The sequence below is a fragment of the Nicotiana tabacum genome, chromosome 10 (assembly GCF_000715075.1).
Source record: "Nicotiana tabacum cultivar K326 chromosome 10, ASM71507v2, whole genome shotgun sequence".
Classification (NCBI taxonomy): domain Eukaryota; kingdom Viridiplantae; phylum Streptophyta; class Magnoliopsida; order Solanales; family Solanaceae; genus Nicotiana; species Nicotiana tabacum.
In genome coordinates, this window is record NC_134089.1 from 59,351,169 (window position 1) to 59,423,257 (window position 72,089).

Here is a 72,089-nt window from a genome sequence, read left to right on the forward strand (position 1 = left end):
TGTGGAGGCAGGGATTAGCCTTATGCAAATATGGAGGCAGGGATTAGCCTCATGTAAATATAGATGCAGGGATTAGCCTCATACAAATATGGAGGTAGGTATTAGCCTCATGCAAATCATGGCGACAGGATTACCGTCATACAAATATGGAGGCACGTATTAGCCCCATGCAAATATGGAGGCAAAGATTAGCCTTATGCAAAAAGGGAGGCAAGGATTAGCCTCATGCAAATATGGAGGCAAGGATTAGCCTCATGCAGGTATGGAGGCAAGGATTATCCTCAGGTAGGTATGGAGGCAAGGAATAGCCTCATGAAATATGGAGGCAAGGATTAGCCTCATGCAGATATGGAAAAGGGGATTAGCCTCATGTTTCTTAGCTGGAGATATATTCGGTGTTCGATGGCCTAATTGATAGTAAATTTGCTTTGTGTATACATGTTTGTGAATACTATCACTACGTCAAATATGCTTGTGTTCAAAGAAAAATTCTAGGTTGGTTCGTGCTTCTGTCTGCTAGCCTTGCTTTCTTCTATTCTGGAGGCCTTATTTGAGTTTCCTTGGGTAACGCCAGACTGTTACAAAAAATAGTGTTTTCAAAAATATGCAATTATTGATAAAGTAAAGTCATATTAGAAACATATTGATATATCAAGTAATTTTAGATGAGCGAGTGACTGTAGCACATTTTAGAGACACTGCAGCTTTCTCATGTTAGAATTTTGAGGGTTCTCCTCAAAATTCTGCCCCAGTCTGGTAGATGATCCTTCGGTCGTTTGCGGGTAATGAGCCTTGTCGAACCTTCTTCGGAATTTTAAGAATCCTTCTCAAAATTCTGCCCCAGTTTCTTGAACGATTTCTGACCGTCTTGCATATGTTGGCATTGGCTGGACTTGCTTCGAAATTTTGAGGGTCCTCCTCAAAATTCTGCCCCAGTTTCTGATTTTGGGGGAAATGAAAATTTTATTATGATATGACCGAACCCATAAGGCTGCCTCCATATCCCCTCTTAAATGGGAATCATGTCAAGTGTAGTTCAATTACATCAGATGAAGAAATGTAAATAGTCTAAGCATAGTATCTTTTGACTGCATCTGAATTGATTGATTTTGGCCAAATTTCTCCGTCCATTTCTGCAAGTATGAGTGCTCCTTCTGTCAGCACCCTGTGAACTATGTACAGACCTTTCCAGTTGGGAGACAATTTCCCTTTGGCTTCATCTTCATATGGGAAGATCTTCTTCAATACCAGCTGTCCTGGTGCAAATTGCCTTGGTTTGACCCTTTTATTGAAAGCTCTGGACATTCTATTCTGATAAAGCTGACCATGACATACTGCGTTCATCCTTTTCCCATCGATAAGGGCCAATTTTTCATGTCGGCTCCTTATCCATTCCGTATCGCTAAGTTCGGCAATCCTTAAAGAAGGAATCTATATCTCTGCTGGGATGACAGCTTCGGTACCATAAACCAGCATATAGGGAGTCACCCTGGTTGATGTATGAATTGTAGTGCGGTATCCCAATAGACCAAAGGGTAGCTTCTCGTACCATTGTTTGTGGTTTTCTACCATCTTCCTTAGTATCTTCTTGATGTTTTTTGTTGGCGGCTTCTACGGCTCCATTCATCTTAGGTCTATAGGTTGTGGAATTTTTGTGCTTAATTTTGAAAGTTTCACACATGACTTTCATCAGATCACTATTGAGATTGGCGGCATTATCAGTAACAATCGATTCGGGAAATCCAAATCAGCAAACAATACGATCTGAGTGTGGTTTGCATGCTCTAGATATTCTCCTTTTGCCAGATACTCCTTGATGTCATGGAAACAAGGCTTTTCGTCTGTCTTTTCCTCGATGTGAGCACAATACAACGACTGATTATGAATTCTCACTGGGATGGGATCAATGAAATTCTTGTCTGGATGTTGTATCATAGATGACAAGGTAGCCAATGCATCAGTAAACTCATTCTGAATTATGGGTACATGCTGAAACTCTATCTTTGTGAACCTCTTTCTCAATTCCTGCACATGGTGCAGATATGGAAATATCTTGGAATTCTTGGCGGCCCACTCTCCTTGTACCTGGTGCATAAGAAAATCTGAATCACCAATTACTAGCAGCTCTAGAATATTCATATCGATTGCTCTGTTGAGTCATGTATGCAGGCTTCTTATTCTGCCATGTTGTTGGTACAGGGAAATCTGAGTTTAGCAGATACCAGATAATGTTGACCTGTTTCTAATACCAAAACTTCTACAATGCCTACTCCTTTGAAATTTGTAGCTCCGTCAAAGAACATCCTCCAACCGTCGTATGCTTCGGTAATGTCCTCTCATACGAATGACACTTCTTCATAAGGAAAATACGTTTTCTAGGGCTCGTATTCTCCTCCCACCGGGTTTTCAGCAAGATGATCTGCCAATGCTTGTCCTTTGACCGCCTTTTGAGTTACGTAGATTATATCAAACTCACTTAACAGTATCTACCATTTGGCTAACTTCCCGGTTTGCATGGGTTTCTAGAATATATACTTCAAAGGGTCCATCCTGGATATGAGGTATGTGGTATAGGCACAGAAGTAATGCATCCACTTTTGGGTTGTCCAGGTCAAAGCACAACAAGTGCATTCTAATAGAGAGTACCGTGCTTCGTAAGGTGTGAACTTCTTACTCAAGTAGTATATGGCTTTCTCCTTTCTCCTTGTCTCGTCATGTTGTCCCAGAACACATCCGAAGGCTTCATCAAATACAGATAGATAGAGTAGCAAAGGCCGTCCCGGCTTTGGCAGGACCAGAACTAGTGGTGTGGACAGGTACTCCTTGATCTTGTCAAAAGTCTTCTGGAAATCCTCGGTCCAGCTTGTCTCGGCATCATTCCTCAGCATCTTGAAGATGGGTTCACATATGACTGTGGACTGTGTTATGAAGCGACTGATATAGTTGAGACATCCTAGGAAGCTCATCACATCCTTTTTGCTCCTAGGTGGCGATAACTCTTGAATAGCCTTGACTTTAGATGGATCTAGCATGAGCCCTCAACGACTGACAATGAATCCTAGTAGCTTTCCTGCGGGAACCCCGAATGCACACTTCGCAGGGTTCAGTTTCAACTTATACCTCCTTAGACTGTCAAAGAACTTTCTCAAGTCTGTCGTGTGATCCGTGGCCTCTTGGATTTGATAATGACATCGTCCACAGACACCTCTATCTCCTTGTGTATCATATCATGGAAGATGGTTGTCATGGCTCTCATGTAAGTAGCCATAGCATTCATTATACCAAATGGCATCATCTTGTAGCAGTATACCCCCTATGGTGTAATAAAAGCTTGTTTCTCCGTGTCTTCTTCATCCATCCAGATCTGGTGATAACCCGCGAAGCAATCTACAAAAGATTGGAGTTCATGCTTGGCGCAATTATCGATCAGGATGTGTATGTTTGGCAGTGGGAAGTCGTTATTGAGACTTGGTCTGTTTAAATACTGATAGTCAACACATACTCTGACTTCCGCATTTTTCTTTGGAACTGGTACACTGTTGGCTAACCAAGTTGGGTACTCAACAACCTTAAGAACTTTGGTTTTGATCTGCTTAGTAACTTCCTCCTTGATTTTCAGGCTCATATCTAGTTTGAATTTTCTGAGTTTCTGCTTCACTGGCGGACACATAGGATTAGTAGGCAACTTGTGAGCCACTATGAACGTGCTTAAACTGGTCATGTCATCATATGACCATGAGAAAATGTTCTCATACTCTTTTAAGAAGCGGATGTACTCTTCTTTATCTGTGGGTGATAAGTGAATATTGATGCGAGTCTCCTTGACGATCTCGGCGTCCCCCAATTTTACTGCTTCGGTTTTGTCCAGATTTGACTTAGGCTTATTCTCAAAGTTTTCAACCTCCCTGACAACTTTCTTGGGTATCTCGTCTTATACATCCGAATCACTATCCTCATATTGCGTTGCCTCATTACATGTCATAGGCACTGGTTTATCAGGAAAAGTAATAATAACGTTGTAGAAAGAAAGAGTGTAGAAAATAATAATGAATAATAAAGAGCAATTCATTTGATTAAAACTGAAAAACATCTGAACAAGTACAGCTCGATGAATCGAGCATTTGTTTTGAAACAAGTAAATTTTTAAAACAAAGTTACTGAAAATCTTGAATGCCTAGAATGGCTATAGAAGTAAAATCTGCCAAGCTACCCAGGGACTCAGCGGGCCCGGGATGGTGTGGCATCCCAGTTTCTGAGAACAGCTCCCTTCTCCATTGTCTAAATAGTGAGGTCTTCTTCCTTCTCCTCCTCAATTATTGCACTGCAGTCTATGACTTCATCCTCCAAGAACATATTCTTCAGCCCAACTAATGCTTCCTCTTCTGCAGTTCCCCATATTGTATCAGCTTGGTGAAAAGCTTTGTATGCGGTAAAATCAGAGGACTTGATTTCTCGCTATGATGACATTTTGGAGGCTTACCTCGAGACCCTGAGTGCGGGAGGCCGTGATCGATTTCTCAACCTCGGGGCTAATCGAAGCCTGACTCGGAGGGAACGGAAACCGAAGCCAGGACAGAGGGGGAACTTAAAAGGGAAGGTACCCCTGCGAAGGGGTGGGGACGAACACTCTACCACATAGTCCCCCTAGGCATATGGTTATGTCTGACAGGTCAGACCCATCTAGAGCCTACAATGAGGCGCCACATAAAGCCATCCCATCTCCGTATTTTGTAATTAATATAGATGTACTTATAATCGAGTTCCCCTCCTATATAAAGGGGACTCACCCTACCTTGTAAGGGACTGATGTTGCTCCATTTCTCCACAAGTGCAATAATATATATCTCTCTCTCTCTCTCTTTCTTCTAAATTGTTCATTCTCATTGGCTCGAGGCCGCTTTAGCATTTTTATCATTTTCTTATTTGTTCTTCGCTACTTTGCTCAATATTAGTAACATAGAACTTTGCTTAGCCATATTTCTGCCTGTTATCCAATTCCCGATTGCCCTCGATAGCTCGAGCTCAGCTCGAACCTTGGCCCCGAGGTACTTGTACGTCAACTTTGCACCTGGGCAATAGCCCCCTATTGGTTCGATTACTGCCTCATTTAACTCGCTTTTGATCATTATACTTCATGTTCTTAGCACTAACTGCCTTAACAAACTAGCTCGGGAATAGATCACGTATTTTTAGAATCCCATTTATAAATTTAATTGTTGTTACCATTTTCATGGTAAACAGTTTGGCGCCCAACGTGGGGCTAAAAATAATAGTGATTATTTTCTTGCTAGCTTCGCCACACGAACGCACGTTATCTTTCACACTTTTTCTTGCCCAAGATCTTTTGATTTTAGGTTAATGACCGGCTCGGTAAGCAAAATTGAGAACGATCACCCCACAAATCACAGAGAAAATAGTATGGCTATTCCAACGGCTGGCGCGACACCGCAGGACCCCGATAATGCATCTAGATCAGTGCAAGCAGACGCGGGCTTGCACGCCGCGCAACGGGTCAATGAAGCCTCGCGCACCAATGGTGGCATACAACATGTTGACCAACAGGAAGCCCAAAAAATCCCGGCCTGGGTAGAACAGGAAGTTAATCTTCATATTATTTTTGAAATGTTGTAGGAACGACAGTTGGCTATCGCTCGGCTGCAAAGTCGCCCAGAGACTCCCAATGCGGCAACACCGATAATATCTCCTTACGTCGAGCTAGTACCCAAGAGATCGAGCAACGACGGATCGGCAACCTACCCCGCCGCAGTAAGGATGTTAGGGAACCTCTTCGAAAGGATCGAATCATGCTTGTGGAAGCCCTTACATCAACCGTCTCCCGAAGATACGGTCCTGAAACTGGTTTCACAAAAATTAGGAACGACGAATCTCTCTAGGTGTGACAGGACCTCAGATCCTTACAGGCGCATCACCACTTATGCATGCTCATCCAGGGACAGCAACCTCCAAAATATTCAGTTCAAGCCCGTCCCGTTAAGGATATTCGAAGAGACTCTCTCGAAAGAAACCATGATGCAGCGCCATTGCCTGGCACCTAACCTTACAGACCCGCTCACCATACCAGCATGGTCCTCTACGGGAGCATGCGTCGGTGCCATCAAAGCAATACCGAGAGGGCCCAATATACCCGAGGCCAAACGAAGAAGAAATTAAATGCCACGGGAAACCGCACACCACTCCATGCTAGAACGAATGAGATCGCCCCTAGTTTCGGATAATCGGGCAGCACAGGACTTCACCCAAAGCCCAAGCGAAGCATACCCAACGGCTCCAGGGTATTTCAAGCAAAGCCTGATCAGATACCCTGTCGAGGCCTGGTTGGATGCCTGCACCCAACACCAGCCCAAAATCTGGGCCATAGACAATCGTTTGGGAACCTCCTTGGGTTCTGTATATCCAGACAGACTCCCGACAAAGAAGCTGATGCCGAGAAAATGGAGGCATCGTCCGTGCGCTGCAAACGAAAGGAACGACTTGAGGTGTACCCTTCCTCGCAACAATAAGGCAATAGACCGAGGATAGCACCCTCGAGGAACCTCCGATGGTACCAGATTCAACAAGACACAGCTGGCAGGGAAACCTCGCCCGACAGAGTACGATTTCAGCATTGCTGTACCAAGCATCGTGATCACCGTAAGCGAAACCAAGAACGCCAGGCGGCTCGGACCTATTTGACCGAAACCCCTTCAAGAAAACTGTGACCCGGCGCGGGAACCACGAGGCGCGTGAGGTCACCGGCCCAAAAGAGCAACAACTATGCTATTCAATAGAGGTCGCCACCAAGTATCGTCGAGCGGATAGACTCAGATCTAGTTCCAAGGAAGGAAGGAGATTGGGGAAAACGAAGCTGGCAGGCCACAGTGTATTGCCACGGCCGTAAAGGGACAGTGGCACCCCTCAAAGATCCGTAAAGTGTAGGGCGAAATTGCTCATCACCGGAAAAAAATGGTCCCGGAGAACGCTCCCAAAGGACACCCTTGCACCCGAGGGAGGGGACGCCGAGATTCCGCCTCGGCCTCGCATTAACACGTTGGTAACCCCTTCCCTCATTTGACTTATTTCAAATAAAGCATGTGTTCATGAGTACAGGTGTCTCGGCCAACTATACCGATGATGTCGGGCCAAAGCCAATAAGGCAGTTCGGATTAACGAACCAAATTGCTCCCGCGCTTCGAATATTTGATGGGTTCCGGATGCCAATCGCCACAACAATCAGGGAGGCCACTCCCTCTATAGAGCCCGCCCGAGATCGGGCTAGTACGTCGAGCCCACAACGCGCGGACGTTTTATACAAAGAGCTACATGCGACAAGAGAAAATCTCTCACCATGTAGCCCATCGACGGCATCGATGCCTCCGCCCTCGTAGGGATCAAAGGGTAAGCAGAACCACATCTTCGATAAAGCCTGGTCGAACGTAGCAGAAGGCTGCATCAGGGCTCGCGCCCCGAAATGTTGCCTAAGCATCCCGCAGAAAGGAAGAACTACTCCGCTCCTTTGTCGTTTCCTTTCTTTTCTTTTCACTAACTTGTATGCAGGCAGTCAGCCGAGGCATTCGGTAGTTCTGAACCCCTCTCGGGGATCTGAGGCCTCTACGGGACCCGCTGAGCTCTCTTCCTTCAACCGGGTTTCTAGCCTTAAGAAGGTCCCACCAACAAGATTATTAGCGGAACAACATACCCCCAAGAAAGGGATCCGACGAGATCGCAGTCCTTTTCTTCCGCAGTCAGACGACGTCAGGTGATCTCCTCTTAATGACACCATCTCTCGGAAGGGCAAATAAATGACAGACTAAGTTCCAAAATAGAACCATATAAGCAAATCAGATAATCGGAGAAGTCGCACCCGCGCGGGCCGAACTTACAACAACGGGACAACATATATTTACACCAAGCAATAAAGAACAAAGAATATTTTCTTTTTTGGCATTTCATAAGGCTATTTTGGCATATTCACGGCAAAGGCCTCTCCACCAAATACGTCTCGCGATACTCAGAGACTTAAACAATTCGGCGCCCACGCGACCCTAGGGTCGGAACACCGGGCTCATCAAGCCCCTATAAGGCAACTCCAAGCTCACGAGAAGCGGTCTTCAGGCTTAAACAAAATCGATGACTCGGAGACTTCCACCAATCGCCATGCACTGGAAAATTCGAAACTATAAGACCCTAACAAGCAGCCTCGGCATAACCAGACCTATTATACAAAAACTGTAAGACCTCAATAGGAATGACAAACTGTAAGACCTCAATAGGCATGACAAATTGTAAGACCTAAACATGCATGAAAATCCCGCAATTAGGCTATACATCACATTTGTAAGAATCCTTAAAGGGCATACCCTCGGTGTAGACGCCTAAACTATTGCTTTGGATCAAAAATGGCTACGGCCAATCACATATGACTATGGTCAAAATGGTTGATACAGCCAAAATAACGCGACTCGGGGACGCCCGAATATCGCTAAAAAATCCTCCGAATATACTTCGGAAAGAACCGGTTAAAATAGGCTTCCCTCAACAGGCAAAAACGAGTTCCGACCACGTCAGCTCCAAAATTGCAAGAGCGTTGATCTACTCAACCTACGAGCTATGAACCTTACGAGTTGCTCAAAACATCACCGACAACGACTTGAAATCGAGGTTCTTTTAGAACCGACAATGGGTCAGGCAAAAAAATTCTAAAAAGACCTTAACGAGCAGAAACAAAGCCTACAAAAAAGCCCACGGGCAAAAACAGCATAATAGCCATTGTCGCCGGCTAAGCAAGCCTACTGAAAGGTCTCTACGACCATACAACGTAAGAGCCATTGTCGCCAGCTTAAAAATTGACAACTTGAGGATTAAAATGAGCTCGAATTGTGACCCAATTAGAAGACCAGATCCAAAATAGTTAACTAAGCAAGCCTACGGGCCACATACTAATAGGTCTCAACGGCCAAACAGCATAAACACCACTATTACCGGCGAGAATCTCAAGATATTCAAGGGTCGATTACAGCTCGAATCGCAACGCGACTCAGAGACTAGACCCAAAATTGTAATATGCCTAAGAGCATGGCATAAACGCCACTATTACCGGCGACAATCTCAAGAAATTCAAGGGTCGATTACAGCTCGAATCGCAACGCGACTCAGAGACTGGACCCAAAATTGTAATATGCCTAAGAGCACGACATAAATGCCACTATTACCGGCTGGAATCTCAAGGAAATTTAAGGGTCGATTACATCTCGAATCGCAATGCGACTCAGAGACTGAACCCAAAAATTGTAATATGCCTAAGGACACGACATAAACGCCACTATCACCGGCCGAAAACTCAATGAGATTTGAGGGTCGATTACAGCTCGAGTCTCAACGCGACTCGGAAACTGGACCCAAAAAATCATAATACGCCTAAGGGCACGGCATAAATGCCACTATTACCTACCGGAATCTCAAGGAAATTGAAGGGTCGATTACAACTCAAGTCGCGTACCCAAAAACTGTAATATGCCTAAGGGCACGGCATAAATGCCACTATCTCCGGCCGGAGAATCATGGAAGATTAAGGGTCGATTACAGCTTGAATCGCAACGCGACACGGAGACTGGACCCAAAAATTATAATATGACTAAGGGCACGACATAAACACCAGTATCCCTCGCCGGAAACCTATGGAAATGTAAGGTTCGATTACGGCTCGAATCACAACTTAACTCGAAGACTGGACCCAAAGCACAAGGAGCCATCATCATCCACTTACGCAGGTAGGAGAAAACGTGAGGGCTAATTACATCTCGAGTCGCAACGCGACTCAGAGACTGGACCCAAAAACAGCCGGGGTGACAAATGCCCAAAGGCAAAAGATAAAAATGACTACTACCTTCCCATATGGGCACACGAAATTCAATGATAAGAAGGCTCGAGTCGGAGCCCAACTTGGAGACTAAGCTTAAAATAGCCAGGCCAAACACGGAGGCCCCGGCACCTGCTCATGTCGAAGATCACACTTAAGAGCCCCCAACCAATATGATCAATTCCGGACCTACGAGGATCCCGCCGAACACCCAAAACCAGTCTGCACGATCGAAAGCAATGACAGAAAAAAGGTACAAAAGAAATAAAGCTTCAAATTTCTTCTTATATATTACATGCGCGAAAAAGCGCATTCTCCACCTACAGGCACGCCCTACGCATATTAGTGACAAAACGACAAGAACGGCAGAACCTACATTCTACACTAAAGGGATATATCTTATCAAATTCACACTCAGCAACGTCAACAAGAAGTGACCGAGTGTTGTGCTCGTCCACCCTTGCTCGAGCCAATTCCTCCAAGAGAATGAAGCCCCTAGCACTGACCTCCTCGAGTACCTCTCTCCGGGATCGGCAGCGAACGTATTCCTCGATCCTCTTCTCCCAGTCAAGGTCTCGCTTCAGCTCAAATTGGGCATCAACAACATCCTTTATACAAATTGTCATCTCACGATCAGCCCTGGTTTGGCTTAATGCTGCTTCCGCCTGGGCGTCAATTATCTTGGCTCTGACCTTCGAGAGATCAGATTCAAGTTTCTCAATCATATCCGCTTGAACTTTGGCATTGTCAGGAGTCAAGTTGAGTTGGACCTCGAAGGCAGGGACCTTGGCGGAGGCGCTCGTCTCATCTAAAGCTCGAGCCTACACTTGGGCCCTTAGCTCCTAACAAGCAGCCCTGACGTGGTTTACATCACCTTTGAGGTGCTCCGAGGCCTCCACCTTTTTCTGCAACTGATACAGGAGGAAATTAGCCTTAAGGTTAGAAAGAAGCGAAGCACGTACTACGGGAAATTACCTGCTCCATTAAATAGCTCTCATAGTTTGAGCTACGGTACGCTTCGTATCGCTAATACTGCAGCTCAACTTCCTTCTCCTTGCAAAGGAGCCTAAGGGATTCGCCCTCATCCAGAATATTCTGGAGCTTGGCCCCTTGGCGGAGCAGCTCGGACTTAAGCCTACCGCAGGCCTGCACAAGAAAAATTCAATAAAGGGAGGAGGACACGGGATACAAGGAAACCGTGCACAAACTCACCACAAAGTGAAGACGACGAATTTCCTCCAAATCAGAACACGCTCATGTTGATCCTGCCCCTGCGACCCTAGAAGAACCGGCATTTTCACAGCATGTTCACTCAAAGGAACCATTGGCTGGGAATCAGGCACTCCAAGAGCAGCAGACTCGGGCGATGCCCCATCTTCAGAAATACGAGCCTGACCAGTACCACTAAAGGCTCCGTCACACTTCGGGCACCGATACCTCTTATTACCATCATCCTTCAGCCCGGAGGCCAACGACTCCTTCTCCTCTTCGGAAAAACATTGCCTCGCCCCAAGGAACCACCCGATATCTGCAAACGATGAATCCAGTATAGACGAAAGGGGAAAGTGTTATCTCGGTTATACGAAGGAAGGGAAAAAGCAACATATGCAAATACCTTGGTATTCCGCTCCCCACCTGACGCGAAGCACAGCTCGCCACCTACGCTCGTCGCAAGATGAATGGGTCACCAGCCTCCGGACCCAGCCGGGCAGATCATGGACTTCACCCGACATCCACGAAGTTGCTACAACAAGGGACATAACCTTGTTACTTAGCTGGGTTTCGCTATGGGAAAAATCTGAAAAAGCGACAAAGCGTCTCACTCACGTGCATGATTCCACCCTTTGGGAAATGGCAAAAACTCCACAGGGAAAATATCAGTTGTCCGGACTCGGACAAACCAATTGGCCCCCTCTCATTCTCCGCCTTCCTTATCGTCAACAACGAAGGGCGTGGACGATCGACTCCTCAAGGTTAGCAGGCCTCGATGATGAAAGGGCTGATATAGCCGGATGAGATAATCAAGCGTAAATTCAAGCCAGTCCTTCTCTGCGAAGAACCTCATCATCAACATTGTTTGCCAAAACGACGGATGAATCTGTGCTAGGGTAACCCGATACTTTAAGCAAAAATCATGCGCAACCCTATCAGGGGGGGCAAATGCGAAAGGGTATAGGTGCACACTCAAGAACCCATTGGTAGAGTCCGCGATGCCTTTATCTGGGGAAAGCACCTGCAGTGTTACCCCCTCGCTCCACCCGTAGTACTACCTCGCCATCTCAAGGTATTCCTTTTTTATCAAGACGCCGTCTCCAAAGCAAAATCCTTCGACTCCCGAGCGCCGGGAATAGCACTCTCCGCTCTTTGCCATGCCGGCCCCGAAGTGGTTGCCATGACTATGGTAAAACTGACAAAATAAAAGCAAGGGCGTGCACCAACACTTTTTGCACCTGAAGAGATGAGGAAACCTATGTCAAAACGGAAGTACAGCTACCTAAAAATAGTGAAGTCCCACAAAGAAATTGAAGCCGCCCCACTTATATACGAGAAGCAATGACGATTTGCCTGCTCGAGACAAGCTCTGGGAAGCCAACGGCCTCGATAAAAATCGACGAGTCGATACCCGATCCAGAAAACATCCTCAAACAAGAAGTCAAGACTCGAGGGGCCATTCGTATCACCTCCATGCTCGAGACAACACTCTACGTCAAGAGCCTCCGGCCCCAAGAAATAGGGCCTCGGCGAGCTTTAAACAACGATACTTGATGAAAGGCAAGCACTTGGTCTCATGATCCCTTCTCCCTGAGAAGAGGAATATACACCGGAAGCTCTGATTGCCAAAGCTTCACGAGGGCCAAGGAAGCACTCAAACACAGGAAAATTCTTCAGCAAAAGTCGATCCTATACATTTTAAGAAGTGTTATCTACACCAATATCAGTAGGGACCCGCGGGTACCCAAAGATGGCCTTCATCCGGGATAACGTTCCCAAAGGCTCCAGTTTTTTACGCATGATCTCCAAACAACTCGGAGGGCCTCAATAGCTCGGACCCATCAGATCAGTTCACCATTGATCTAAAGTACGACGATGGGTTGGAGGAGAGCCATGTCGGTTAGCTGGAGACCAAAATGAATGCTCACGACAGATATCAACGGCCAACAAACAAAAGAAGGCATTCAAAGATCCTCGAAGGTCATGAGAGCATACAAAAATAGGACAAAGTAAGGAAAGCAAGAGTCAGCAAAATATGTTTTTATTCATAAAACATTCTCATGTACAATAGCCCCCGAAGGGTCGATACATAAAATTACAAAAGCCTTCAGGAATCTACACCTAAAGCAGAGGAACGGAAGGATGTACACGTGATAAAACCCGGACACCCGGTCCTAGTCATTCCTTGTGCAGCATCGGATTCCTCTACCTTCGCCTTCCCTTTTCGCCGAGCTTCGGCAACTTAATCCCAAGGTATTTCTTTTGAATTGAAAGGAGGTATGGTTGATACCATCACTATAAAAGGTGTGACCATTTCTACTTCAAACGGAGCAGGGTTGGCCGCAGGTGAAGCCACCTTTACCTCAAATGGAACTGATACAGCTACCTCAACCTCGATTGGTGACTGAGTCTGTACTACAATGGGAGTGAGTGTGATTGAGGGTTTAAAGTCATAGCCCTCCCGAATAAGCCCAATCGACCCCTCAACGTCCCATTCTTTGTTTGTCTCTATCCCAGGTACACCACCATATCTATGATCAGGGAGATGGTTGTTGCGGATATTGGGTGCGACTTCTTTCGCCTATATGACCTTGTTGTCAATCAGTGTCTGGATTTTGTCTTCCAATGTTCGGCACTTGTCAATGGTGTGCCCTTTCATACCGGAATGGTATACACAGGTTTTGTTTGGATTGACCCATTGGGATGGATTCTCTAATGCCACAACGGGAACATGGGTGATGTAACCAGTGGCTTTCAACCTTTCATACAGCTGGTCGATGGGTTTAGTAATAGCAATGTATTGTCTGGGTGTCTTACAGTCAAAATTGGGTCATGGTATTGGATAAATTTTGGCGAGTTGGAGGTGACTGGAAATGAGATGGTTGGGAATTATAGGTATGATAAACATTGGCTGGTTGGGAATATCTGGGGGATGAGGGTTGATATGTAGGTGGTGTTGTTTGGTATGTGGGTAGAGGTGTTTGATATGTAAGTGGAGGTATTTGATATGTAAGTGGAGATTTCGGGCCCTGAGACACCATTACTGCCCCAATATCTTTCTTTTTTGATATGCTACCTGATTGTAATGCCTTGTTTGTGGCCTACAAAGCCTCAAAGTTTGTTACCATCCCGCTTTTGATGCCTTCCTCGATTCTTTCCCCAAGCTTGATGATATTAGAGAATTTATGGTTTTCAATAACCATCAACCTTTTATAATATTGCAGATCTTATGCTCTGACGAAGAACTTGTTCATCTGTTCCTCGTCCAAAGATGGCATGACCTTGGCCGCTTCCAACCTCCATCGAGTAGCATACTCGTGGAAAGTTTCGGTGGGTTTCTTCTTGAGGTTTTGGATGTAGAAACATCTGGTGCATTTTCTGCGTTGAACCTGAATCGGTCCACAAAATCTGATGCCATGCTCACCCAATTGGATCGTTTCTTGGGATCCTGGCTAATATACCAGGACAAAGCATCTCTGGTAAGACTCCTCATAAAGAGTTTCATCCGGATCTTTTCATCCTTTTCGACCCCGACAAACTTGTCACAATAAGTCCTCAGATGAACCCTGGGATCACCTGTACTGTCAAACATCTCGAACTTGGGAGGTTTGTACCCCTCTGGCAGTTCTACATCTGGTTGTATACATAGATCTTCATAGTTGAAACCTTTTATCCCTTTGCCGCCTTCGACACTCTGGACCTAACTTGTCAATTTCTTGAGTTCTTCAGTCATGTTTTTGATGAGCAGGTCCTTCTCAGCTGATTCTGGTGTATAGGAAGTTGGTTGGGTAGAGTGAGGTACAGTTTCCACATATATAGGTTTGCTTTGATGGGTGCTAGGGACTTGGGTGTAGTGATGGTCATTGGTTGAGTTTTGAGGATCGGGAATGGGTTGTGGTGTGTTTTAGGGGGTGTGGTAAGTGGTGGTTGGTGGGTACTCAATTAATTGATGGTGATGTTGTGGCGGGGTTGGTATTGGTAGGCGATTGAGATTTTGGGGTAGGGTTGTGTACTGATGCGGTGCATGAGGGTTTTGTGGATGTTGGTTTGGTATGTTTTGTGGAGGTGTTAGGTTTTTTGGGTTTTGTTGGTTGATGTCGGGGACATTTAGGGTGTGTGACAAGTCTGCCAAGTTGCGAACCTGCTCAAGCTCTCCTTGCAGTTCCAATATCTTTTGTTCCAATCTCAAGACTAGATCATTTGGTGTTGGAGTACTCCGGCCGTCTGAAGTTTCTGCGTTCTCAACATTCTCCTTTCGGATACCACTTAAGTCGTCCATTTTTGCTTTTGCTTTGCTTTTTGTAGTGCTTGGAGGAGGAGGTGGTGGAGGGCCTCTAGATCTAGTGTGATACGCTGATGATGCCAGTATGAGCGAACCAACCTTTAGGGATGGGAATAAAGAATGAAAGGAAAACAAAAAGGTAAACAAGTCAGTAAGGATTCTGAAATGTTTGTAGTATTTAAACATATATTGCGAGAATGTAAATCCATGTCCTAATTTGGGAGCCTCGTTGTGCCCGAGGTAGGCCTAGTGATAAATAGATTTGGAGAACTTTAGATGCCAGTAAATGCCTCATTTCATAATATGAAAATAGACGAATCCCAAAATAACATTAAGACAATAGAAAAGTAAGTCACTATTGGCACTTGGCCTTATTACATTTAGGAAAGCAAATAAATCTAGTCTACTTGGTCCCAGAAGAACCTTCCCCGGATTCGATCTTCTTGACTCCATCAACCAGGCTCCCCAGCTCGCGCAGATCCAACAGCATGTAGGCTCTAGCTAGATGTCCTCCTTCACTTCCTTCAATATTCTGGCAATCCTCAACCCCCTTTATGATTTTACCCTCCAGCTCTACTAATCCTCACTCTAGATATTCCAACCTTTTGTTGGTAGTGATAGCTATTTCTTTCCATTCATCGATCAACCTCATATTTCTCTCGTGTATTTCCCGGTGCTCATTCTTAGAGTCGTGGACCTTTTTGCTTAGCCTGTTGTATTTAACTTAAGCTTCAGCTTCTTCGTCTATGATCCTATTCCCTCAACCGGCTCTTGGCCTCACAATTCCCTTCAGATTATCCTCTAACCATGCGGGGTAGAGAGGTTCACACCCCGCATGATACCTTTCTGGCTTAATGGTATTTTTTTCCACAATGATCTTGCAGTGCCACATGTGCTGAGCTTGGCATTTAAAAGGAACATCATCACCCTGAAAGTCTGCTCTAAAATGCCCCATCTTGGCGATCCTGGGTACAACCTGTTTCCTGCCTGCTTGCCTCATAACTCGGATAGGGACATAAGGGTATATCCCTCTCAACCCAATCAGCACCAAGTGTGGACCGTACCTGGATCTAATGATGAATTCGTCTATTGGGAACCATTCAAACATCCATTGCACTTGTTCTTCGATTAGATTGTCGACGAACTCTACCCACTCTTTGGTGAGCAAACCTGTCTGGAATGTAAGTCATCCGCTTGGGGTGATGGAAGGCAATATGGTCATTATAATCCCTTCGTAGAAATTCTTGGCGATAGTGACCCCTTTGAAGATGTTCTAATAACCACAACTGCAACAATATGTTACAACCCTTAAAATGTTTGATCCCCCTTTGACAGCGCTCCAGAGCCCTATAGATGTTGGTTATGATCATGGGGACTATAGTGTATGTTTGTCCATTGATCCCTTCCATCAAAGTCTTGGCGACCATGGCCAACCTAGTGTGGATTCTTTCCCTTTTCATTGGGAATACTATCAAGCCCAAGAATCACATAATGAACATGAACACTCTACGGTGGATGTGTCCCAGAGAAGTTATAGAAAGCACGTCATGGAAGGTGCGGTAGGACTTGCTATGGCCATATCTCTCATACAGGTATTCGAAGGGTATATAGGACTTCTCCAAGCATTCCAAGTCAGCATTTTTCTTTAGCCCCATTATCTTTAAGAACCCTTTACCAGTATGGTTCTCCGGTAGCAACAACCCATGGCTATCCCAAGTTAGTCCCGCAATTTCTTCTAGGAGGGGAGTCATTTTTATGTCGCCGATACGAAACACAACCCTTTCACTATCCCAGAATAAAGTGGTAGCCTCGATCAACCTGTTGTTTGGCTGAATGTCTAGTAGAGAAGGTAAATTGCCCAAGTGTTTTCTTACGTATTTCTTGTCACTTGAGGAAAGGTCTTCCTACCAATCTAGTAGCAATGGTGGAATGTTACTGACCATACCAAATATGGGGACCTCATGCCTCATTTTCTGCAAAACAAAAAGGTTAAGCCCTTCTCCCCTACCAGACTCGACTATTTGTATATTCATGATTAGCATATTGGCATTTAGTTCTCCAAATTAATATACAAAACTTGATTGTGTCTGTTGGGATTATGGAAACCCCGGTGGACTTTTTGATAAGGCTTGTCTTAAAGGATCATTATGTGGACAACATACTAATCTGACTAGGTTTTACCTTCATGCATGCACAATTAAGATCAAAATAAGGTTACTATGAGGTCTAGAATGGTACCCTCAAGTGGACAACTAAAGGGGGAAAGGCACGGAACCGTCGACTGCACCACTAATCGACTAGTTTTACCGCAAATAAGCCTTTCCAAATTTAAGGGTAATAAATTGGAAGAGAGCAATCACTCATCAAGCATTGATATATGATTTGATACGCACGAGTGGAATATGATGTGGATCATGATTTATGCAATAATAAATAGTATGTTGTCAGGTATTTTCACGTAGGAAAAATAATAAATACAGTATTTAAATAATTGAAAGGCAGTTACGGAAAAAGAAAAAAAAAGACAAGTCAGTTTCAGGAAAATAAATCATAAATGCTTGAAAATAGATAGTTAAATTCAAATAAGGGAAAGGGTACGAGATAAGGTATGCTTGGACTAATTCAAAAAAAATAAATTCATTATGGTAAGAGCCTAAATATTCCCCAGCAGAGTCACCATGCTGTCGCGCCCCGTTTTTCCTCGCGGAAGTTAGGGTTTTGACATTCATTGGGAATAACTCGTTTTCTTTTGGGATTTGGGTATTTGAAGAGCCGCCACCTAATGGATTATGGTGCGTTAGGGAACCTAGAGCGGTTAACTCATGAACCAGTTTGCATTACCAGAGATTAGGGTAAGGTCTCGAAATAACCTTGAGGGGAAGATGTTAGGCACCCCTCGCGGTCTACAACGGTGGGTCCCAGCCGAACCTAAACTATGTGAATTACTCTTTTTACAAGTAAATATTTTCAACAAATATTCACAAATAAAAGCAAGTTTTTAAATTCTAAACACATGTATGATTTAGGTAATGGGAGCAAGAGAGAGACTTGAACAACTTGCACATATGTAAAGAAAAGTAAATTCATTTAAACAACGGGAGTTGGGAAAGAGGGGTCCAAGGTTGGTTAGCCTACAGGATCATACCGACACAATGTCCGGTAATCACTCCTCAATTAGGGGCTACATGTAACATTAGCACGCAGTCATTATATCCTTACTACCCAATTTCCTCCCCTTGGTCAAAGCCTAAAGCGTTCTAGCAACCTTGAAAGATATCCTATGCATGTACTACCCATCCCTTCCTTGTGGCCTTGGAGGTATTTAGGACCTCTAATTTAGGTAGTTCTAGACCATCCTAAGGTACTTAAAGGAGAAAAATCTAGGCGTCAACAAAAACAATTAGGACTGCATTAAAGAGAGAACAATTAAAGGCTCACAATTTACCTCCACAAACAGAACAAGTAAGTGCACGTCTCAAACAACAGTGTTCAAATATTTAAGAGTAACTCTAGAACAGGATATCTAGGTTAGCAGAAAATATGCAGTAATGAGTAAGGGCCAAAGTGTCAAAGACCTATTCAGTTTGCCTACTGATTTTTTAACCTGTTGAATATGAGCAGTCTCACATAACAAGGCGTAGTTTTATAGTTTGTAGAATTTTAATCGCCCTACAGGCTTGCCTAGGTGTATAATAGTGATGTCCTATGAGCATGATATCTAATCATTGATCAGGAATGCAGTAAAACAGTAAACAATTTTAAACGGGCAATTCATATCCTATAGGCATGCTTTCTAGTAACATTGATTAACACGTTGTTGAAGAAACGAGTAGGCTAGTTAATTAAACTAATTCAGAACCTACAGGTGTGAGTTAAACTTATTTTAAATATAACTAAACTGGTTTTAGATCCTATAGGCATAATTTCTAAGGAGATGAATTTGAATACATGCTATAATGGAAACTAAACCTCAGTTACTTTACACCCTATGGGCATAACATCTAAGTGAACATCGCAGCAAATTTACAGACATGTTATTAGAATGCAGGATTGATTTTTAAATCCTATTGGCATGATGTCTAAGCAAACAAACATTGAACAAATATTACAACAACTTATAGGCATGATATATGAACAACATATTGTAACGTCCTATAGGCATGGTTTCTAAGAATGTAAGCATTGTTTTAAAATCCTATAGGCAGGATATCTACCCATTCCCCAATAAAATGTGTATAATAATCCCTCCCAGTTTACTAATCACCCCAATATTTGTTTATAATTAATTATTACAGACCAAGAATTGAATGAATTACACAATTATAAATATACATTAAACTATAAGGAGCCTGAAGTAGGCCCAAAGTAATTTCCAAGCCTGAAGTAGTCTCAAGTGCTCAAAGTTCCATAGCCAAGTTCATGTCTAGGTGTGTCAGAGTTCTCTAAGGACCTCAAGGATCCCTGGCAGTGCTCACACCCAGACCTGTCTCAAATAAGGACTAAATTATGTGCAGTGCTGAAGTGCCAGCCCTGCTATGTGATTGCAACCTACTCCACACTACTAAAAAGTAGGAAGAGAGGGTCACAATAACTTTTACCCGATTTGTGGGTCGGGATCGATTTCCACAGAGAGCTAGGAATGGAGTCGAGTATCTATTTAGGTTGGAATTGCGTATTTGTTCCAAATATCACTTCTAATCATTTTTGGGTTTTCTTTATATTATATTATTATCAAACTACAAATTACAATTGCTACTAAATTAACTACGAGTAAATTGCTAAAAGTTGTATCTAATAGTTTAAAAGGCATTAGGGTAGTGGCATCCTCCTAGGTGGCCAATTGACGGGTAATTGAACCTAAAGCATGATTGACATGATTTGGTAATATTCTATAACCGTTGCACAATTTTAACCACTCTCACACCTCTCGGTAGAGAGAGTGATTTTGCCCAATTGACTTTCTCAAGACCAATAGGGTAGGCAAATTTGCTCAAGCAACTGGGGTTCAAGTCGGGTATTACTCTCTCGAGGTTTAACACTTTAATTGGGACTATCAATTCTCTTGAGTCCATCCCAATTTCTTGTTGGGTCAATTTCGGAGACTTAGGCTCTCTTTCTCAAGAAGAACCCAAGTCAACTTAGAACAAACTAGTGTTTGCAACCACTAATTCATAGATTAAACCATGAAATTAACCCAAATAACAAACACCCATAGTCAATCTAACCTTAAATCACAACACACATCAATTACCCACACTAGGGTTGAGCCACAACCCTAGCTAATGGGTCTAGCTACTCATGCTTGAAGAGAAAAACAGAGAAATAGATGAAGATAAAGACATATTAATTAATTGCTAAGGCAAATATAAAGATTCAATGATAAAAACTAAGTAAAAATGCCTAAAATGGCTAAGAAAAGTCTTCTCATGAGCGCAGCTAACGTCTGATAATATTTGATACCCTAAAAATGGAAAAAAGTTCTATTTATACTAAGCTAGAAAAATTGGACAAAAATGCCCCTACGGGGTCAGTGCGGACCACACAAAATGGTGTGCGGCCGCACTAGGCTCTTGACTCCGCAAATTCAACTCTCTAAAACCAGGCTTCGCGGACCACACAGAATGGACTACAGCCACGGAGGCATCTAGTGTTGTTCGCACAAACATGACTGCGGACCGCACATGCTTGATCTTCAGAACTTTGCATCTCTCTGAACTTTGAGTAGTGACTAAATTAACTACGAGAATTTAGTAGTGGCATCCTCCTAGGTGGCATCCTCCACGTTAGAGCAAAGTAGACCTAAGGAGGGTACTAAATTCTCTGTACTCACCAGCAAGTCCCGGTCCATAGGAACCACGATGGTCCTCCAGGACCCATCTAACCTGACTTCAACGCAAGTAAACCACTTTCTCATCATTCAAACCTCATTAGGATCAAGATTGGATCCTGCCTCATAACTATCCTCGGCAACCCCCTTACCTCTTTCATTGGTAGGCGAGGTGGGAACATTAACTGGCCACAAGGACGATGGCTCATCTCGCCACACAGTACCTAGAACCTCCTAGGATGGCCCGCTGACTCTAACGTCGACATTAGAAAGGCTCACGCTCTATGCATCTTACGATAATGGTGGGACTTCAGACTGAAGATGTGCACCATCTGTAGACACGTCGTGATGTTCTAAACATCAATACCACACAAGATGGGGGGTGATTTGTGTGGTACCCAATTTTTGCTCTAGAAGAACCTGATTCTTCTGGGTGTTTTAACTACTACTGTTTGCGGAATAAAGAGTACATAAAATAAAGAACACAGAGATTTTTACGTGGAAAACACCCGGCTCAAAAGGTGAAAAAACCATGAACTACTACTTAGTAGGATTTTCCCAAACTTCCACTAAAATCACTGAGCCAAAATAGCATTTACAAAAATACTTTGTAAACCTAAGGATTAACTCTAATCCCGTTGTGGCACACAACCTCAATTGTTGCGACAACTTCAAGTTAGCTTATAACTTGAACACTCAAAGTACCTAATACAATTGCTTCTATGAAAGCTGAAAGGTACATTTTTAAACCACCTACTACAATTGAACTAGAATAAGAAAAAACACAATGGAACTGGTTCTTCTATCTCGTTCAAGTTGCTTTAGGAGTGCACACTCAAATCTAACACAAATTGCTTGCAAAATCTCCTTGCTCTTTTGCTTTCAATTTAATTTAACTTCTGTGTTTGTGCAATACCTGTAAAAGAGACCAATCACTGTCATTTAATAGGTTACAAGTCAGAGTTTGATTGGGACTCAATTTCTGATCTTCTATCGTAGTTGAGTCCTTGAAGATATCAAACTCTAACACTTTCTTTATTCGGAATGTGTTCTTTTCCTATAAGGAGACTTGCTCTCCTTATCCAATATGCAACCTTTTCGATCAGATCAGGAGATATTGCTGCTTGATTAGTAGGACTTATCTCCTTCACCTGCATCTCACATGTGTAGGTTGATCACTACATTGCTTCACAAGATGGACCTGGTCCATGACTGAGTTCATTTGTCATTCTTCAAAACTTCACCTGTTCTTGGGCCAACAAATTCCCCCTTTTTGATGATGACAAACTCTGTACTTTTTACTGATCAAAAAACCTGTAAGAACTCAGCTTAACCATCATTACTAAACTTAGAAAAATTTATTTTCATCAAGGACCAGGTTAATTAGGTTATAAATATCACTTATTTCAGAATCATATGTAAAGCACAATATCTCTTCCCCCTTTTGGCATCATCGAAAAGTTGCATTCATAGTGTGAATTCCAAATTTTAATAAGTACCCATGGCCACTGGGGCAACTGCAAGTGCAATCATGGTGCAATCATCAGTAATCAAACAAACATATTTAAACTATCAAGGTCAGAATAATCATTGAACAAGAGAAAACAGTAGTTGTCATTGAGAGAGATATGTTTCCATTAACAATCCACAAAAAGAAAGAAAAACATCCAAACCATGAGCAAAAAAACAGAAAATTCCCTAATCTGGGTCACTGGGGTACTAGAACTAGTTCAGGAGACGAAAACTAGGAGTCCTAAGGCTTGGAGGAACTGGACGGTTGAGTTTGGAGAAGATTAAGCATGTTCTGAAGAATTCCATCATTCTTCTCATTTTCTTTTGCAAGCTCAATTCTGAGACCATCCCTCTCAGCTTCTACTTCAACCACACGAGCCTTGAGCCTAGCAATTTTAGCATCCTTAGCTGCACATTCCTGAACCAAAGTCCTAACCTTGTTGTTGATAGGTGTCCTCAAGGATGAACCAGGTTCAATTGGGATGGCATTGATTGGATAGTCACAAGCAAGAAGAGTTTTGATTCCAAAGTGTTCTTTGCTCGAGGCTATTTCCCATTTCTTCATAGGCACATTGAGTCTGTCCAGAACTATGGTTAGTATGAAGCCATATGGGGTAGCATGAGCCTTGAAACCATTTATGACCCTGTCTAGCAGTTTGACTGCAAGGGCAGGCCAGTTGATTTGCTTTACTCTCTCCAGGCATTTCATAAGAACCAGATCCATGTAGTTGGCAGTGTGCCTTCTCTCCTGTCTTGGCAATAAACACTTGTTGACAAACACAAACACCACCTTGTGCTGAGGCCTCATCTCACTCTTCTGCACAGCTCTGGCTTCATTCACATTCTCTGAATCACAGAACCTTTTGGTGATTTCAAGGGCAGTGGGGAGGGAGTCCAGGCATGGCCACCTTTGCCTAGTGTAGTCATCAAACCCTTCAGAGGGTATGTCTAGAATCTCTCCCAGTTTCACTGCATCAAACTACACTTGAACTCCCTTCACCTGGCTACGGACAACTTCATCCTTAACAACAGCATTTGCCATAAATTCAATCAACTCATTTCTATCTAGTCTACCTTCCATCTGAAGGACCATGTCCTTCCATCCCTGAGCAGCCAAAGAGTCTACCAATCTCATCATCCCTGGTTCCACCAGGTCCTTCAACAATCTACCTTTTAAGATTTTTCTCCTACCAAAAATGGAAAGCTTATCCTGTTCCTTCTCAGATTCATCTTCTTCTTCTTCTTCTCCACTCCAATCATCATCGTCAGAAACTTTGGTTTGTTTAGCTTTCACTGCAGATATTGTCCTCTTGGATAGTGTGGGTTCAGCAGCTACAGGCACAGAGGAGGACTTCTTAGAGGAAGTCTTGGGTTTCTTAGGCTTGGGTGTAGGGACCTCCACTGTTGTACCCCTCTCTTGATGGACCAGTTCCATCTCTTCTTCCTCAACAGCCTCTGAGGTTTCTGCAACCTTGCCCTTTCCCTTATCCTTTTTCTTTTTCTTGCTTTCCTCTAAAGCCTTTTGTAGATCAGCTTCACTCTGTTTTACCCTGCTTCTTGTGGCTCTACCCCTAGGCACTGAAGAGGCAGTAGTTGTTAGGGATGAGGCTTTTCTTTTCTTGGATGGCTTGGGAACATTTGGGGCTTTTGGTGTAATAGCTTTACGTTTCTTTGTGTCATAACTTGCCCCAATCTTTTTCAGTAGGCCAGCCAAGGTTTCTTCAGTAGATGAAACAGGTTCTTCTCTTTGTTTGCTTAGATGAATCAACCCCTCGGATGCTTCCCCAGAACCACTTCCCCCTGACTTCATGCCACTCTCATATAACCTATCTTGTGCAACCCCACATATAGCAAGAAATGCTCCCTTCCCTTTTCCCATCTCTTCACCACATGCACCCATTTCTCTTTTTCTTTTTCAGACTTTTTTTTACCTCCACGCCTACTCATCTCAGGAAACTCAACATCCCTAATGGGTCCAACCAGAACAAACCTAGTTTCTAAGTTTTCAACCACATAAGAACTTACCTCAGAAGGAGATTCTTGAGTCTTTTTAGAGCCAGAAGACCCATGTCCATCTCCCTCAGTCGCAGATTGAAAGGATTCAGACTCATAGCTAGAGTCAGACTTTGGAGCTGGGCTTTCTTTCACTTGGCTAGCTTTCAACCTTTCATTTAAAACCTTCCTCAGAGCCCCAGATTCTACAGTTTTTGAGCAAGCATTTTCTGTCTTTGAAACCTAGGTTTTGGAGATGTACTGGGTGGAGTAGATGAGGATGAATTTGAGGTAGATAGTGGTGGAGGAATGCCAGGATGATCTTGTGGGTTAGACATGATTCTTCGTTTCTTGAGAGAATTTGGGAATTTTGGAGAAGAGGGCAATTAGAATTGAAGAGTAATTTTTGACGGTTTTAGAATTATGAAGAAGACTGGAGATGTGGTGTGTATTTAAAGTGGATTAGACATTAAGTAAGTAACGACAGCTTTTTCAGGGGTCAAAGAGAAGTCTAATCAAACTGAAATTCCAGAATTTTAATGATAGATTTGGCTTCCCTAGATATTAGGCAAAAATCACAGTTTAGAGTTCTAGATGGACGGAACTGGTTCAATGCTCAACAGATAGAATTTTCTAGGAATTTGACAAGTATAGGACATCTGCTCATAATTGAATTATTAATTTTTCTAATTGTGCAGAGTATAGAAAACATACCTGAGCTTTCATATGAACCCGTACTGATGAACCAGGTTCTTCATATAGAACTCTCTTGAACATCATTCAAATGCCATAATAGAGAAAATGTTGTAAGAGATCAGTGAGTCATATATACATATATCACAGGAGTATACTAATTAAAGTATGAAGCTGAGTAAGAATCAATCTAGATATTTACACAGGTTCAGAATTCCTAGCCAAAAAAATAATTTTTTTTCATTTTTTTTTTCATTGTGCATTCTGAGCTGGACCTATTAGGTGATCTTAATCATCCCTAAGTCCAACATGTTCCTTTCAAAGTTTTCTCTACTCAGTGTTTTAGTGATGATGTCAGCAATTTGCTTATCAGTAGCACATAATTCTATGGAGATCAATCCTTTCTCATAGTTATCTCTTAAGAAGTGGTGTCTAACATCTATGTGCTTAGCCCTCTTATGATGAACAGGGTTCTTTGTCATACTTATAGCACTAGTGTTATCACAGAATATAGGAATGCAACCAAATTCAATGCCAAAATCTACCAGCTGCTATTTGATCCATAACAATTGAGCACAACAAGATGCAACAACAACATATTCATCCTCAGCTGTGGATAAGGCCATTGAATTTTGCTTTTTAGTGGCCCAAGATACAAGATATGAACCAAGAAAGTGAGCCATACCTAAGGTGTTCTTCCTATCTACTAGGAAACCTGCATAATCAGCATCAGCATATCCTACTAGATTGAAATTACTACCTTTGGGGTACCAAAGACACAAATTAGTGGTGCCTTTCAGATATCTTAGTATCCTCTTGACAGCAGTCAAGTGAGACTCTTTTGGATTTGCTTGAAAACGAGCATAAAGCCCTACACTGAAAATAATGTCAGGTCTGTTGGCAGTAAGATACAAGAGTGAACCAATCATACCCCTATACAACTTTTGATCAACTGATGAACCAGGTTCATCAATGTCTAATTTAATGGCAGTTGCAATGGGTGTGTCTATTTCCTTTGATTCTTCCATTTTAAACTTTTTGATAAGCTCTTTTGTATACTTCTGCTGATGGATCATGGTTCCATTAGGACTTTGTTTGATCTGCAAGCCAAAGAAGAAGTTAAGCTCACCCATCATACTCATTTCAAACTTACTCCCCATTAATTTTGTAAAGTCCTTACTTAGCTTATCAGCGGTGGCCCCAAAGATTATGTCATCAACATATATTTGTACCATAAGGAGATCCTTACCTTTTTCCTTTAAGAATAAGGTACTGTCAATTTTACCTCTTTTGTAACCATGCTCCAGTAGGAATTTGGACAGTCGTTCATACCATGCTCTTGGGGCCTGCTTGAGTCCATAGAGAGCCTTGTCTAACTTGTACACATGCTCAGGACATTCTTTGCTCTCAAACCCTGGAGGTTGTTTTACAAACACTTCTTCTTTTAGGTAGCCATTCAGGAAGGCACTTTTGACATCCATCTGATGAAGAGTGAATTCCTTGTGTGCTGCAAAGGCTATGAAGAGTCTGCTTACCTCTAGTCTTGCAACTGGAGCAAAAGTCTCATCATAATCTATGCCCTCCTCTTGGCTGTAACCTTGGACCACCAGTCTTGCCTTGTTTCTTGTAATTGTTCCATCTTCATCAAGTTTGTTTCTGAAGACCCATTTTGTACCAATATCTAATCTGTCCTTGGGTCTTGGAACAATATGCCAAACTTGACTTCTCTCGAACTGATTGAGTTCATCTTACATTGCATTCACACAATCTGGATCCTGCAAAGCCTCAACAACATTTTTAGGTTCAATAAGAGATAAAAAGGCATCAAAAGCACACAGATTCTTTAATTGTGATCTAGTTTTTACTCCAGATGTTGAATCAGTGATAATGTTCTCAATAGGATGAAAACTTTGATACTTGTGAGGTTTCACAATCAACTGGTTTCTGCTAGATGTTTCTCCCATGTTCTGTTGCTGAGGAACAGGTCATGAACAAGTTCTTTTACGGAATTTATTTCAATTCCTCTTTGATCAGTTCCCCCTGTCAGGTTGCCCTGGATGGAAGAACCTATTCCATCACCTGTTCCTTCTTTTGGTTCCACTTTGACGTGTGCTGAGGCTTCAGTCAAATCCTTTACCAATCCAATGGCTTCATCTTCATGTTCCTATCTCTCAAAAAGAATGTTAGTTTCATCAAATACTACATGTACACTTTCTTCTACACACAAAGTTCTTTTATTTAACACTTTATATGTTTTGCTATGTGAAGAATATCCCAAGAATACTCCCTCATAACTTCTGGGATCAAATTTACCTAGGGAGTCTTTTCCATTATTGTGCACAAAGCACTTGCATCCAAATGCCGTAAGATGGGGCATATTTGGTTTTCTCCCTTTAAGTAACTCATAGGGAGTCTTCTCTACAAGAGGTCTAGTCATGCATCTATTGATAATGTAACATGCAGTGTTTACGGCCTCTGCCCAGAAGCTATGAGGCAGTTTACTAAAAAGAAGCATAGTCCTAGCCATGTCTTCAAGAGTCATGTTCTTTCTTTCAACTACTCCATTTTGTTGAGGGGTCCTAGGGGCAGAGAAGTTGTGAACTATACCATTTTTATCACAAAATTCAGCAAACTTAGCATTTTCAAATTCAGTTCCATGATCAGACCTGATTGATGCAAGTTGATTTCCTAGTTGTTTCTGAGTTTTTCTAACAAAGGCAGTGAACATGTCAAATGCTTCACTTAAGATGTTAGAAATAGTACCCAAGTAAATCTAGAATAATCATCAACAAGTACCATTACATATTTCTTTCCTCCTCTGCTCATGGTTCTCATTGGACCACAGAGATCCATATGGACCAGTTCCAACGACTTGGTTGTGCTTACCATTTTCTTACTTTTGAATGATGATCTTACCTGCTTTCCCCTTGCACAGGCCTTACAAACTTTTTCTTCTTTGAACTTGATGTTGGGTAACCCTATCACCAAGTCCTTAGAAACCAATTTGTTTAGCTGATTCAGACTGGCATAACCAAGTCTTTTGTGCCACATGAGGGGATTATTATCTAGCACACTTAGGAATGTTAGTTCATTTTCTGAGAGAGTAGACAAATCTACAATGTAAATATTGTTAACTCTTTTTCCCTACAAAACAATCTTGTCAGTTGTAAGGTTAATCACGAAGCATTTAGTAGAGGTGAATGCTACAAGGTTACCTCTGTCACATAGTTGTGACACACTAATCAGGCTGTATTTCAAGCCATCTATCAAGTAGACATTCTCAATAGAGTGAGAGTCTGTCTTACCTACCTTTCCAACCCCAATGATCTCACATTTCTTCCCATTTCCAAAGGAGACATTGCCTCCCCTTAAGTCCTCAAGTGAAAAGAACTAGTTCTTGCTTCCAGTCATATGTTTTGAGGAGCCACTATCCATGTACCATATTTGGCTGATTCCCTTCACTTGGACCTGGAAAAAGAAATAAGGGGTTAGTCTTAGGAACTCAAACTAGTTTGGGTCCCTTTCTATGGGCAAAGGGATAAATCAGATTCCTTCTAGCCCACCCAGGCAACCTATTTTTTTCTTGAACGAAAGTTTTGTTCTTTTGACTGGCCTTTTCTTTTGCATTATATTCATTTTTGTAATGGCCAGTCTTGCCACAGTGTGTGCAAATTTTGTTTTCAAGAAGAGTGAGGTACTTGCTTTTAGGATCCCACTTAGGTGCTTGAGTCCCATAACCAAGTCCTCTTTTGTTGCTACTATGATGTTCTTGTAGCCAGGAGAGTGCATCAGAAGCCTTGTTCCATTTGTAAGTTCTGTCTAGTTCATGTTTTACCTTCCCTAGATCTTCTTTTAATACTCTTATCTGCTCATCTTTCATGTACAACTCATCCTTCATTTTTCCTAAGTTTTCTTCTAGGGTGAGATGTGTGTGATCAGCTTTCTTCTTTACTGTTCCTAGTTTCAGTTTTAAGTTCTCAGACCTTAGTTCTAGGACACTAGTGTCAAGTTCAAGAACCTGGTTCTTCAACTTAGTATTTTCACTTTCAATCTCATTAGCCCTAGACTCTAGATTTTTGCACTTTGCTTTTAGGATCATACTTTCCCGAGACAACTCTTCCTTCTCCTTGTTAATTATCTTAGACTCCTCAATGAAGTCCAACAGTAGCTCAGACAACCTTTCTTTAGACATGAATTTAATCTTGTCTTTGAGATGAAGAATACTTACCTCTTGTTAATCATCTGATTCTCCGATGGCCATAAGTGCTTGTTCATCTCCAGTTTCATCTTCTGAGTCCTCATCTGATGTTTCTCCCTAGGCAGCAACCATAGCCTTTGTTGATCCTTTGTTCCTTTTTGGTTGAACTTGTTCCTTCTTCATGTTCCTTCGTTCAGCCTTTCCTTTTTCCACTCAATTTCCTATTGAGGGCAATTCTTGATCATGTGATCAGTCTTATCACACTTGTAGCAACCCTCATTGGTCTGTTTCTCAGGAGCCCTTGGTTTGTTGAAGGTTGTACCTCATGAAAAACCTTTTCCTCTCATCAGGTACTTTTTGAAATCTCTTGTGATCATAGCCATTTCATCATCCTCCAGATCTGATCCTTCAGCAATTTTGAGAGCCAGACTTCTTTCCTTCTTTGGTGCATCCATTTTCATGGTTTGCCTTCTCAGTTCATAGGCAGTAAGGTTTCCAATTAGTTCATCCAGCTTGAGGGTAGCAATGTTCTTTGATTCCTGAATAGCAGTGATTTTGCTTTCCCAAGAGACTGGCAGAACCCTTGTCAAAATCTTCTCAACTTTGTCTTCTTTAAGAATAATTCTTCCAAGAGACTTAAGTTCATTTGTCAGTGTGGTGAACCTTCTATACATCTCTTGGATGGTTTCTCCTTCCATCATGGTGAAATTCTCATACTTAGAATACAACAGTGTTCCTCTGGACCTCTTCACTTGAGGTGTTCCTTCATGAGCCACTTGCAAAGTGTCCCAGATTTCCTTAGCAGTGGTACAACTTTGAATTCTACTATACTCATCTGGACCTAGTCCACACACAAGCCATTTCTTGACCTTGCCATTCTTCTCCCACTTCTTCAGGTCTTCAACAGTGCAGTCAGCTCTTGTCTTTGGCACATCCACTCCTTCAGCATTCTTCTTAGTAGTTGCTAGAGGACCATCAATGACTATGTCCCAGAGTTCATAGTTTTCTTCTATGATATGATCCCTCATCCTATTCTTCCACCAAGAATAGTACTGACCAATGAAAAGTGGAGGCCTAGCAGTGGATTGCCCTTCCCAATTCCCAGGTGGTGCACTCATGTTGATCTTTTCCTAAGGTCTTAGCCTCTTCAAGGATAACCCGCTCTGATACCAATTGATGTTCTAAACATCAATACCACACAAGAAGGGGGGGTAATTTGTGTGGTACCCAATTTTCGCTCTAGAAGAACCTGGTTCTTTTAGGTATTCTAACTACTACTGTTTGCGGAATAAAGAGTACATAAAATAAAGAACACAGAGATTTTTACGTGGAAAACACCCGGCTCAAAAGGTAAAAAAACCACGACCTACTACTCAGTAGGATTTTCCCAAACCTCCACTAAAATCACTGAGCCAAAACATCATTTACAAAAATACTTTGTAAACCTAAGGATTAACTCTAACTCCGTTGTGGCACACAGCCTCAACCGTTGCGACAACTTCAAGTTAGCTTATAACTTGAGCACTCAAAGTACCTAATACAATTGCTTCTATAAAAGCTGAAAGGTACATCTTTAAACCAGCTACTACAATTGAAATAGAATAAGAAAAAACACAATAGAACTGGTTCTTCTATCTCGTTCAAGTAGCTTCAGGAGTGCACACTCAAATCTCACACAAATTGCTTGCAAAATCGCCTTGCTCTTTTGCTTTCAATTTAATTTAACTTCTGTGTTTGTGCAATACCTGTAAAAGAGAACAATCACTGTCATTTAATAGGTTACAAGTCAGAGTTTGATTGGGACTCAATTTCTGATCTTCTATCGTAGTTGAGTCCTTGAAGATATCAAACTCTAACACTCTCTTTATCTGGATTGTGTTCTCTTCCTATAAGGAGACTTTCTCTCCTTATCCAATATGCAACCTTTTCGATCAGATCAGGAGATATTGCTGCTTGATCAGTAGGACTTATCTCCTTCACATGCATCTCACATGTGTAGGTTGATCACTACAGTGCTTCACAAGATGGACCTGGTCCATGACTGAGTTCATTTGTCATTTTTCAAAACTTCACCTGTTCTTGGGCCAACACGGCGGCGACCGGCTCAAAATTATTCCGGGTAGAGTCTACGGCTCGGATTGTCCCATCGCTGATGTCTTCTGACCTACTTTTACGAGGAACCAAATCCTCCTCGCTCGGTGATGACTCATCTATTAAATGAAGCAAGGGAGAATCCAAAGTCTCTAGTACTAAAGTCGTTGATGGTCGAGCCGATCTAGACGAAATCGAAGGCCAAACTAAAGTGGACGGCTGGGCATGCCTGGCCACAGTACAGCATGGGTGAACCCCGTTGAAGTGTTTTTCTGGATGAACGCCGGAGTAGGAGCCCTTGGCCTCCTCGAGGATACTCGGGCTGAAAGAAAAAAGAGGAAAGAAAGACTAAGAGGTCGGTCCTCACAAAGCAATAAAAATTAAAAGCGGATAAACTCACCAGTCATAGAAGGCGCAGGGCCAAACTTTTTAAGGAAGGCCGGTTATTTACGGATCCCTGCTTTGTAGGGGTGAACCCGGCTCACCTAATTATGTATGTCCTTGACCAAGGGAGGAGGTGCGATCTCGACTATAAAAAGAGAGCAAAATGTCAATTATAGTTGAAACTAGCGGAACCAAGGCATAGTACAAAAAGAAGAGAGAAAAAGGGATAGATGCTTATGGGCATAGTTCCAAACCTCAGATAACCCGCTTGTATCGACCACCACGTCCTCAGCTTTAACGTAAAAGTAATTGAGCCAAAACTGACGGCTTGCCTTATCATCCATCTTCACCACTAGACACTTGCTACCCTGGTGGCGAAGATGTAGCATCGTCCCCCTATGAAAGCTAGGGGCAAAGAGGTGCATTAAGTGGCAAAGTGTCACCTCGACCCCGGCTAGTTCCACATACTTCGCAAGCACGCAGATAAGTTTATAGATATATGGAGAAAGTTGGGCCGAGCAGATGCGGTAATAGCGCTAGAACTCCTCGGCCAAGGGGAGGATGGGATAAGAGTAACCGACATAGAAAGGGTACACGTAGAAAGCGCCGTACCCAGAACGGTGTATTTGCACTATGTCGTGCCTTGGTGGAACTAGGTCTATGTAAGCATCAATTTTTAATCTATCCCTAAATTCTGCAAGGCTCACCTTTTTCATCAATGACTCCGAAACCTCAAGGTCGTATTCAGGCACCTTTGAAAAATCAGATCTATCTTTGTCACTATGGAGGATTATCTTATCCGCCATAGGAAGGTTCTCGTCTTCAATAGCAACTGAAACACTATCATCATGGGGAGGTATGCGCACTGCCAAAGGAACAGGTTCTGTTGCCCTCCCAGAACTAGAAGATGCATTAACCATCTTTGTTTGTTTATATATGAAGAAAATATAAATACGGAGAAGTCATGAGTAGCAGAAGTCACCAAAATTAGTGAAAATAAGGATACAAGAGTAAGGGTAACGGAGCAGGAACTCTGAATGAAGAAGGAAGAAGTAGATGCAGGGATTCAATATTTGAGAATGCAAAGAATAAGGCAAAGGGTTTCATATCCCTATTTATAAGAACTCAGGCATCAAAATCGAGAAAGCAAACTGTATGCCCAACACATGTATCGAAATGGCAGAGGCATGGGAAATTATGCAAGGCATCAGAAAAACGCGTAATAATGACATATGACGTCATGATGTCACTCTGAATCAACGTGACCATAAGTTACGGCTCGCAAAGGACCACGTTTCAACCTCGTTTGAGATGTTACTACTCGACCTACTCGCCTAAATCTCTCAACCACGACTATCAGAGTCCGCTCATTTAGGTCGTCCAGAGTCGGCCTCAATAAGCGGAGGGACTAACTATATGGGTTAAAATCTGCCACAAGGGAATTTGGCATGACGGGGAATTAAAAAAGATGACGCGGCCGAGGTCGACTAGTAAACAGTAAGACTCGTAGTCGGGCAATTAACGATGATCGAGGTCGAGCATCAAGGACAGATCATAACTGCTAGTTTTTGCAATAGGATATTAAAGAAAATATTCCATTGAATATTATCTGCATTTGTACTATTAGGGTTGATTAGGGGTATGACTCATATAAATAGAAAAAGAGATAAGGGGAGAGGGCATGTAACATTCATTTGGATAAGAACACCTTCTAAGAAGAAGACTCTTTCTCCGGAAAAGATACAAATATTACCTTTCTAATAAGATTCTTCCATCTATCATTTCATACTTTCCATCAGATCCGAGAATAATTCCAAAATTCTAGGATTCGTCTATCATTCATCACTGTTAGAAAGAAAAATTTTCCACCTCATTCAATATTGGGTGAATCATTCTCCTTATTTACGTTAATGTCATTTATTGATATTTATTGTTTGATACTCTCTTATCATTACTGAAACTTTTCGTAATATTAAATGCACGCCGCATTTAATTCCCTACCAACGTAATCTTGCAATATTTGTGCTACCGAGTTATAAATCTAGGGATATTATCATTAACTTAGTTTAATTCCGTATTACATAAAATTAATTAGTTTAATCAAAGGTTTACACTTTTTGGTCAAACACATCCAACTAGTTTAGTCGGCTTATATGTGACGCTCTTTCTGTTTTTAGAGTCCCAAAATGTTTGACACTGTTTTATAAATAATACGAAGTGTTATTTTATAGTACATTTTTATGATCTCAAAGATTCAAGTGAATTTATCTATTTTAGTTTTGAAAGAGTAATGTATTTCAAGTTTGAGGGGAATCAATAAACTTATAGTATAAGAGAAAAACTTGGCAAAATCGGTGCATGCACTAATGACTAAACCATATGAATTTATCACGATTAAAGAATAAATTAAAGTAATAATTCATAAAAACTAATCATATTTATGAGATCTGACGTGGAAGACGCATGCCATAATTATTGCTTTTTATACATGAATTAGGTGCTAGTAGATATTTCGAGATTTTTACATGGTAGGACTCTTACTTAAAAATATTTATACAAATAATAATACTTGTCCGGATCCCACCTTTCTTCCGAAAAAAGGGAAGGAGAAGGATCTTCTTCAGTAGATCCCTCTTGTTCCTATTTAGTCCCCTTCATTTCGGAAGCTCTTTCTATTTCTACATCTCTTTCTTCCTCACTTTCCACCTTTTCTTCTGTTTTTGAAGCTTCTTTCAAATTTTGCTTTATTCCCAAAATATACATGAATTAGGTACTAGTAGCTATTTGAGATTTTTACATGGTAGGACTCTTACTTAAAAATATTTATACAAATAATAATACTTTTGCTTTATTCCATAAAAGCACATTCAATTTACGGTTATAGCATTTTTAAAGATTCATTATTTATAGCCCGTTTGGCCAATTTTTTTTTTTTGGGCAAAAAATGCTTTTTTTGGCTAAAAATTAAGGTGTTTGACCAAACTTTTGGAAGAAAAAAAGTGCTTTTGAGGAGAAGCTTCTCTCCAAAAGTACTTTTCTGAGAAACAATTTTGAAAAATATACACTTAGAAGCAGTTTTCAAAAACATGGCCAAACATTAATTACTACTCAAAAGTATTTTTCAAATTAATTAACCAAACACAAACTGTTTCTCAACAAAAATATTTTTTTTTCAAATTAATTTACGTATATTTAATAATATCTGAATATATATGTATATTTGACCTATAAAATATGTATTTGTATATATGAGGTATATGTTATTTATTCAATATACATTAATCGTATAAATAGTAACAAATTTAATATTTATATGTTTATGTATACCACTTTTTATTCCTTAGGTATAAATATACGGTAAATAAATTTTAAAATATAAAATACTGTAAATAATATTAAATAACTTTTTTATTGAATTAAATTCTTTTTGTGACAAGATTTTGGCTCAAAAAGGGTATACTATGCCTACAGGGAGGAAGGAGTTATTGTTCATTATTAGAAAACTGAATCACTTCGGACGTGTTTTAGGAATGAAATTCTTTGGATACTTTTTTTTTTCTTCTTAAACGTCATGATTGATCCGTGTTTATAACTGTCTGATAAGATATGTATTTATTTAGCTGCCATGTTAGTAAAATAACTGTTGCTGCTAGTTTTTTGAATTTTTTTGTTTTTAAATTTTGCCTACATGTGTTTTTCTAGATATTTCGTAGTAGTACGAGTAAAGTGGATTATTTGCACAATATGACCTTTTCTTGTGCCCGCTCTTTAATTTAGTCCTCGATAGCTCAACAGACTTGGCCAAGCTTCTCCAAAATAAAAAGCAATTATTTTTTCCAAAAAAATATTTTTTTTTTCAAAGTTAAAGTGTTTGGTCAAGTTTTTAGAGGAAAAAGTACTTTTGAGTAGAAGCAGAAACAATTTTGGAGAAAAATACACTTAGAAATAGTTTTTAAAAATTTGGTCAAACACTAATTGCTGCTCAGAAGTATTTTTTTACATAAATTAGCCAAACACAAACTGCTTCTTACCAAAAATACTTTTGAAAAAAAAAAACTTCTCAAAATAAGCTGATTTTTGCAGCTTGGCAAACAGGCTATAAGTTTTACTTCTAAAAGATTTTTCCCTTTTTTATTTCTATTGTAGATAGTCACACTTAATATCATATAACAGTAAAACTATTAGCTTGTTATAAGAATGGACTACCTTCAGCCTAGCAAGAATAAAGCGAAGAATTAATCGATCTAATTTTCCTCTTCTCTTATTGTATAGTTAAAATATCCAATCGAAAGTGTGGAACTTAGCTCAATATGGTGGATAGTTAGATGATCTTTTTCGTTCTTTTTGCAGATGAATGTAACCCATTGAGCTAATGGGACATAATTCTAATAATGGACTAAAAAGGCCATTTGTGCATATACCCGAGTAGAGTCCACATTTTGCGGCCCTTTTTAGACTACAACAACAACAACAACCCAGTATAATCCCACTTAGTGGGGTCTGGGGAGGGTAGTGTGTACGCAGACCTTACCTCTACCCTGAGGTAGAGAGGCTGTTTCCAAATAGACCCCCGACATCCTTCCCTCCAAGAACTTTCCACCTTGCTCTTGGGAGACTCGAACTCACAACCTCTTGGTTGGAAGTGGAGGTTGCTTACCATCAGAGCAACCCCTCTTGTCAAAGTGTGGAAAACGTAGGTGTTTTTTAAATAGAAAAAAAAAAACATTTGCCTATATTCTCACGAAGATATTGGACCAAAAAAGATTAGTCAAGTCATACGAGGTTAACATTCTATTTTCTAGTAGTTTCATGGATGAAAAATGCGGTTAATTTCATGAATGATTATTATAATAGCAAAATCAAGAAATCAGCCCATTAACTACACTCATTGAGTTGTCTTGTTGAAGGAGGCATCCTCATCAATTTTCTCCTCTTTCTTCAATTTTAATTTCAATCTTCTGCAACCCTAGTGTTTTACTCTCTCTCTCTCGCTATGACGAAGCAGCAAGCTAACTGGTCTCCTTATGACAACAATGGAGGGTACTTCATTATATATTATTATTATTATTATTATTATTATTATTATTATTATTATTATTGTTTTTGCGTCCTTTTACTTATTATGTCGATGTTGATCTCGATGCTAATATATCTGATCCATACGCTGTTGCAGAACGCGTGTTGCGGTTGCAGGTGGAGATTACTGTGTAATTGCTGCTGACACTAGGATGTCCTCTGGCTACAACATCCTAACTCGCGATTACTCCAAAATCATTAAATTGTATGTTCCGTTTTCCTCTAGTTTACTTTGTAATTGTTCTGGAGTAGGACAATCATATACTTATTAACACAAATTTTAAGCAGAATTTTATTTAAAAACTTATGAGGATGTAATGAACTGAAATGAACTAGAATTAAATGAAAGTTCCCACAAGGACTCCCCAACTCAGAAGAATTCATATACTCCCTTTATTTCAATTTGTTTGAACCTTTTCGGAGTATGAGGGTCAAATTTTCCGTGTGAATTTGGTCTTAGATTCTTTAACTTTTTAAAAATAAATTTTATTTACATATTTAGAACCTACATAAAAAAATATATTATAAGTCACAGTAGTTAACACTTAACAATTCAAAATAAATTAAAAATTATTTGCAAAAATGTGGTCAAAGAAAACTTTGTTCGACTCCTAAAATTACTATAGGTTTATTCTTTTTGAAACGGAGTGAGTATGTCACAACTCAGATAGTTGTGTGAAGCATATAGATTTACCGCAATTGTCTGAAATTACGCTGAACCAAACCAAATGTTCCAACCATTGAAATTCTTGAACGCAAGCTCTTCTGTACTACAAACATCCAACATAATGATGTCGCTAATGTTAGTTCTAAGAAGTAGGGCTCATTGGGCCATGTGGAGATCAGTGGTCTTGACAGTAGATATCTCTTCAGACATCACAAAGGTATTTGATTTCTTCCGCACATTTTCGCAATCAGCAGTTTGGTAGTTTGCTGTCAGAAACTTTAGGAGTCTTTAAATGCTTCAGAAAGGTTACACCACTAATTGGAAGGCTCAAGCTGATTGGTATTCGGGAAACAGACTGGTGTGTCACAGAGGATACAACCACAATCCAGTAACCTATTTTTGTAAGTAATGGTCCTTCTGCTCTTACTTGGCGGACCTTTTTTTCATTGGAAAACGGCGTGCTTGTTTTATAAGTAGCGTATGATAACATACATAAAAGGAAATATGAATCACAAATGGAGAATCCATCACATCACAGGACTTTCATAGGAGCTTCTTGATTGACAAATATCAAAAGGAATCTCTGTCCATGGCTCACAAACACGACCTGAGCAATAACTTGATTAGGATAATGGATGATGATATGCACCTCTAGAAGTATCGGAAAAGTTTTTTTGCCATGTCCTCCTGGCATCATATTTCAGCCTACACTTCTCTGCTCCCAAATTTAAAAAGTTCATTACTAATGCTAATCACGTTCTCCAGAATATTTTAATGATACCCACTACTGAAATTTTCAACCTGTTGAGCCCTATTATTGCTTCATTGCTTAAAATTTCTTCAGTTCTACGTATCTCGGGAAAACCACTTTTTGAAATCAAACTTAGACTCTTTGTTGGAGCAATGAAAAAGGTTGAAGAATCAGCCGAAGAATAAGACAATGGAGTGATTACGCAAATGATACATATTCCTTGTCTTGATTTCCAAATCTGGCTGCAATCTCTTGGGGTGGTGTTACCCTAATGATGTATATTCCTTGTATTGATTTCCAAATCTGGCTGCAATATCTTACCTTGACCCATCCCTTCGCTGTCTCCTCCAGCGTTTCTGGACCCATTTATCTTGGTTAATTTAGATTTTGAAGCTCCTCTCCATCTATTGTTGCTATCTCGAGTAACGTCGATTCTTCACTAACATCTGGGCATTCACTGTGAAGTATAATTGCTGGGGAATTTACTTCACTGTAAAGATTTATTCCAAGCTTTTCATGGGAGTTTCTTCAGCCATGACTGTCAAAAAAAAGAAAGAATCAAATGGGAAATTTATTAACTTGACAATTTTATTGCGCTAAAGTTTGGGGGGGGGGGGTACTTTATTTGATTTTTTAACTAGCTATTGACCTTGTAGATGACAAAGGAAGTCAAAACGTTTCTACCTAAAAGAGCTGATTCTCATCCCCTAACTTGTTTTTTTAACTAGCTATTGCCCTTGTAGTTGACAAAGGAAGTAACTCTATTTAATGAGTGCCAAGATTTTACGAGTCTAAGTCCATGTCCTTGGTAAAGTATTTAGCTATTGTATAGGGTGCATTCCTAAATATTTGCCCTTGTCTATGTTAGAGTCTTGATTTCTTGAGTCCATGCTCGAAAAAGGGCATCCAGGATTCTAAACTGGTCGGTTCGAGTACCGGTGCTCCCACTATTATGATTTTTGACAATAGGTGTGAACTTAGAAAGCATATATGTCTTTCAAAATCTATGAATTACTAGAGGCAGGGCAACGCATCCACTACCAGGAAGGTTGAATCATCATCAATTGGTTGCAGTAAATAGGATTAACAATTGGATTTCATTGCTTAAACTTACACGAATAGTTGAAGTGGATAAGCACACATGTTTGAAGCCAAAAAAATTTCTTTTGGAAAATATTAATGGTGTGTTTGGTATGACGGACATCATTCCACGGAAAGTGTTCTCTTTGAAAATATTTTCTTTTGGTTGTTTTGTTGGTGGTTGGTGACTGAAAAGTATTTTTCAGAAAATATATATTAAAGTTTGATGATAATATCATCAAATTGGAGAGTGTTTTGATGAGACTTTTGAGTACTAAATATTAATAATAATATTGTCTAAGTGTAGTTGAAGCAAGTAATATGAAGTTAAAAGTTAAGATAGTCGTAACTCGTAAGGAAAATGACTTCTGCCCATAAGCGAGGAAAGTCATTTTCCTCTTTTTGATAGAAAATGTTTTCCATGGTAAATTTCTTCTGTCTTTCCAAACTCCAGAAAATGACATCCTAAAAACATTTTCCGTGAAGTCATTTTCTCTCATACCAAACCTAAACGAAGCATCCTTCTTCTATTAATGATTTTATTAAATATGCAGCGGACAAGTGTGTGCTGGCGTCTTCAGGATTTCAAGCTGATGTGAGAGCTTTGCAAAAGGTTTTGGCAGCAAGGCATCTGGTAAAATGCCCGAATCTGTTGATACTTTGATATGCAGCATGCTAGGGCTCAATTTCACTGATTTTCCGTCTGCTTGGCTCTTATGCAATATGTGGAGTATTAAGCCATTGGAGAACCAAAGCCCCAAGTGTTGTATTATGCTCTTTAGTTATTCTTTTGATTGTCGATGTTGCTTTATGTTCTGCGAACACAGAAACAGCAGACACTTGTCTAATAAGATTTGAAGTTGTTGATTTTAGTTTCTGACCTGTAGTGTGAAGTTTGCATTAGTTACCCATGTTACTAGGATTAGCTATGAACTTAAGCAATGGAAATGTGAATGGAACCTGGTTGTGCGAAACAGAAGATTGGAATTTGAGCTTTTGGTTTGTGTTGTTTTTAATCGAAGTCTACTTTCCTAAAATGGAAAACTCTGCTGTATTTAATTTTTTGTCATGAAGCTCTAAGGTATATTGTATAACACAAAAAAAGCTATGATGCACCTTCTTTCATTCATCCTGATAACTCTTGCTTGATTGTCCTTATTGATAAAGATGTTCTCTGACTTTCTTTTTAACCATCATAGTAATCTTTGCCTCTCATTTTAGTAGCTCAACTCTATATGATAAATATTTTTCGACTCTTCTTTTTATGATTGTGCCTATTAGATGCTGGTCATTCAATTTGTAAAGCAGTATCATGTGCTTTCTAGCTTTCTCTATCTGTTTAGACGTTGGAACTTAACTCCTAATATGATATTGGAAGTGATATTCTACTTTTTATACTTTGAAAATAGATATATCAGCATCAGCACAATAAGCAGATGAGCTGCCCAGCCATAGCTACTTTCGAACACCCTATACTACAAACGTTTCTTTCCATACTATGCATTCAATGTTCTAGGTGGCCTTGACAATGAAGGTAATAGATTATGGCTGGAATGCTGTGTGAAGTTTTAATTTTTGTATTCATGGCTGTAAAGAGGCTTCTACTTATTTTATTCTTAAAATTCTCGTAGGGAAGGGCTGTGTTTTTACATATGATGCTGTTGGATCCTATGAGAGGGTTGGGTATAGTTCTCAAAGTTCAGGTTCAACTTTGATCATGCCTTTCCTCGACAACCAATTAAAGTCTCCTAGCCCTCTCTTGCTGCCCGCCAAGGTTCGGTTTGATACTTTAATTTTATGGAATTTTCTTTCAAATTGAGGAAGTTTCTAGTCTTGTCAACTTCACCTATTTTCACAGATGTTGGCAGCATCATATTACTCATAGATTGCAGCTTAATGAAATTAAAGAATACCAGGTTGCCATTAGAGAAATGAAGTGGAGGAAAAAACAATTGAGGAATGAAGAGATGGATGACCCTAAATAAATTTGGATAGCAACCTCATCCTTAACTGAATCAGTTTTTGGCTGTGTGACAGCTTGTTATTGTTAGTAATAGCTAAGTTTTGTAACAAGAGATGGTTTAATGAAGCTGTTTGGTAGAAGCTGTAAATATTCTTCAAATTACTAAACCTGTGGTCTCCAAATCGGCTCATAGACTTGACAGTCGCATCATCCTTCCATAATCCTAGTCCCAAAAGAAGCATTTTTATTATGTTGAGGCCAGGAATAAGAGATGCTAGAATTGCTCCCTGGCGATCAGAGCTGGAAAAACAAACAATGCCAAATCACGAAAAAAATTAGGCACTAAATGAATGAAAGGCAGGCTTCATGCATAGGTTGAAAAAAGGTACCTGAACATTGGCCAGCAGAGCATGAAGACCAGCCCGATGCTGATATGGACAAGCTTTCTATTTGTTTTCTGTAATATAAAAATTGAAGAATTAAGAAAATACAGTACAAAGGCCTTACTGAACTTCATTAAACTGAACAGGTAGTTACTATTTCCATAAGATGAAGGAATCCAACTATAAGCATAAGTTGGGTCTTGAAAAACAAAAGGACAAACTAATCCCAAATCTGGAACTCTTAACATAATTAGAATCTTGAAATGAGAAAGTAGGAAACATGACAGAAGAAGGGGAAATTATATTCAACTAAGTAAATACACATTGTATGCTTCTCTTCCATTCAAGGGATACAGACGAACCAGTTATATTGGTAAATAGAAGAAAACGAGACAGCAGAGTGCAATAAATCTATTTGAGATCAAGTATTGTCCGATTGTATTGGTTAAAGCCGGATAATATTTTAAAGAATCATTAACAAAGACAACATAGACTTTGTAACACTGCAAAACCAATATAGTTTTTGGGATAACATCATAAATATTTTAATAAGATCCTCATCACAGTATTGTTTCATCTTATAATCATTACAGAGATTACGGCTAACTACCAGAAGCATACAACTTTGGAATAATTTCTGATGAGTAGACTTGCCCTAGGGCTTAGTTCAAGTAGCAAAGGTTGAGGCACTTGTTACTTAGGTCAAAGGTTTGAGCCTTGCGCGATGCGAACTACGCCTGACGTCTGAGTGGAGATGGGTATAGGAGCAGGCCCATTATCCCGAGTTTTGAAGACTGAGGTTGGTCCTAAGGGCTGGCTCCAGACGGATTTTCAGGTCATCAAAAAGAAATAAATCTGATGACTAGTGGAAAGGTACATAAACTTGGTCGACGCCGGATAATCAAGACATCTGTACGGCAGTAAATGCACACAAGACTAGCAGTAGTAGCCAATATAAGCCCCTGCCAATTTCGTTCTGATATCAGGTACTTAACGTACACCATTTATGAACATAGTGCATATTTTGCAACATTAGATTCAGAAAGACAAAGCTGTTTCATTTCTATATTTAGCACAAGAGAATTAGCTTTGACATTTAGGATCCATCAGAAGCTTAACTGAATGCAATGAAATCCAGGGCACTTTGACAAACAAACAACTCCTCGCACCCAATAGTAGTATTCTAAACTTTCTCTGAGTTAGTAGAGTCACAATTTATCAAAGATGGCCATTCAAGTGATGAAGTGAGTTCTATCAATGATACCCCTGATAAAATTTTCACCAAGTCGAATACCATTATAATGCTGAAACACGTCAATGGCACAAAATCAACAAATCGATAGCACCAATTAGCGCTTCAGTAATTTAACTTGCTGTTCTAAAGCTAAAGGGGAAAAGATGAATTTACTTAAATAACCAGAGAGCTAACATGAACTCACAGGAAACCCTCTAACTTTGCACCAACAAGCTAAGACCATAATTTTTATAAGGAGCATTGTAAAGACAAGCAGATTCACTCAACTATTTTTCTTTTAGATATACTTGCCTCCCGCATAAAGCTCAATAAGACTTACCTCTTGGGTACCGTCACGTCAGTATTTACATTTGGCGAATAGAGAATTCACAGAGTGGATAACTCTGGCATCTTGATATGGTGTCCATCTCATTCAAATGATTTGGTAGCCAATTTTGTTGACTTGGTTTGGTTTGGTAGCCAACCTTGTTGAATTTGTATAATTTGGTAGCCAATTTTATTGACTTGGTTTGGTTTGGTAGCCAACCTTGTTGAAATTGTGAAAAGGGTGTGTAAATTGTCAAATATTATAGGCTTTAGAGAGTGAGGTTTAAGCTATAAAAGGAGAGCTTTAACTCTCATTTCTACACACCAACAAAGAGAGAAAAGAGAGAGCAAGGTATTCCATAAACTATAAGAAAATAGTTTGTCAAGAAAAATAGAGTGTGAGAGATATTGTAGTGAGGTGGAAAAAGCAAAAGAGTGTTTATTTCTTTTGAGGGTGTAGTGGTCTTAGGAGTATTTTTTACTCGTTACTACACAGTGTAAAATTCCTCGCTATAGTGATATCAGTTGCTCTTTTTTGCCGTGGTTTTTTCCCTTATTCAGAAGGGTTTCCACGTAAAATCTTGGTGTCATTATTGCTGCATTTCTATTCTATCTGATTTAACCATAACTTAGTGTTCTGCGTTTATCACTAATACCGTGAATACTATTTTTACGGGGTTTATTCCTAACAAGTGGTATCAGAGCCAAGGTTCTGTTTGAGTATGCTCTGTGGTTGCAGCACAGTCTGAACTTCCACATCAGAAAAGAATTACTTTGGTCTCCTAATAAATAATATTTGTATTTGTGATAAACGATGGAAGCCAACACTAGTAGAATGGTTATATTGAATGACACAAATTATGCCATTTGGAAGGGCAAAATGGAAGATTTGCTCTATGTCAAGAGTTTTTATCAACCTGTCTTCGCCACTGTAAAGCCTGATAATAAATCAGATGAAGAGTGGAATCTGTTACACAGGCAGGTTTGCGGCTTTATTAGACAGTGAGTTGACGATAATGTTTTGAACCATATTTCTGGGGAGACACATGCTCGGACCCTATGGGAGCACCTTGAAAGTTTGTGTGCTCGGAAAACTGGAAACAACAAGATGTTTTTGATAAAGCAGATGTTGGGTTTAAAATACCACGATGGTCCCGCGATGACAGATCATCTGAATAATTTTCAGGGATCATGAACCAGTTATCTGCTATGGGCATTAAATTTGATGAAGAAATTCAAGGCTTGTTTCTACTTGGTTCCCTACCAGATTCTTGGGAAATTCTTAGAACTTCATTATCAAATTCTGCTCCGAATGGTGTGATCTCTATGGATTTTGCTAAGAGCAGCCTTCTAAATGAAGAGATGAGAAGAAAATCTCAGGGTTCCTCCTCATCAGATGTCTTAGTGACTGACTCTAGGGGGAGAAGCAAGAATCGGGGTTCTCAAAATAGAGAACATAATAGAAGCAAATCCAGAAGCAGACTTAAAGATATTGAGTGCTATCATTGCGGGAAGAAAGGGCACACAAAGAAGTTCTGCCGGATTTTGAAAAAGGAGAATAGAGACAAGGAAGAACAGAAAGAAGATGGCAATCGTGTAGCCACCGTCACTACAGAAGATCTTGTTACAGTCCTTGATGCAGATCTGATAAATATTGCTTGTGATGAGTCAAGCTGGGTTGTGGACAGTGGTGCCGCATCTCATGTGACATCAAGGAAGGAATTTTTCTCATCATATACTCAGGGTGACTTTGGAACTCTGAGTATGGGTAATGAGACTGTATCTAGGGTGGCTGGTGTTGGAACGATTTGTTTGGAAACTAGTATTGGAACTAAACTAGTTTTAAACAATGTAAAGCATGCACCTGATGTTCGTTTGCACTTGATCTCTGTTGGTGTTTTGGATGATGAGGGATATGTCAGTACCAATGGTGCTGGAAAGTGGAAGCTCACTAAGGGCTCCATGATTGTGGCTCGTGGGGAAAAGCGTCGTGGTCTATACTGGACTACGGCCTCTACCTATGTTGATATGGTGAATGCCGTTAAGAGCCATAACTCTTCAACGTTATGGCATAAGAGGCTTAGCCACATTAGCGAGAAAGGACTAAATGTTCTGGCCAAGAAGAAATTGTTGTCAAATTTTGAAAGTGCAAAATTAGAAAAATGTGAGCACTGCTTGGCTGGAAAACAAAAAAGAGTTTCTTTCCAGTCTCATCCTCCTTCAAGAAAGACAGAGTTGCTTGAGTTGGTGCATTCAGATTTATGTGGTCCAATGAAGACAAGAACTTTAGGTGGTGCACTTTATTTTGCTACCTTTATTGATGATTGTTCAAGGAAACTTTGTGTCTACATCTTGAAGACTAAAGACCAAGTGTTAGGTGTCTTTAAGCAGTTTCAGGCTTCAGTTGAAAGAGAAACTGGAAAGAAGCTGAAGTGTATTCGTACTGATAACGGTGGTGAATATTGTGGACCGTTTGACGAATACTGCAAACAACAGGGTATCAGACACCAGAAGACTCCTCCTAAGACTCCTCAGCTTAATGGTTTAGCAGAAAGGATGAACAGGACATTGATGGAAAGAGTCAGATGTTTGCTTTCTGAAGCAAAGTTGCCGAATTCCTTTTGGGGTGAGGCTTTGTTGACCGCCGCACATGTTATTAATCTATCCCCTGCGGTTGCTTTGCAAAGTGATGTTCCAAACAAAGTTTGGTATGGCAAGGATGTCTCCTATGACCACTTGAAAGTGTTTGGTTGCAAAGCTTTTGTACATGTGCCTAAAGATGAGAGGTCAAAATTAACTGCCAAGACAAGGCAGTGCATCTTCATTGGTTATGGCCTTGATGAGTTTGGTTACAGACTATATGATCCAATTGAGAAGAAGGTTGTGAGAAGCCGTGATGTTATCTTCGTGGAGGATCAAACCATTGAAGATATTAACAAAGCGGAGAAGTTAAAATCTTCAAGTTCTGAAGGTTTAGTTAATCTTGATCAAGTTCCTCATACAAATGGGGATGACACTGGTGGGCTCAATGATGATGGTGATGCCCAGAACCATATTTCCAAATCAACTTATTGATGGTGATGGGGATAACAATGCTAATATTGATGAGGTAGATGCTCCTACTCACGAAGCTTGGATGAGTTAGATATTCCACTCAGGAGGTCTTCTAGACCTCGTACTCCTTCCTCCCGTTATTCACCCAATGAATATGTATTACTCACTGATGGGGGAGAACCAGAATGTTATGCGGAGGCTATAGAAGATGAGCACAAGGATCAATGGATTGAAGCCATGCAAGATGTATGAAATCTCTGCATGAGAACCATACTTATGAGTTGGTGAAATTGCCTAAGGGCATGAGAGCTTTGAAGAACAAATGGGTATTCAAAGTTAAAGGTGAAGAACATAGTTTGAAGCCCAGATACAAAGCTAGATTGGTTGTCAAGGGATCTGGTCAAAGGAAAGGTATTGACTTTGACGAAATATTTTCTCCTGTCGTGAAAATGTCCTCCATTCGGACAGTTCTTGGTTTGACTGATAGTCTTGATTTGGAGATTGAGCAAATGGATGTGAAGACTGCTTTTCTTCACGGTGACTTAGAAGAGGAGATTTATATGGAACAACCAAAAGGCTTCAAGGCAAAAGGTAAAGAAAATCTTGTATGCAAACTTAAGAAGAGTCTATATGGATTGAAGCAAGCTCCCAGACAGTGGTACAAGAAGTTTGAGTCTGTTATGGGGGAGCAAGGCTACAAGAAGACTTCTTCAGATCACTGTGTGTTTGTACAAAGATTTTCTGATGACGATTTTATCATCCTCTTGCTATATGTGGATGATATGTTGATTGTGGGCAGGAATTCTTCTAAGATTGACGAGTTGAAGAAACAGTTGAATAAGTCTTTTGCAATGAAAGACTTGGGTCATGCTAAGCAGATTTTGGGCATGAGAATTACTCGTTCGAGAAACGAAAGGAAGCTTTACTTGTCACAGGAGAAGTACATAGAACGTGTACTGGAGCGCTTCAATATGAAAAGTGCTAAGTTGGTTCGCACACCTCTTCCTGGTCATCTGAAGTTGAGCAAGAAGACGTGTCCAACAACAATGGAGGAAAAAGAGAGAATGGCCAAGATTCCTTATTCCTCTGCCGTTGGAAGTTTGATGTATGCAATGGTATGCACTCGACCAGATATTGCTCATGCAGTCGGTGTTGTTAGCAGATTTCTCGAAAATCCAGGAAAAGAGCATTGGGAAGCTATAAAGTGGATACTCAGGTATCTAAGAGGAAGCTCACGTGAATGCTTATGTTTTGGAGGATCAAATCCAATTTTGAAGGGCTATACAGATTCTGATATGGCAGGTGACCTTGATAACAGAAAATCCACTACTGGATATTTGTTTACTTTTTCAAGGGGAGCTATATCATGGCAGTCGAAGTTGCAGAAGTGTGTCGCACTATCTACAACTGAAGCGGAGTATATTGCGGTTACTGAAGCTGGCAAAGAGATGATATGGCTCAAGAGATTTCTTCAAGAACTTGGATTGCGACAGATGGAGTATGTTGTCTATTGCGACAGTCAGAGTGCAATAGACTTGAGCAAAAACTCCATGTACCATGCGAGAACAAAACATATTGACGTCAGATATCATTGGATTCGTTAGCAAGTGGAGAACGAATCACTTCAAGTCAAAAAGATTCACACGAGTGAAAATCCTGCAGATATGTTGTCCAAGGTGGTACCAAGAGACAAGTTCGAGCTATGCAAAGAACTTGTCGGCATGCACTCAAACTAGAAGATAATGCTACCTCCTCTAGATGAATGAGACTGGAGGGGGAGATTGATATGGTGTCCATCTCATTCAAATGATTTGGTAGCCAATTTTGTTGACTTGGTTTGGTTTGGTAGCCAACCTTGTTGAATTTGTATAATTTGGTAGCCAATTTTATTGACTTGGTTTGGTTTGGTAGCCAACCTTGTTGAAATTGTGAAAAGGGTGTGTAAATTGTCAAATATTATAGGCTTTAGAGAGTGAGGTTTAAGCTATAAAAGGAGAGCTTTAACTCTCATTTCTACACACCAACAAAGAGAGAAAAGAGAGAGCAAGGTATTCCATAAACTATAAGAAAATAGTTTGTCAAGAAAAATAGAGTGTGAGAGATATTGTAGTGAGGTGGAAAAAGCAAAAGAGTGTTTATTTCTTTTGAGGGTGTAGTGGTCTTAGGAGTATTTTTACTCGTTACTACACAGTGTAAAATTCCTCGCTATAGTGATATCAGTTGCTCTTTTTTGCCGTGGTTTTTTCCCTTATTCAGAAGGGTTTCCACGTAAAATCTTGGTGTCATTATTGCTGCATTTCTATTCTATCTGATTTAACCATAACTTAGTGTTCTGCGTTTATCACTAATACCGTGAATACTATTTTTACGGGGTTTATTCCCAACACATCTAACATATGAGAAAGAAATCAAAGAAAATAAGCCGCCTTTGCTGCTTCCTACAGTATTCATAAGTTGCAGTTTCGAAATTGAAGAATTCAACCACAACCCAGGAGAAATTCATGTGCATTTAGGCCATATCAAAATTTACAACTAAACATTATCAAAGTTTTAAACAGTCAATAAAGATTACTCTTCTCAGGCTAAGAATTAAAACAACCTTACTCGGTTTGACTCTAAATCAGAATTAATCCGATTAGAAAAAGCTGAGTTAGATTGGGGTAACTTTTCGAACTGATATTCAGTGAGAATAATCCCAACCTTAAAAGTGAAAAAGTAAAGGACCCACCTGATCAAAGACTCCTCTCTTTGCTGTTTCTTCCCATAATCGAAGCATGGAAAGGGCAATACCGCCGGACAATGCAGTGGCAATTAAATCCCCCATGACTGGATTTTCCAAAAACATAGCTTTAGGCCTCACCTCGCTGTGTAATCTTCTGGTTTTAAGCTTATGGATTCCGGAGTTGAAGCGATTGAGCGCTTTCTTGTTGGACAAGAGAGAAGAGGGAAGACTTGAATATAAGTGTAGATTTGAGTTTGACTTTAATCCTGGAAAGACACCAGCAGGGATAGCCATTCTAACCACATGTTATCTTTGGTTGGCGCACTTTAGTTATTTCAATGCGCGACTCCTTTCGGCAATAGGCATTAATTGGCTCTCTCTTCTCGCCTAACTTGTCTCCCTCCCTTTCAATTTGGAGTAATTAGTTTGATTTTACATAAAGTTTAATAAATTAGTTTGACTTGGCACAAAGTTTAAAGAAAAGTGAAAAGATTTTTGAAACATAGCTATCTATCTATATTATTTATTTATCTATATCTATATTTATCTATCTATATTATTATAAAAACACGAATAATTTATACTAAGTATTAAACGGCAAAAATATTTCTAAAATATTAATCGACTTTGACGACCTTTAATATTTATATAATTTAAGAATATAATTGTAAATCACGGCTAGATTTCTTTTCCATTTAAACTACACGTACTCAGAGCCGACAAAATCTCTTTTGGGTCAAATCACCTCACCGTCTAATTCTTCTCCGTAGCTTACTATATTATACCACAAATATGTTTAAATTTCTTCCTTTTTGTAGATTACAAATAATTATTCTTATGATATTCTATAAACTAAAGACGACAAATCATTGTACCTGTGGAACGGCTTGTTTTCATAATGGAACATTAGAGCCTTACAATCAACTATAATCAACAGTTCTCTTAATTTCTTACATTGCACTATTTTTCAGGTAATATCTATTGTAATTAGCACTTAGCAGAACAACCTTTTTAGGAATTACTATTAGTTATTCTGTAATTAGAAAATAGTTTTGGTACTTTCACTTTATTTTCAGGCTTGGTTCTTTGGAGCGCATGAATATTGTCATAATGAAATGGGGAATATCACTAATAATATTTGCGAAGAGAATTTTATCCAGAGAATTCAATATGCAGGACAAATATTTATATATGACGGATTGATGCGAAGAAGTGCCGGAGGTTCTATTGTCTAAACATATGATTAATGTTGAGTATTCACAAATGTTTTACGTGAGTAAACTCTATTTCACAGCCTTATTCCTTCATGTGGTTAATTATGTCACTATGTTTGCAACAAAGGATGAAATTGTATTACTTGAAAGCTCAGAAGATAAAATATTTCTTTAATAAAACACTTTAATATTGGACATAAATGCAATATTTAAACTAACTCACAATAACTAGGATGTTCAATCCATCTAAAAAATTGCAGGCAAATACATTTTTTTTTACTAGATGAGAAGATAAAACACTCATAATTTTTCTTTTGATAAAGAGGAGATACATAGTTAATAGGATGTATACTAGATGAGGAGACGAATATGATTTTTTTCACCTGGAATATGATCCTTGATTATGTATTATTAATATAGCATATCAATTAATTAAAGTAATAAAAATTTGTCAAACTTCCCAAGATTATTATTAGTTCTTTATTATCTTTTTAAAGGTTGGCGTACTGTGGGCATATAAATTTTGTTGAAATTAAATTCATTAAATAATTTGGACTATATTTTAAATTCAAGATATATTGGTCCAAATAAATATTATGGGCTAATATAATTGAATTGATTATTTAAGTCCAATAAATATTGACTGGGCTAGCCCATTTAATTGGGCTACAAATGATGAGCCCATCTCATTAGGCCCAAGAAGTCATCTTCCTAGAGGTCCAATGCCACGCATCAAATGACGTGGCACGCCAAGTCAAACGAAAGAGCCAATATGATCGTGCCATGTGTCAAAATGACAAGGCATGCCCAGTCATACTAAAAGACCAATAAAATCACGTCATGTGTGCAAGTGACATGTTCTGGCCAATCAAATGCGGTCATGTCACATTTCAATTTGATTGGTCGGAAAGAGTTTGTTCTTATCACAACTCCTCCTTTCCACAACTATAAATAGGGGTCTTCATAACTCAGAAAAGACATCAGAAGTTATAACAAGAAGCAAGAAAGAGCTTGTGGATCAAACGTTGCAAATTCCTCCACAAGTTTCAGGCTTCAAGTTCAACGAAGAACAAATCAAGGTCAAGTTCAAGTAATCAAGCTCAAGCTTAAGAACAAGATCATCGTTCGAGGCAACAAATATATATTCAAGATTAAGCTCAAAGGCCCTTGAATTTATTTACTATTGAAAGGAAGAATCAGAGGATTCATAGAGATTGTAACACTCAAATATTCGAAATAAAATACTACGATTGTTGCGATATTTTTCGGTCTTGATTTTATTTTCTCGACGCAAATTTATTGTCTACAAATTCTGGCATGCCCAGTGGGACAATCTCTACCTCTCATCTCAACTTTTCAATCACCAAAGTTCAAGAACATTGAAATGGCTTCGAAGAAAATCAACTCCAGATCAACATCTACTAAGACTGCTAACTCTAGGTTCTATGCTGATGTGGAAAGCATCCTCGATGTCACCTTTGGAAGCTTCGGACCAGTTACGAGGAGCAAATCAAGCTCTTTAGGACAACAAGCCTCCCAAGTGTCGTCCGCATCAACCCCTGTTTTCGGATTTTCATCCTCAAAAGGAGCAAGATCTTCCACAAACGCATCTGAAAGAGGAAGTGATGTTGCTGAAAAGATCAAGAAAACTCTTGCTCTGCTTGACCTCTCCGGCTCCAAGCACTCTGTTGTGAAGGAAGATGATGATGCTTCAAGCGATGGATCCTCCCCACTTACACCACATAGCATGAGCCAGTCAAGGATCAATCTGTGTGAAAATCCATGCTACTCTCCACGACAATCATGCAAGCCATGGTGACAAACACTTCATCTATGGAGGAGCAGTTGGCAAACTTGACGGAAGCAATCGCTGGCTTGACCAAATGCATGCAAAATCAAGAGGCTAGAATTGACAAGCTAACAGACAGGGTGAGAATCTTGATGGAAGAAGAATCTACCCATGCACCCGGCAAGCTCCCAGAAGTTCTAGAGAGTGACTCTCCCCAAGACAAGCAGCATCCACTAAGGCTATCCCTGTCTCATCTGAAGGGATGATTCCAATCGATCAACTGAAGGAGTTCATCGAAGGAACCATTAAGAACAAATATGAAGTTGCTGCTAAATCCTCCCTTACATATGCAAAGCCATACACTACAAAGGTCGATACGTTGAAGATGCCTGCTGGCTATCAACCTCCGAAGTTTCAACAGTTTAATTGTAAAGGTAACCCAAAGAAACATATTGCGCACTGCGTTGAGACGTGCAACAATGCTGGGACTTATGGAGATTACCTCATCAAGCAGTTTGTCCGCTCGCTAAAAGGAAATGCTTTTGACTGGTACACAGACCTCGAGGCTTGATCTATCGACAGCTGGGATCAACTAGAGCAAGAGTTCCTCAATCACTTTTATAGCACAAGATGCATGGTGAGTATGATAGAGCTTACAAATACTCGTCAATGAAAGGGGGAACCAGTTATCGACTTTATCAATCGTTGAAGGAATGCAAGCCTCAACTGCAAAGACAGGCTTAGTGAAGCTTCAGGCATAAAGATGTGCATCCAAGGCATGCATTGGGGATTGCGGTACATCTTGCAAGGTATCAAGCCTGGAATATTTGAAGAACTTGCAACTCGTGCCCATAACATGGAAGTGAGCATGGCCTCCGCTGGAAATGAAAGGCTACCTATCTATGAACCTCGCAAAGTGAATGACAAGCAAGAAGTCAGGAAGTGGGGCAAGTTCGTACCCAAGTCTGAAATCAAAGAATCTATGAATGTCAATACGTCACTTGTGAAGTTCACGACGAAGGAGAGCAAGAAACAGAGTATGAAATCCACTTCGTTTCAAGATACGCCAAGTGGGAAGCTGACTCTAAAAGAAATGCAAGAGAAAGAGTACTCATTCCTGGATTCTGATGTGCCAGCCATTTTCGAAGAACTCCTCGAGTTAAATCTCATCGAGCTTCCGGAGATGAAGCGACCAAATGAAGCTGGGAAAACAAATGACCCAAATTACTGCAAATATCACCGACTTGTAAGCCACCCTCTAGAGAAGTGCTTTGTCTTCAAGGATAAAGTCATGGACTTGGCTCGCGAAAAGAAGATCGTGCTTGAAGATGAGAAAGCAAGCGCAAACCAAGTCTCTATCACCTTTGGACGTTGGTGACTCGTCGTAGGTGCCATAAAAGGATCCTACAAAAAGAATCAGTGGAACAACCAACAAGGAAGATGATGGTAAAAAGACCAATAAAAAAGAATCCAGTTAGGCATTTGAAGAAAGCAGAAGTGGAGATGCACCACCCTCAAAAGCCACGAAATCCAGTGACCTTGGAGGATTTTTTACCAAGTTGGTTTCGCATGAAGATTTCCCATGAGGGTATTGATGCCTCTTGTTGCCATACTGACAAGGGGGAAGAAAAGAGTGATGACCTACCATTGGCACCATCTTCGGAAAAGCCCATCGAGTCCACTCCTCAAGAAGTTAATGCTTGTGAGGAAAAGGTCACGTTCACAAATGACGATCTTTTGCTAGGTGACACTCCTCATAACCGCCCATTGTACCTGGTTGGCTATATGCGCGATAAAAAGGGTAAATCGGATTTTGGTTGATGGAGGATCCTCAGTGAACATTTTGCCAATCCATACTGTGAAAGAACTTGGTATTCCCATGAACTCTTAGAAAGTCGTGTGATGATCCAAGGATTTAACCAATGGGGGCAAAGAGCCATATGCGTGATCAGGCTGGGAATCACTATTGAAGATATACAATCAAGTGCATGGCTGCATGTGATCGACGCGAAGACTTCATACAATGTTTTGCTTGGGAGGCCTTGGATACATGAGAATAAAGTTGTTCCATGTACCTACCATCAATGTTTAAAATACTACGAGGGTGAAGTCGAGAAGACGGTAGTTGCTGATGATAAGCCATTCACCGAGGCTGAGTCACACTTTGCCGATGCAAAGTTCTACTTGAAGAACCGCATTGTGAAGGAGCTGAAAGTTGATGATGGTACGAAAAGCAAGAATGACGAACCCATAACTAAAAGAGTTGATGTGACTATTGGTAAAGCCAAAACTGTTACTGAGGAGGTACCCGCCAACATGAGTAAATCTCATAAAGGGGGTATTGCATCTTATGGAAAGAAAGTAAGTCCCGCGCTCCAATATGTCCCTAAAAGGAAGAAAGACGAGGGCGGATCACATAATCTCCAAACCAAGAAGCTAAGGGAGTTAACTCTTCCGGTAAAACGAATTGAGGCAGTAAAGTTGTCCTCAAAGCTGCTTGCAAGGTTTGTAGCCCAAAATCGTTTGCAGAATGTGGCACTCCCTACAAAGCGAACATATGATGGTTTTGATCCTAACGCTTACAAGCTATTTGCAAAAACTGGATACAATCCCAATGAGCCGACAAAGTTAGGGAAGCTCCCATCAGAAGCTACAACGAGGCAACCCCGTGAAGGTCTGGGATACAAGCAACCGTCACCAGTGCGCATCTCAATAAGAAGGGTGAGTAGCAATTATATCACCGTAGAAGACGAATCTGCCGCTTCTAACAGGCCTTCTGTCTTTGATCGGCTTGGAAAATCAACTGTGAGAACTTTTGTATTTGAGAGATTGGGTCCATTAAAGAAGGGAAATAAGTTCCAGAGAAATCATCGAAATACAAGAACACCCGCTTCACCCAAAACTCAGGAGATCTCTAAGGATTTCCAAAGTTTGGTTCCTTCCAAAATGAGACAACAAACAAAACCGGTGGTTTCATGTGAAGAAGTATTGTGGGTAAAGCCATATACTGTGGTCTACACTAAGGAACGTGACAAAGATGAAGAAAGTGTAGGTTCTTCGTATCATATCACTGTACAAGGCAAGAATGGTGTTTCGTCTTCGATGGAAGATAATGCGGAATTGGAGGATGTTTCGCCGTGTTATCACATATCCTTCAATGACGGGGACCCTCAAGAAGATAAAGATGCGAAAGATGCTCCACCTGAACTTGAAGAAGGAGTGAAAACGACAGTTGATGCCTTAAAAGAAGTTAACCTTGGCACCGATGAGGAACCAAGACCCACCTACCTAAGTGCTTTACTAGAAACTGATGAAGAGAGCACTTATATTGAGTTACTCAAAGAATTCTGGGATGTCTTTGCTTGGAGTTACAAAGAGATGCCTGGCTTGGACCCGAAAGTAGCAGTCCATCACCTTGTAGTCTGAAATGGTGCTCGCCCTGTTAAACAAGCTCAAAGGCGTTTTAGGCCAGACTTGGTTCCCCTGATTGAAACTGAAGTTAACAAACTTATTGAAGCTGGATTTATTCGGGAAGTTAAATACCCAACATAGGTTTCAAGTATTGTCCATGTAAGGAAGAAGAATGGCCAGATTCGAGTATGCATTGACTTCAAGGACCTCAATAATGCATGTCCCAAAGATGAATTCCCGCTTCCTATTCCAGAGCTGATGATCGATGCTACTACTGGTTACGAGGCAATGTCTTTCATGGATGGTTCGTCGGGTTATAACCAAATTCGCATGGCACCAAAAGATGAAGAGCTTACTGCATTTCGTACCCCCAAGGGCATTTATTGCTACAAGGTAATGCCTTTTGGCTTGAAGAATGCTGGTGCTACTTACCAAAGGGCTATGCAGAATATTTTCGACGATCTTCTCCATAAGAATGTCGAATGCTATGTTGACAACTTGGTGGTGAAATCAAGAGAGAAGGGTGACCACATGAAAGACTTGAGGATGGTATTTGAATTGCTCCGGAGGTACCAACTTAGGATGAATCCGTTGAAATGTGCCTTTGGAGTTACTTCTGGAAAGTTCCTTGGTTTCATTGTCCGCCATCGAGGGATCGAAATTGATCAAGCCAAAGTGGATGCCATTTTGAAAATGCATGAGCCTCGAGATATCCATGAATTGAAGAGTCTGCAAGGAGAGCTAACATACCTTAGAAGATTCATATCAAACCTGGTTGGGAGGTGTCAACCATTTAGTCACCTCATGAAGAAAGGCGTTCCTTTCAAGTGGGATCAAGCTTGTAGCAATGCCTTCGAAAGTATCAAAACCAACTTGATGAAGCCTCCAGTTTTAGCAGCTCATATACCAGGAAAGCCATTGATACTATACATTGCGGCGCAGGAAAGGTCTGTTGGAGCATTATTGGCCCAAGAAAATAGTGAGGGGAAAGAAAACTCTCTTTACTACTTGAGCAGGATGATGATACCTAATGAGTTGAACTATTCGCCAATTGAAATGTTGTGTTTGGCGCTAGTCTTCTCAATTCAAAAGTTGAAGCACTACTTTCAAGCTCATGTTGTCCGTTTTGTTTCTAAAGCAAATCCCATCAAGTTCGTAATGTCAAAACCTGTTCTTAGTGATCTACTATTGAGATGGTACCTCCAGTTTCAACAATTCGAGATTTTGTACATCCCTCAAAAGGCTGTAAAAGGACAAGCATTGGCAGACTTCTTGGCGAATCATCTGGTACCTGATGACTGAGAGCTAACTGATGAACTACCTGATGAGGACGCAATGGTCATTGAAGTTCAACCCCCATGGAAGATGTACTTTGATGGTGCTGCGCATCGTGGGGGAGCCGGGGCTGGCGTAGTATTTGTCACTCCTCAAGGTGAAGTCTTGCCCTACTCCTTCACCTTGACACAACTCTGTTCCAACAATGTTGCTGAATATCAAGCATTAATACTTGGGCTTGAAATGGCCGTTGATATGAAGCAATTGCAATTGCAAGTCTTTGGTGACTCCCAGTTAGTGGTCAATCAGCTTTTGGGTAGTTACGAGGTCAAGAAGCCTGAACTACGCCCATATTATGATTATGCAAAAAAGTTGATGGGGTGACTCAGCGATGTGACTATTCAGTATGTACCAAGGAAAGAAAATAAGAAAGTTGATGCTTTAGCTGCTCTAGCTTCATCATTAGCCCTACCTGACCAAGCACAAGTTATCGTCTACCAAAAATGGGTAGTACCACCGCCAAATGAGGTCAAAGGTGAAGAAAACGAACTCAAGCAGCTTGTTGCTGTTTCTGAAGTTGAGAAAGAAGAATGGCGGCAACCCATTATCGACTACTTATGCTATGGGATACTTCCAGAAAATCTGAGGAGAAGGACTGAAATCCGTCGTCGTGCACCTCGTTTCCTTTACTATAAGGATACTCTATACAGAAGGTCATTCGAGGGAATACTCTTGCGATGCCTAGGAGAAGAAGAAGCTCTCCAAGCTTTGCAAGAGGCACATTCTGGGGTATGTGGGTCACACCAGTCCAGACCAAAGCTCCACTTCCATATAAAAAGGATGGGATATTATTGGCCAACGATGGTAAAAGATTGCTTGGACTACGCTCGAAGATGCAAAGCTTGTCAATTCCATGCGAATTTTATTCATCAACCTCCTGAAATATTGCACCCGACTGTTGCATCTTGGCCATTTGACGCTTGGGGATTGGATGTTGTTGGACCACTGCAAAAGCCCTCTGGTGGGCACCTATACATCTTGGTTGCAACTGACTACTTCTCAAAATGGGCTGAAGCTATTGCTCTTAAGGAAGTAAAAAAGGAAAATGTTGCAAGTTTCATCCGAGTAAACATTATTTATAGATTTGGCATTCCTCGTTACATAATAACGGATAATGGAAAGCCATTCAATAATAGGTTGATGAACAGGATTATTGATCTCTTTGGCTTCAAGCAACGTAACTCTTCGATGTACAATGCTTTCGCCAATGGTCTAGCTGAGGCATTCAACAAGACTCTATGCAACTTGTTAAAGAAAGTTGTCTCCAAATCCAAACAAGATTGGAATGACCGTATGGAAGAAGCTCTATGGGCATATAGAACGACTCATCGCACGCCAACACAGGCGACTCCTTATTCACTCATTTATGGAGTCGAAGTCGTCTTGCCACTTGAGAGTCAAATACCTTCGTTATGACTGGCTATTCAAGAAGGGATCACTGATGAAGAAAATGCTCGACTTCGATTAGCAGAGTTGGAAGCTCTTGATGAAAAGAGATTGGAAGCTCAACAGAGTCTTGAATATTATCAAGCTCGATTGTCTCGCGCCTTCAATAAAAGACTTCGTCCGAGATCCTTTCAAGTAGGAGATCAAGTCCTTGCCGTACGAAGACCCATAATTACTTCCCATAAACCTGTAGGGAAATTCACTTCAAAATGGGATGGGCCTTATGTCGTACAAGAATCTTATTAAAGTGGGGATTACAAGCTGGTTGATGCAGATGGTATAAGAATCGGGCCACATTGAGAGTAATCTCTCGAAGAATCGGGCCATTTTGAGAGTAATCTCTCCAAAAATCGGCCACATTGAGAGTAATCTCTCCAAGAATCGGTCCATTTTGAGAGTAATCTCTCCAAGAATCGGGCAAGGATGAATACTCATCCCCTCACACCCCAAGATTATCTTCTTCATGCGTGGATCATCTTGTTAAACAAGAACATATCTTTCTCGCTTGACCTACAAAGAAAAAAAAGGGACAACAAAACAAGAAAAGCACGAGAAAAGAAGAAGAAATTACCTTCGCGTTAATGCCTCCAATCGTCAAAGAAACGAATTCAAGGGCAACTTGAAGATGCCAAAAGCTGATTGATGCTCAAATACATGAGAATGTGGCTATTTATAGATTTCTCGAGGCAACACATTAAGTGGCTTTGCCGATGTGGGACTGCCATGATCAATTCCAACAAGGAATTAAATTGCACGAATTAGTCTCCTAATCGAAGATGGGTTACTGTGTGCCGGCGTGTACCCACATGCAAGTTCAAAAAGGCATTCCCAATGAAGTAAGGAAACGTATCTTAGCAAGTCTAAGTGGAAAGGAATATCATCTTTGTCCAAAACTTAAAGTGAATATATAATTGCCTTATTAATGCATGTGAATGAAGAAAGAAAATTATTTCTTACACCAGAATTTTGAATTGCAAAGAAAGAGAGTCATGTGCAAATCTTTTGAAATCAATAAGCACAGCGGGCCATTTTATGTAACTTGTGGTATGACGTACTACTTCCAAAATAATAGCAAATAAAGCTATTACTCTTTTACTTAATTTGACAATGAGTCGTTTTAAGCTACAAGTTGAAAGGGATATACATGAATTAACTCGGCAAAGCGCTTGTAAGAAAGGATGATACAAATTGTTCTTGTAAATACTTCAAGTCTAGTGTTTAAAGTTTATACCTTGACAAGTCTTGAAGTAGGGGGCATTTATGGGTATATAAATTTTGTTGAAATTAAATTCATTAAATAATTTGGACTATATTTTAAATTCAAGATATATTGGTCCAAATAAATATTATGGGCTAATATAATTGAATTAATTATTTAAGTTCAATAAATATTGACTGGGCTAACCCATTTAATTGGGTTACAAATGATGAGCCCATCTCATTAGGCCCAAGAAGTCATCTTCCTAGAGGCCCAATGCCACGCGTCAAATGACGTGGCACGCCAAGTCAAACGAAAGAGCCAATAGGATCGTGTCATGTGTCAAAATGACAAGGCATGCCCAGTCACACTAAAAGGCCAATGAAATCACGCCACGTGTGCAAGTGACATGTTCTGGCCAATCAAATGCGGCCATGTCACATTTCAATTTGATTGGTCGGAAAGAGTTTATTTTTATCACAACTCCTCCTTTCCACAACTATAAATAGGGGTCTTCATAACTCAGAAAAGACACCAGAAGTTATAACAAGAAGCAAGAAAGAGCTCGTGGATCAAACGCTGCAAATTCATCCACAAGTTTCAGGCTTCAAGTTCAAGTTCAACAAATCAAGTTCAAGTTCAAGAACGAAGAACAAATCAAGGTCAAGTTCAAGCAATCAAGCTCAAGCTCAAGAACAAGATTATCGTTCGAGGCAACAAATATATATTCAAGATCAAGCTCAAAGGCCCTTGAATTTATTTACTATTGAAAGGAAGAATCAGAGGATTCATAGAGATTGTAACACTCAAATATTCGAAATAAAATACTATGATTGTTGCGATATTTTTCGGTCTTGATTTTATTTTCTCGACGCAAATTTATTGTCTACACATACAACTTCAAACTATATGTTAGGCAGGATTTTTTTCATGTTAATTATTCACATGTTAATATAAGGATCGCTAGGTTTGTAATAATTAGTTTTTTTTTTCATTCCTTTATTTTTGTTTATTAAATATAAGTAAAACTCACTCGCAATATATCGGATAAAATATGTCATTCTGTCATATGAGCTCTAACACACTCCCTTATTCTACTACACCTTTTCTTTATAATTAAGCGATATGTTTTCAGTTAACCTGATCTACTTCTATTTTTAGTATAACTAATATTTCTTTTTAATTTTCAAAAAAGAAAAAATCGAGTTCCTTAAAAATGGGCTTAAAAAAGGAAGGGTGGTTTCGAGGAGAACCAAAGGAAAATTCAGCTCCATTTTCCAAACTGTTAAAAAACAAAAACCATCTAAGAAAAAATACACCCAAATTATCATCTATAAAGAAAGTATTAGATAAGATACGATCTCACTATATATTTCTATGATATAAATAGATATACTATCTTATTAACTTGACTAAATTACCTATAGTTGCATTTTGACTTCAAGCATTAAAACGATTTTGGCGTCACGTCATTGTTTCACTTTAATTGCTACATTAAAAATTTTATATAAATAATTGATTAAATATTTATGTGCAAAGCATGTACATAACTTTTTCATACCTCATAAAATAGATATAATATAATTAAAAATAACATTAATTAGCTTTTTAATATGATTGACGGGAAATATCGTGCAATGCATGTTGATAGAGACTAGTTATATTAAAAATGGAAACCCTTAATTAAAAAGTTAAATTACTTTTATGCCCTAGCCTAAACAGCCTAATTACCTGATTTATTTAAAAAAGAAAAATATCTGCCTCAAAAAAACTTACGAACCGATGTGTCCATTCAAAAGTGTGTTACTCATCCATTGAAAGGATGCTTTGTTTATTGAATTCATTCCATCAACATTAGATTGCGAAGTATCCGAGATCTCCCTCTTTTCTGGTCTAAATTTGTTGCACGCTTAATTGGTGTCACGACCCTAAACCTAGACCCGGTCGTGATGACGCATCTCGTGAAGACAAGGCTAGCCGACACCATACCCAATTCATTTTAAACAATTAAAATAATATAATTAGGTCATTAGCATAATCAAATCCCAATAGGAACAATAAAATAAAATAATTTACGGAATAGACATAGCCCGACATCGGGGTGTCATCAGTCATGAGCATCTAATAACCGAATAAAATAGAAAGAGTCTACATGGTCTATTACAGAACTAAAACAAGAGAAAATAAGATAGAGGGAAGAAGCACTGGGCTGCAAACGCCGAGCAGCTACCTAGTGAATCTCCGAAAAATCTGCTGGGAGCTCTCAACCCTTGCAAGCAGGACATGAAGTGCCTGAATCTGCACACGGGGTGCAGGGATTAAAGTGAGTACTCCAACTCCGTGAGTAATAATAATAAATGAAGATTGAGAGATAAGAAATCACGTAAAGGCACATCAACAGGCTATAGATAAGCAGTAAAAGCCAGTAAAAGCAATGAAACAGTGAAAACATGTAAAGTCACCTCAGTTTAGTTTAAACTTCTTTAAAATGCCTTTTTAGCAGTTAAGCAAGTAAATGACAGGCAACTAGAAAAGATAAACACATAAAAATCCGCCCCTCGGGCGATAACATGGAACAATACCAGCCCCACGGGCTATATCTCATATCACAATGGGTACTCGCATTCACTGGGGGTGTACAGACTCCTGGAGGGGCCCCTTACGGCCCAGGTGCAATATCAAGCCATCTCGTGGCATAATCAGTAGGCCCTCAGCCTCATATCAACAAGCCACCTCGTGGCGTACAATCTCAGTCCCTCGGCCTCATAATTATAATCAGTGTATCACTGCTATAGCGTGCGACCCAACCCAAAAGTATCCTCACAACACATGCCCTCGACCTTACTCAGTCAGAATCTCATAAGCCACTAGGGCAACAGTAAAACATGATGCTTAGCCCAAATATCATTTGAAAATATCATTTAATGTGTTAAAACAGATAACTTTGGCTGAGTTATGAAAATAGTAGAATATAGCATGACTGAGTACAAGTATAAAGTCAAATCGGTGAGGAAATATCAGTAAAAATCTCGTGAGAGTCCAAATAGTTGGCACGAGGCCCAAATATGGTATTCAGCCCAAAATATGATGATAACAAACAGTTTTCAATCAAATACGCGGTAAAACAGTCATTCGGGATGGACTAAGTCACAATCCCCAACGGTATACGACCCCACGCTCATCATCCAGCGTGTGCGTTACCTCAGTATAGCACAACGATGTGAAATTCGGGGTTTCATACCCTCAGGACTACATTTACAATTATTACTCACCTCAATCCGGTCCAAACTCTAGCATGCGACGCCTTTGCCCCTCGAATCGGCCTCAGCTCGCGTCGAATCTATGCAAAATCAGAATCACGACGTCAAAATATGCTAAGGGAACAAAGCCCATGCGAAAATAATCAATTTACAATATAAATCTCGAAATTAATAACACCTGACCCCCGGGCCTACGTCTCAGAATTCGATAAATTTTACATTATTAGACTCCTTATCTCCCCACGAGTTCATACACATCAAAAGTCCCAAAATTCGACCACAAATGGTCCCTCAAATCCTCAAGTCTAGGTCTCCAATACCAAGCCCTAGTTTCCTCAATTTTAACCCTTAATTTCCACTAATACCATGATTAACCAATGAAAAAAATGATCATAAACTCAAGCAATGAAGCTTAGGGAACTTACCCAACTGATTTTCTTCGGTTCTATGAATAAAGTAATTCGAAGCAAAAATGAGGGAAATGGAGCGGTAACTCATGAAACGACCGGTCAGGTCATTACATCCTCCCCCTCTTAAACAAACGTTCGTCCTCGAACGGGTGAAGAAACATACCTGAAGCTTCAAACAGGTGAGGATATCTGCTCCACATTTCCGGCTCGGTATCCTAGGTAGCCTCCTCCAAGGGCCGACCTCTCCACTGCACCTTCACTGAAGCTATATTCTTTGATCTCAACTTTCGAACCTGATGCTCCAAAATAGCTACTGGCTCCACATCATAGGTCAAATCACCATCTAACTGAACCATGCTGAAATCCAGAACATGAGACGGGTCCCCAATGTACTTCCGAAGCATAGAAACATGAAATACCGAATGCACACTCGACAAGCTGGGTGGCCAAACAAGCTCATAAGACGCCTCCCCAATCCTCCGAAGTACCTCAAAAGGCCAAATGAACCGAGGACTCAATTTACCTTTCTTCCAAAATCTTATAACACCCTTCATGGGTGAAACCTTCAACAGAACCTTCTCACCAACCATGTAGGACACATCCCTAACCTTCCTGTCAGCATAACTCTTTTGTCTCGACTGCGCTGTACGAAGCCTCTCCTGAATCACCTTCACCATGTCTAAAGCATCCTGCACCAAATTTGTACCCAATAGCCTGGCCTCGCCCGACTCGAATCAACTAACTGGAGATCTACACCTCATACCGTACAAAGCCTCATATGGAGCCATCTGAATACTCGACTGATAACTATTATTATAAGAAAACTCTGCGAGTGGTAGAAACGGATCCCATGACCCTCCAATTTAATGACACAAGCGTGCAACATATCCTCCAATATCTAAATAGTGCGCTTGGACTGCCCGTCCGTCTGAGGGTGAAAAGCTATGCTCAACTCAACCTGAGTACACATCTCTCGCTGTACTGACCTCCGAAACTGCAAAGTAAATTGAGTGCCCCTATTTGAAATGATGGAAACTGGGACACCATGCAAACGAACAATCTCCCGGGTATAGATCTCTGCCAACCGCTCTGAAGAATAAGTAGTACACACAGGAATGAAGTGCGCGGACTTGGTCAGCCGATCCACAATCACCCAAATAGCATCGAACTTCTTCAAAGTCCATAGGAGCCCAACTACAAAGTCCATGGTGATCTACTCCCACTTCCATTCTGGAATATCTATCTACTGAAGCAAGCCACCCGGTCTCTGATGCTCATATTTCACTTGCTGACAATTGTGATACCAAGCTACAAATCCCACAATGTCTTTCTTCATTCTCCTCCACCAGTAATGCTATCTCAGATCTTGATACATCTTTGCGGCACCCCGATGAATGGAATACCGCGAGCTATGGGCCTCCTCCAGAATAATCTCCTGAAGCCCATCTACATTAGGCACACATATCTGGCCCTGCATCCTTAACACCCTATCATCACCAATAGTCACATCTCTGGCATCATCGTGCTGAACTCTATCCTTAAGGTCAAGCAAATGAGGATCATCATATTGGCGCTCTCTGATACGATCATATAAAGAAGACCGAGAAATCACACAAGCCAATACCCGACTGGGCTCCGAAATATCCAACCTCACAAACCAATTGGCCAAGGCCTAAACATCAACTACAAGAGGTCTCTCCCCAACTGGAATATATGCCAAACTCCCCATACTCACTGCCTTTCGGCTCAAAGCATCGGCCACCACATTGGCCTTTTCCGGATGGTACAAAATAGTAATATCATAATCCTTTAGCAACTCCAACCATCTTCGCTGCCTCAAATTAAGATCTTTCTGCTTGAACAAGTGCTGGAGGCTACGATGATTAGTAAACACCTCACAAGACACACCATACAGATAATGCCTCCAAATCTTCAATGCGTGAACAATGGCAATCAACTCCAAATCATGAATAGGATAGTTCTGCTCATGGGGCTTCAACTGGCGAGAAGCATAAGCAATAACTCTACCCTCCTGCCTAAAAAACACACCAAATACCAACTCTCGAAGCATCACAATACACGGTATAAGGATCTGAAGCTGATGGCAAAACTAACACTGGAGCTGTGGTCAAGGCAGTCTTGAGCTTCTGAAAGCTCTCCTCACACTCATCTGATCACCTGAATAGAGCACCCTTTTGAGTCAACTTGGTCAAGGGCGATGTGATAGATGAGAATCCCTAAACAAACTAGTGGTAATAACCCGCCAAACCAAGAAAATTGCGAATCTCTATAGCTGAGGACGGTCTGGGCCAACTCTGAACTGCCTCTATCTTCTTCGAATCAACTTGAATACCCTCACTGGACACCACGTGCCCCAAGAATGCCACTGAACCAAGCCAAAACTCACACTTGGAGAACTTTGCATAAAGCTTCTCCTCCCTCAATCTTTGCAACACAGCTCTCAAATACTTCGCGTGCTCCTCCTGACTACGCGGGTATACCAAAATATCATCAATGAAGACTATGACAAACGAGTCTAGATACGGCCGGAACACGCTATTCATCAAATGCATGAACGCTGCTGGGGCATTGGTCAGCCCAAAAGACATTACCAAGAATTCGTAATGACCATATCTGGTCCTGAAAGCTGTCTTAAGAATATTCGAGTGCTTGATCTTCAGCTGGTGATAACCTGAACGGAGATCCATCTTGGAGAACACTCTCGCTCCCTAAAGCTGGTCAAATAAATCATCGATACGAGGCAAATGATACTTGTTCTTGATTGTTACTTGGTTCAACTGCCTGTAATCAATGCATATCCTCATAGTGCCATCCTTCTTCTTCACAAATAGAACCTGCGCACCCCAAGGCGACACATTAGGCCGAATAAACCCCTTATCAAGGAGTTCCTGAAGCTGCTCCTTTAACTCCTTCAACTCCGCTGGTGCCATATGATACGATAGAATAGAAAGGGGTTGAGTGCCCAACACTAGATCAATACCAAAATCAATATCCCTATCCGGCGGTATGCCCGGCAGGTCTGCAGGAAACACATCGGGAAATCCCTCACAACTAGAACAGAATCAATATTGGGAGTCTCTACACCGACATCCCTCACAAAGGCTAGATATGAAAGGCAACCCTTCCCAACCATACGTTGGGCCTTCAAAAATGAAATTACCCTACTAGGAACATAATCAGTCGACCTTCGCCACTCAATCCGTGGCACACCTGGCATAGCTAAAGTCACTATCTTAGCATGACAATCCAAAATAGTACGACACTGAGATAGCCAATCCATGCCCAGAATAACATCGAAGTCTACCATACATAACAACAATAGATCCACTCGGGTCTCCAGACCCCCAATAGTCACCACACATGATCGGTACACACGGTCTACAACAACAGTATCGCCCACCGGAGTAGATACATGAATAGATGAAACAAGAGACTTACGGGGCATTTCCAAATAACGAGCAAAGTATGATGACACATAAGAATAAGTGGAATCGGGATCAAATAATACAGAGGCATCTCTGCGGCAGACTAAAACAATACTTGTAATAACAACATCAGAAGCAATAGAATCGGGTCTAGCTGGAAGTGCATAAAAACAGGCCTAAACGCCACCTGAGTGACCTCCCCCTCTAGGGCGACCCCTAGCTGACTGACCTCCACCCTTAGCTGGGTGGGTGGGTGGTGGTGAAGCAACTGGTACTGAAGCCGACGGCTGGCCCCTCAACTGAGATGAACCCCCAAGACAATAAGGACACTACCTCCACATGTGACCCATCTCTCCACACTCATAACAACTCCCGGGTGCTGGAGACGGTGACTGAAGGGAACTCCTAGCACCAGAATTACTAGAAGATGCACCTGGCATAGAAGAGCCTTGAACTGATGGAGCACGAGACGAACTTTGAGCTATAAGGGCACTAAGTGATGACTGACCCTGATGAGAACTGTGAGAACCATGACCCGATGACGCCCCACGATAACCTAGGCGAGCTGGCTCAACATGCCTAAATGGACGACATTTGTCGTGCTGAAACTGACCTCTCGAAGGAGCACCACCATAACTACCTGATCCCCGAGGCCTCTTGGCCTCCTTCTCATCTCGCTTCTAGCGACGAACTGACTCAATCTCTCGAGTAATGTCTACAACCTCCTCAAATGTAGCACTAGACACCCTCTCCCTAGTCATAAGGATACGAAGCTAATAAGTGAGGCCATCAACAAGCCTCCTAATCCTCTCTCTATCTGTCGAAACCAACCAAATAGCATGACGATCTAACTCTGAAAACCTCATCTCATACTGCGTCACAGTCATCTCTCCCTGACGCAACTACTCAAACTGCTTGAGCAGCTCCTCTCTGTGAAAATGCGGCACATACTTCTCCAAAAAGAGAATGGAGAACTGCTGCCAGGTAAGGGGTGCTGCACTAACAGGCCTATGCCTCTCGTACGCCTCCCACCAAGTAAAGGCAACTCCAGAAAACTGAAAAGTAGTGGAAGCGACCCCTCTGGTCTCTAGAATACCTGTTGTGCGAAGAATCCGCTGACACCTGTGTAAGAAACCCTAGGCATCCTTACCATCTGCACCACTGAAGGTCGGAGGCTAAAGTCTACCAAACCTCTCCAACCTGCGCTGCTCGTCCTCTAGCATGGTAGGAGCTACATAGTCCTAAGCATCTGCAACCGGCTGGGCTGGATATGCCCCCGGTGTCTGAAGTCCCTGCACGACCTGCTCAGGTGTGCGAGCAGCGAGAGTCTGATTACCTCCCCCGGTCTGAGAAGTAGTTGCGGCTGTAGTAACTGAAACCGCCTGAGCTAGGCTAGTGCATACCGATAGAATCTGAGCCAAGGCCTCCTGAAGACTCGAAATCACAATGGGCACAGCTGGTGCCTGAGCTGGTGCTGCTAGAGCGTCCATAACTGGGACTTGATCTTGAACTGGGGCGGCTGGTGGATCTGCAGGTGCTGCCCTAGCTGCTGTACGGGCCACACCCCTCCCCTTACCGCGACCACGACCATGTCCTCGGCATCAACAGATTCGCACGACAAGAATTTCAAGAATATGAAGTTTTCCATAAAGGTTCTGCAGCTTCTCGAGGATAAATATAGACGTCTCCGTACCGATCCGTGAGACACTAAACCTACTCATGACTCGTGAGACCTATGTAACCTAGGCTCTGATACCAACTTGTCATGACCCTAAACCTAGACCCGACCGTGAAGGCGCCTCTCGTGAAGACAAGGCCAGATGACACCACATCAAATTCATTTTAAATAGTTAAAATAGCATAATTAGGTCATTAGCATAATTAAATCCCAATAGGAATAGTAAAATATAATAATTTGCGGAATAGACATAACCCGACATCGTGGTGTCACCAGTCATGAGCATCTAATAACTGAATAAAACAGAAAGAGTCTACATGGTCTATTATAGAACTAAAACAGGAGAAAATAAGATAGAGGGAAGAAGCACTGGGCTACGACCGCCGAGCAGCTACCTAGTGAATCTCCGAAAAATCTGCCGGGAGCTCTAAACCCTCGCAAGCAGGACCTGAAGTGCCTAAATCTGCACACGGGGTGCAGAGAGTAAAGTGAGTACTCCAACTCAATGAGTAATAATAATAAATAAAGACAGAGCGATAAGAAATCACGAAAAGGCACATCAACAGGCTATAGAGATGCTGTAAAAGCCAGCAAAAGCACCGAAACAGTGAAAACATATAAAGTCACCTCAGTTCAGTTTAAGCTTCTTTAAAATGCCTTTTTAGCAGTTAAGCAAGTAAATGACAGGCATCTAGAAAAGATAAACACATAAGAATTTGCCCCTCGGGCACAATGTCAACAAAATCCGCCCATCGGGTGATAACATGGAATAATACCAGCCCCTCGGGCTATATCTCATATCACAATAGGTACCCGCGCTCACTAGGGGTGTACAGACTCATGTAGGTGCCCCTTACGGCCCAAGTGCAATATCAAGCCATCTCGTGGCATAATCAGCAGGCCCTCGGCCTCATATCAACAAGCCACCTCGTGGCGTACAATCTCAGGCCCTCGGCCTCATAATCATAATCAGTGTATCACTGCTGCGGCGTGCAGCTCGACCCAAAAGTATCCTCACAACACAGGCCCTCGGCCTTACTCCGTCAGAATCTCATAAGCCACTCGGGCAACAGTAAAACATGATGCTCAGCCCAAATATCATTTGAAAAAATCATTTAATGTGTTAAAACAGAGTAAACATAGCCGAGTTATGAAAACAGTAGAATATAACATGACTGAGTATAAGTATAAAGTCAAATCAGTGAGGTAATATCAGTAAAAATCCCGTAAGGGTCCAAATAGTTGGCACGAGGCCCAAATATGACATTCAGCCTAAAACATGATGATAGCAAACATTTTTCAATTAAATACGCGGTAAAACAGTCATTCGGGATGGACTATGTCACAATCCCCAACGGTGCACGACCCCACGCTCGTCATCCAGCGTGTGAGTCACCTCAGTATAACACAATGATGTGAAATCCGGGGTTTCATACCCTCAGGAAAATAATTACAATCATTACTCACCTCAATCCGGTCCAAACTCTAGCCCGCGACGCCTTTGCCCCTCGAATCAGCCTCAACTCGCGTCGAATCTATCCAAAATTAGAATCACGACGCCAAAATATGCTGAGGGGAATGAAGCCCATGCGAAAATAATCAATTTACAACATAAATCCCGAAATTACCAAAACCCGACCCCTGGGTCCACATCTCGGAATTCAATAAATTTTACATCATTAGGCTCCTTATCCCCCACGAGTTCATGCATATCAAAAGTCCCAAAAGCCGACCACAAATGGTCCCTCAAATCCTCAAGTCTAAGTCTCCAATACCAAGCCCTAATTTCCTCAATTTTAATCCTTAATTTCTACTAATACCATGATTAACCAATGGAAAAATGATCATAAACTCAAGCAATGAAGCTTAGGGAATTTACCCAGCTGATTTTCTTCGATTTGCCCTAGAATTCACTGCCTTAGCTAGTTTCCCGTCTTCAAAAATGGAGAACTTAGACAAAAATTCGCGAAGGAAACATTATATACTTCTGGCCCAGGGATTCCGCATCTGCGGCCCTTTTACCGCTTCTGCGATCTAGACCACCACACCTGTGATTTCTACTTAGTTGACCATTTTCGCATCTGCGGTTGAAAACCTCGCACCTGCGCTACCGTAGGTGCGCCCACTTTACCGCTTCTGCGGTTCCTAAAGATCTTCCTCTTAGCCATATCTGCGGCTCCTTCCACGCTCCTGCGAGCCCGCACATGTGGTCCCCTAACCGCAAGTGTGGTTATGACAGCAGACTACAACTTCAGCTGCCATTTCCAATTTCCATTCTTTCCATCAATCACCCGAAATCACCCTGAGGCCCCCGGGATCTTAACCAAAAGCACAAACACATCATATACCACTATCCAAACTTATACCAATCTTCAAAACACCTCAAACAACATCAAATCAACCAAAACACATCGGATTCAAGCCTAAGTTTCCAAAAATCTTTCGAATTACGCTTTTGATCAAAAAGTATACCAAACCATGTCCGAATGACCTGAAATTTTGTACACACATCCCAAATGACACAACGAAACTACTACAACTCCCGTAATTCCATTTCGACCCCTATATCAAAATCTTACCAATCAACCGGAAAACGCCAAAATTCCACTTTCACCAATTCAAGCCTAAATCTACTACGGACCTCCAAAGCACATTCCGATCATGATCCTAAGTCTCAAATCACCTTCCGAAGCTATTCAAGCCGTCGGAACTCACATCCGATCCCTCTAACAAATAAGTCAATATCCGATTGACTTTTCCAACTTAAGCTTCCTTAAAAGAGACTAAGTGTCTCAAATCTTACCAAAACCTTTTCGAACCCGAGTCAACCAACCCGATCACGCGTAGAACCGATAAATAAAGCAATAAAAAGCAGAAATAAGAGAAACAAAGTGGTAACTCATGAAACGACCGGCCGGATGTTACAATTGGTCTATGCTCCAAAGTTAAGAAAGAATTCTGAAATCCTTGCTCGTCATGCAATTGAGGGGGGAGATGTTTGGGTAAGTTGGTCAAAAACTCATTCTTTTATTTCTTTCTTGCTTTTTTTTTTTCATGGATTTTTGGAGGACCACTGGAACATGCTCTCAATATTTAGTTGGATTAATCAAAAACCTCAAATATATATAAAAATAAAATAAAATAAAGAAGAAAAACTTACTAGCAGACAGAAAATGGCAGTTGAGAATAATTTGATCATTTATAGATTCTGAAAATATGTTAAAACCCTTTTTGTTATGCTAGAATTATGGGATTTTCAAAATTATTGGGAGCAAATTGAAATATACTACTATTATTCTAACCATGGTTAAGACTCATATTTTGTAGATTAAATTTAAATCATTAATAACGAAAAGAGATATAGGTCATCCATCCAAGTAGGAACTTGGGAAAATAGAGACGATATAAAACGGAGAGGAGTTGAATCCACCAATTAGTAGTATAAATAGAATAGTTATCCCCTTAGCTTTATAATATATATTTTTTACAGTTACACAAAAAATAACATATCATTCTCCATAGCTATAATGTTAAATCTTCTATAAATTTGAAAAGTATGTTATTGTTCTTCTTTATTCAATCTACTATACTACAATTT

General features: G+C 40.8%; 1 protein-coding gene and 1 pseudogene across 2 annotated transcripts; one reads left to right on the forward strand and one right to left on the reverse strand.

Moving 5' to 3' along the window:
- Window positions 1-36,916: 36,916 nt before the first annotated feature.
- On the forward strand, window positions 36,917-41,732 carry LOC107824821 (proteasome subunit beta type-1-like; annotated as a pseudogene).
- On the reverse strand, window positions 38,053-49,676 carry LOC142164659 (putative phytol kinase 3, chloroplastic). Of its 2 annotated transcripts, XM_075222899.1 has the most exons (4): window positions 49,311-49,674; window positions 41,974-42,041; window positions 41,753-41,884; window positions 38,053-39,079 (listed from the first exon to the last, which is right to left on the reverse strand). In XM_075222899.1, the coding sequence occupies exons 1-4, from the start codon at window positions 49,596-49,598 to the stop codon at window positions 39,070-39,072; spliced, it is 498 nt and encodes a 165-aa protein (XP_075079000.1). In that variant the 5' UTR covers window positions 49,599-49,674; the 3' UTR covers window positions 38,053-39,069. The 2 variants fall into 2 exon arrangements, with proteins under 2 accessions (XP_075079000.1, XP_075078998.1); XM_075222897.1 differs by lacking the exon at window positions 38,053-39,079 and having other exon boundaries at window positions 41,574-41,884; window positions 49,311-49,676.
- Window positions 49,677-72,089: the final 22,413 nt, after the last annotated feature.

Excerpts from the sequence above, each read along its gene's own strand:
- LOC142164659 (XM_075222897.1), bottom strand. The coding sequence starts at position 49,598 with ATGGCTATCCCTGCTGGTGTCTTTCCAGGATTAAAGTCAAACTCAAAT. Across the intron at positions 42,042-49,310 it reads AGAGAGGAGTCTTTGATCAG|AAAACAAATAGAAAGCTTGT; the intron begins GTGGGTCCTTTA and ends TTTATATTACAG. Across the intron at positions 41,885-41,973 it reads CTCTGCTGGCCAATGTTCAG|CTCTGATCGCCAGGGAGCAA; the intron begins GTACCTTTTTTC and ends TTGTTTTTCCAG.